This window comes from Ziziphus jujuba, chromosome 1 (assembly GCF_031755915.1).
Source record: "Ziziphus jujuba cultivar Dongzao chromosome 1, ASM3175591v1".
NCBI classification, from domain to species: Eukaryota; Viridiplantae; Streptophyta; class Magnoliopsida; order Rosales; family Rhamnaceae; genus Ziziphus; species Ziziphus jujuba.
Genome location: NC_083379.1, coordinates 35,741,483 through 35,813,571, shown reverse-complemented (window position 1 = coordinate 35,813,571; position 72,089 = coordinate 35,741,483). Strand labels below are relative to the sequence as shown.

General features: G+C 34.2%; 5 protein-coding genes across 13 annotated transcripts; 3 read left to right on the top strand and 2 right to left on the bottom strand.

Moving 5' to 3' along the window:
* Positions 1-36,979: 36,979 nt before the first annotated feature.
* On the top strand, positions 36,980-39,182 carry LOC125420732 (protein FAR1-RELATED SEQUENCE 5-like). The gene is made up of 3 exons (XM_048467647.1): positions 36,980-37,624; positions 37,739-38,227; positions 38,382-39,182. The coding sequence occupies exons 1-3, from the start codon at positions 36,980-36,982 to the stop codon at positions 39,180-39,182; spliced, it is 1,935 nt and encodes a 644-aa protein (XP_048323604.1).
* A 2,034-nt stretch (positions 39,183-41,216) lies between these two features.
* Positions 41,217-45,359, top strand: LOC107430817 (G-type lectin S-receptor-like serine/threonine-protein kinase At4g27290). 3 transcript variants are annotated; one of them, XM_025068170.3, is made up of 8 exons: positions 41,234-41,620; positions 41,721-42,944; positions 43,156-43,287; positions 43,504-43,661; positions 43,777-43,987; positions 44,093-44,330; positions 44,422-44,572; positions 44,813-45,359. In XM_025068170.3, exons 2-8 carry the CDS (start codon positions 41,855-41,857, stop codon positions 45,134-45,136), a joined length of 2,304 nt encoding a protein of 767 aa, XP_024923938.3. In that variant the 5' UTR covers positions 41,234-41,620; positions 41,721-41,854; the 3' UTR covers positions 45,137-45,359. The 3 variants fall into 3 exon arrangements, with proteins under 3 accessions (XP_024923936.3, XP_015897172.4, XP_024923938.3); XM_025068168.3 differs by having other exon boundaries at positions 41,217-42,944; positions 43,777-43,966; XM_016041686.4 differs by having other exon boundaries at positions 41,231-42,944.
* Positions 45,360-45,870: 511 nt separating this feature from the next.
* On the top strand, positions 45,871-55,521 carry LOC107430690 (receptor-like serine/threonine-protein kinase SD1-8). 4 transcript variants are annotated; one of them, XM_016041583.4, is made up of 16 exons: positions 45,874-45,978; positions 46,206-47,423; positions 47,586-47,717; positions 48,412-48,569; positions 48,672-48,882; positions 49,019-49,256; positions 49,403-49,553; positions 49,755-50,010; positions 51,587-51,676; positions 51,989-52,804; positions 52,966-53,097; positions 53,838-53,995; positions 54,141-54,351; positions 54,489-54,726; positions 54,833-54,983; positions 55,175-55,521. In XM_016041583.4, exons 1-16 carry the CDS (start codon positions 45,894-45,896, stop codon positions 55,487-55,489), a joined length of 4,560 nt encoding a protein of 1,519 aa, XP_015897069.3. In that variant the 5' UTR covers positions 45,874-45,893; the 3' UTR covers positions 55,490-55,521. The 4 variants fall into 4 exon arrangements, with proteins under 4 accessions (XP_015897047.3, XP_015897062.3, XP_015897069.3 ...); XM_016041561.4 differs by having other exon boundaries at positions 45,871-45,978; positions 51,587-52,804; XM_016041570.4 differs by having other exon boundaries at positions 45,922-46,091; positions 51,587-52,804.
* Positions 55,522-56,461: 940 nt separating this feature from the next.
* On the bottom strand, positions 56,462-61,060 carry LOC107430718 (G-type lectin S-receptor-like serine/threonine-protein kinase At4g27290). 4 transcript variants are annotated; one of them, XM_048478402.2, is made up of 8 exons: positions 61,008-61,060; positions 59,228-60,435; positions 58,839-58,988; positions 58,071-58,228; positions 57,759-57,969; positions 57,386-57,623; positions 57,149-57,299; positions 56,462-57,010 (listed from the first exon to the last, which is right to left on the bottom strand). In XM_048478402.2, the coding sequence occupies exons 1-8, from the start codon at positions 61,043-61,045 to the stop codon at positions 56,696-56,698; spliced, it is 2,469 nt and encodes an 822-aa protein (XP_048334359.2). In that variant the 5' UTR covers positions 61,046-61,060; the 3' UTR covers positions 56,462-56,695. The 4 variants fall into 4 exon arrangements, with proteins under 4 accessions (XP_048334359.2, XP_015897081.3, XP_048334352.2 ...); XM_016041595.4 differs by lacking the exon at positions 61,008-61,060 and having other exon boundaries at positions 59,228-60,535; XM_048478395.2 differs by lacking the exon at positions 61,008-61,060 and having other exon boundaries at positions 58,839-58,970; positions 59,228-60,535.
* Positions 61,061-66,525: 5,465 nt separating this feature from the next.
* On the bottom strand, positions 66,526-70,848 carry LOC107430750 (G-type lectin S-receptor-like serine/threonine-protein kinase At4g27290). Its single transcript, XM_016041631.4, has 7 exons — positions 69,533-70,848; positions 69,270-69,404; positions 68,869-69,026; positions 68,548-68,761; positions 68,205-68,442; positions 67,969-68,119; positions 66,526-67,564 (listed from the first exon to the last, which is right to left on the bottom strand). Exons 1-7 carry the CDS (start codon positions 70,824-70,826, stop codon positions 67,253-67,255), a joined length of 2,502 nt encoding a protein of 833 aa, XP_015897117.3. The 5' UTR covers positions 70,827-70,848; the 3' UTR covers positions 66,526-67,252.
* Between the last annotated feature and the right edge of the window lie 1,241 nt (positions 70,849-72,089).

Sequence of the window (72,089 nt, the reverse complement as noted above, 5' to 3'; positions counted from 1 at the left end):
CCCTTGGGGTGTATCGCATACATTGAATCACGTGCTTCCTTTAGGATCTCCTTTTTGAACTCAACGATACCCTGCTTTGGATTCTTAATTGGCGATACTTAACCTTAAGTCGCCTTTGGAAAAACCATAACATAAAACAAATAATAAAATATATTTTTTCAAATATACCTAACTTGCATAGGCAATTGTTAAAACTCCACATTGAAATTCATATCTTAAAATCCATAGCATAAAATAAAATATGCACGCTTGTAATGGAGGTACGTACGACACCTTCTACATGTTACGTAATCCATGATTCCAACTGTCGCCGACACTCTGCTACCAATACAAACCAGGGTGGTTGCCTATATTGGCCGTCCAATTCCCCGGGCTCGTAGGCAACATGATCATGGGGCTAGCTCTACATGGACCACATTGGTTCGCCGCCTCCATATGGTGCAGTATAATATTAAACAATATAACATACAAATACATGTATGAACACAAACCAAAAATACTTTAATAAAACACCTTTAATTTCAAATACCACTTTGAAAAGTATTTAATTTTGATAATCGATCGGAAAAAATCGATCGATCGACACACATCCTTAGGCAATCATCTTTCTCCTCCATGAACGAAACGGATACCATTCACGATGATAAGCTTGACCTTCAAAAAGAAAAGGCATCCTCGACCATCGACTAGGCCATAGGAATTTCCCGTTAGGCTAGATGATCCTAATTGGCACCCTCGAAGATTAGAGTTATTCAAACTCGGGCAACGAATTTACTTCGAGACAAACAGAAAGAACGCTTCCACGCGGGTAAAACGAGAGACTAGACATGGATGGGACACACAACAATGTACAGTCCCTTAGGATTACAAGAACCTATGCTCTGATACCAACTGTCAGGACCCGTCCAGAATTCCTTCCCCGGAACCCTAGACAGCCCTGATCCCAGGGAAACCCTACCGAACCCTCCAACGGAAAATCTGACAGAGCCTCCCCTAAGGGATTTACTTACCACAATTTACCTGCACTGAAAACACACTTCTAAAATTATCCCCTTATTCCTCCCACAGTACTACAAATCGATTCCACAAATTGCAGCACTTAAAAAAAAATAAATACAGTAATCCAGTGCAAAATAAATACAACAAGAGTGAAAGAAATATTACAACTGCAATAAAAGAATAACAGGGTACTGCCGAACTAAAACAGCGAGGAAGATCAAGTCCGCTCCGAGTGAACACCGACAACCTGGTACCTAGAGGAACGGAATTTAAGAGTGTGAGATGCTAATCATCTCAGTGAGCGACCCTACTACTATACCATATAATATCACAGTAATAAGTATAAATAATAATTATTTGGAAATAATATTTTCTCTCAAAACCCTTACAATTCTCTCAGTTGGAAAGGTTCCCCTTTTAAAACAATTTCACAAAACCCTTTATCCATATTCCCCGAAAACCAAGACATCAATTAAATACCAGAAGCGGTAACAATTATATTTTTAATTCCAATTCAGTTTCCAAACATTTTATTTTTAAAACACAGTTCTGAAAATCATTTGATGCACCCACTATATACCAGTGGCGCCAACAGTACCCAGCGTCCCAAGGTACCGCCAGACAGGAGGTTATAGAGAGAAACCGGCATACGGTCGCGTGGCGTCCCACAGCGCCGCTGCTAACCTGGTGTCCCGGCCAAAGGGGGGTGGCCGCCCTCTCCGATGGCATCCACAGGACACCCTCATAATATCAACCGCGCGCTACTCACACCCACCTGCGCGCTAATCACATCACCTGCGCGCTAATCACACCCACCTGCGCGCTAATCACAACCGTGTGCACACTAACCATATCACATATACCATATCACATAATCAGAACACCAGTACGTGCACGGTGCATCTAAAAATTATAAAATCCATAAATTTAAATCATAAAACAAATTTCACATTTTTCATAAGCATAGCGGGCATAATCCATCCGCTTGAACCGGGAAATTCTCCACAATTTCCTTATAATCCATACCATAAATTCCATGATTTTCAAATCCACCAACTTCCAAATCCATCAATTCAAATATCCACATTTTCCCAATAGCATAAATAATTTCTCGAAATATCATAATCAAATCTCATAATATTCCATGGGCATATTTTATAAAAATTGAAATCACCAATATAACCAAATATTTTCTTTGAAATATTTGAAAATCAAATCATGCCCAATTTACCATTAAAACCACACCAATTTCAAAATCCTCAAAACCATAAAATAATTCCACATGGCATAAATTTGTAGAATTCGCATTTTCTTAAATCCAATAAATTCATAAATAATTCTACAATAAATCCAATAAATATTTGGCACATAGATATTAAATTCCAAATATTAAATTCACCTCATCAATTAAATTCCCCAAAATTAATTTGAAGGTGGGTCACTCACCTGGAGCACGCAATTAACCCATGATCCACTACGGGATCAATTCTACGACTCACCGGTGCTCCTAGAACAAAATTCACAGACAGTCAAATAAATTAATATTTTATTCGGGTAAATAATACCCGGTACCCGGGGGGTCAAAACACAACGATAACTAAAATTTACGAATCATATACCGAATCGAAGCTCGAGTGATGCTAATCACAGATCCGGTCTTAATTTCCGATGATCGTACCCGACGGGGTTTGAATTTTATCGGGAAGCTTTTCGGGTTTCGGCTCCGCAATTCTCCCAAACCGTCGCGAATTGGTGGAAACGGAAGTCGGATTTGGGTTCAGGAGGTCGAACACTGCGGACTGGAGCTGGCCGGAATTTTCGGGTACTCGCCGGAACAGTAATTTCCGGCGGGCCGCCACGTCACCGGCAACCGTCGCCGGAACAGTAATTTCCGACGGTGGCCGTTTGCTGTGAAATTTTGCAGTAGATCGTGAGGAGAGCAATCCAACGGGACCGACGGTGAGCAAAACGGAGGTCGGACGGCGGAGAAATCACCGTTTGAAGATTTTCGACCCCTCGCCGGAAAACGCTCCGATCCCGGCGCGTCGGTGGTCCGATGGCCGTGATTTTTGGTGGGTAGGCCGGACTTGAGGAGAGGATGCTGGGTGTATGGCGCGTGTACTGTTTATCGGCCGGAATAGTGCCGATTCGCGGTGGCCGGCGGTGGAGGGGGAAAAATCGCCGCCAAACTTCGGACGTCCGATCCGGGCGCGTCCGGCGGCCGTTCGCCGTGAAATTTGGAGGTTTTGCCGGAAATGAGGTGGGCAAGCTTTCTGTCCGGCGCGTGTACAGTAACTCGGCCGGAACAGTGGCAAAATCCGGTGGCCGGCGGTGGCTCTCTCTCTCTCTCTTTCTCTCTCTTTCTCTCTCCTCTCTCTCTTTCTCTCTCTTCTTTCTCTTTCTCTCTCTTCCCCGAGAGTTTTTTTCAAAATTAAAACCCTGCGTGACACTGTTCATGCCACGTGGACCACTCAGAAGCTGACACGTGGCATTTCACTGTTCACGACCCAAAAACATTAAAATAATACAGTATCCGATAAACTTCAAACGTCCATAACTTTTTAACCGGATGTCCGTTTTGAGCGTGCCGCTAGTCTGTGAACTCGTATCGACGAGCACTTCACAACCATGCATGAGTCAAAGCTCAATTCCCCATAAACAAAAAGTCAACTCCGGCACCCCTTGGACAGTTTGGACCGCAACTTGTTTCATCCATAACTTTCAAACCGTAGCTCCGTTTTCGACATGCTACCAGTCTACGAACTCGTGGCATCGTGCACTTCGCCACGGTACCCTGGTCAACTCGAAATTCCCACCGAGTCAAAAAGTCAACTTTTGACCCCTTCGGTCAACGGTCAACGGTCAACCTCGGTCAACGTGCACGGATTCCGGTGCGATTCGGGACAGGGTGTTACAATGGTAGAGGAAAAATAGCATACAATTGGGTTCCACTCATAGTTAGTGTTTCTTCTTCTACATTTGACATCTTATTGTCGATCTTCAATTTTCTTTTGATCCTGTGTTATTCTAAATTAGTAAAAAGGTTCTCCTTTTTTGTTTGAATTTGAACACCATGAACTAAATTGGGGTTTGCCAACAAGCAAGCCCCAAATTATTCACTATATGTATGGATAGTGGAAATGGATTAAGATAGGTTACAATCATCCCTTTCCTCTATTTCAATTTAGCACCAGTCCAACTTATAAATATTGGATGAACATAGCCCACTAATGGTGTTGGACATGGAGAAAGCATATTGATTAGCTAGTGCTCAGGAATTGGCCAATCGCAATAGCCAAGTGCATCTTTAATTATATCTTTCCTTTTGTTCTCCTAGGAAATAAATTAAAATAAAGTACAATAAATAACCAATATTTTTAAGAAGAAACAGAACCCAAAAAAAAAAAAAAAAAAAAACACTGTGGCCACTTCCTAATATGGAACATTTAGAAGATTTATACCTTTGTACTTGGAGTCAACTTGTAGGTATTGGTATGGCCACCCAAACATTAGCTTGTGTGCATAGTGTTAGTGCTACCAAACATGAACAATTAAACATATATTAATTGTAGCACTATAAATCTAGGATCTATACATAATTATGGAATTGTATTTAATTAAATTACTAATTTTTTAAATGCAACCATTGAATCATGAATAAAATAAATTCTTTGATCTGCAAAACAGAAAACAAAATGACAAAAGCAGTGCTTAATGGACACACTGCTTTCTAACCTTTCTACCTTAGGTTTTCACTTAATAGGTATCGTAGACACCGCATTACCTTAATCTCAATTATATGTACCGCATATTTCACTGGTAACTTATTCTCCAAATTTTATCTATATATATATATACACAAAATAATTAATTAATAAAATAATAATAATAATAATGAATGTAATAATATAATAAATAAAAAAGGGAATAAGCTAATTGGCTTTTACAGAAAATACATGTAACAACCCGACCCGAGAAAATATCTCAAGTTTGAAGTTTTGACCAAGTTTGACCAAAGCTGATCGGGATTGATCAAATGGATCTTACAGTTGACTTTTTACTGTTGGAGGAATTTCATGTTGATCGAGATACCATGGTGTAGTACTTGTTGACACGAGTTCATAGATTGGTAGTATGCCAAATTTGGAGATAAGAATTGAAAGTTATAGTCAAAACAAGATGCGACCCGGATTGTTCAACGAGTTCAGAGTTAACTTTTTAGTTACATAGATTTTGATGTTGAACCATGCGTTATATGAAAGTGCTCGACAATACGAGTCCGTAGATAGATGGCATGCCTAATTTGGACCCACAGTTGAAAAGTTATAGGTCTGTAAAATTATATTTATTTTTTCTGGGACGGATTTTACCGGGTAATGGAATATTCAAAGGAGTCTTTTATTTTTGCCACATGTCACAAGTTGAGACGCACCACATGTCATGTTTATAAAGTGACACATGTCATCCCTAATATAATATAATATTATTATATTATTGTTTTATATTATTTATTTTTCCTTTTCCTTTTTTTTTCCTTTTCTTTTCTTTTTCTTCTTCTTTTTTTCTCTTCCCCCACATGAGGAAAACACCCCTCTTACCCCCGGATTTATTTTTCTTCTCCCCCTCTCTCTTTCTTTCTCTCTGTCTCTCTCTCTCTTTCTCTCTCTTTCTCTCTCCTTCTCTCTCTCTCCCTCTCCCTCTCGAGTTTCTACCCGCAGACTCCTTTCCAGCCACCGGATGGCCAAAATTGGACAGCATAGTGGCCCATGGCTGGGTGACGTCAGCTATTGAATCACCAGCCAGTTGACTCTCAGATGTGTCGAGATCGGCACCCAACGCCGGTGACCGGCTTCCTCCTTGTTGGCTAGTTTTCTGATAGCTACCAGTCATGTGACCAGTCCCTCCCACCTCTTTTGGGTCCTTTGATCTCAAAAATGGCCTCCATTGGTCTAATTTCTAAACGCTTTGTGAGATATATGGAGGGAGAGTTTGGCCGAAACTTTCCAGCCACCGCTAGCCGAATTGAAGCCAATGGAGGTTAGTATCATGTTCCTTATCTTCTTATCTTTCTATTGGTACCTTGTTTACAAATTATGGTAGAGTATTTGATACAAACCTAGGTCGACTCGCATCTAAATCCGTATTATATTAGCCCGGATCTCAATTAAGTTCAAGTTCTTATGGAACACCTTAACCCCTAACCAACCTATACTGAGAAACCTTGGTATAATGAAAATGCCACAATAGGTCATGGATGTCCTATTGATAAGTTAAAACTAAAACACTTACTCTCTAATGGTATTTTAGGTGTTCAAAGAGAACTAAGAGAATTCTATCTCACAAATAAATTTTTGAATAATATTCAAGGTTGATTTCTCATTGAAAATATGCCTTTAAATAGGCTTTGAATGAACAAAATAAAACCCTAAAAATCTAAGACAAAACCGGCCAAGCATGGAAGATTCTTAATGTGGCCGAAATTCCATTCCTTTCCTAATTCTAATTTTAATTCATTAATTCCTTTCTTTTGAATTAGGAATTAATCAATTTACAATGAAAATAATAAAATAATAAATTTCCTAAGTTGATTTGTTCAGAAAATAAATAAATAAACAGAAACCAAATAAAAGATTAATTTCCTAAAACAAAAAGTCAAAGTCAAATTAGGAAACTAGTTAACTAGTTTGACCATTAAAATAACTTTAACCAAACTCCAGCTTGCAAAGGCTCTAAATCAGCTCTCATGTGCCATGTAGGATGCCAAATAAGATTAATTATGGTTCCCACATGTTTCCCTTGCATGGAATAAAGAGACAATGTCAACTCAGCAAAATACAGCAAAGCCAGCAACAAATCCAGCAAAACAAGCCAACTTTTCCCCCCATGAGCACAAGCCCTTTTTACTTGCTTTTGAATATGATTTCACTTGATTCCATGACCTCTTAATAATATTCATTGAATCCATGAAGTGTTGGATCCATTTCATGTTGCTTAGAGTCCATATTTGCACGAAAACAACTACACGAATCCGTATTAGCCTCCACCACTTGGATGCTTAAAACAGGCTTTGTATCTTTGGGTATGGACAAGCCCATTTGAGAATTGATAACTTTCTATATAAAGGCAGCCAGGTTTTTCTTAAATCTCTTAACCTGATCCCTAGTGATCGGCCCAGTCTTCATCCATATTGGGTTAGCACCCAAGCGGGTACTTGGTTGTGTGGGCATAAGCGGATTCTCATCATTCCCCTCCTCTTGAAAAGGATTTGCCCTCAAATCAAAATCATCACCTGCAGTAAAAGGAGATAAGTCAGCAACATTAAATGTAGCACTAACATTATACTCACCCGTTATGTCAAGTTTGTAAGTATTGTCATTAATCCACACCAAGACTTCAAAAGATCCATCCCCACGCGGCATAAGCTTGGATTTTCTTTGTTCAGAAAATCTCTCTTTCCTTAAATGCAACCACAACCAATCTCTTGGGTTAAACACTATTACAACAAATTCTAGAAATACAAGGTTATCTTTACAGAAATAACATTTTTTAAAGTTAGTAAGTAATCTATCCTAAATTTTCAAATTTCCACTAAGTAAAGCTCTCAATAATGTAGATAAAATTCTATGCAACAAAAGCATCTTTAAATAAGCATTTTTATAAATCATGACCAACAATGGTCTCTTACTCAAGATGGCCTTATTAACATCCCCAAAACTAAGATAGAAATTTTTATTTTTCCTTTCTTTCCTTTCTTTTCCTTTCTCTCTCTCGGATATGGCTTTCTTTCCTTCACTCTCGGGTTTCTCACTATGTCTCTCGAGTTTCTCAATTATTTTTTTCACTTTCGGGTTTGCCTTGGTTTTTCCACTCAATTTGGGTTCTATAAATCTTACCCGGTTGGTCTTGCATGGCATAGTTCTTTTGAATAGTTGTTGAAGTCGTGGGTGCCATACTAGTAATTTCTTTGAGCTTTTCTCCCTCTTTTGTTGTATTTGAAGTTGGTCTCTAAATACCTCATTGGGAGTCAATGGTTCCAGCTTGACCTTTTCACCTTTAAATCTAAAAGCAATAGCATTCTCTTAACCATAATGTATAGTATCTTTATCAAATTACCAATGGTCTACTTAATAGAATATGACTCGCATGCATGGGAACAACATCCACATATTTATCAATGTTGAATTTTACTTTGGCTTGTTTATTAACTTTCATCTTACCACTATCATTAAGCCATTGTAATCTATATTGGTTCTGGATGTTAAATTATTGTTAAACCTAGTTTATCAACCACAATATTACTAATTACATTAGCACAACTTCCACTATCAATTATCATGCTACAAATCTTACCTTAGATTTCACAACGAGTGTGGAAGATGTTCTCTCATTGAAGTTGCTTCTCATCTTTGTATACGTCCAAGACTCTCCTACTTACCAAGCTCAATTCGGCCCTAGATTCCTTGAGAGTTTCAGATTCCTCAAGTTCTTCACCTCCAACTTCTTAACCATCAATTTCGGTTTTAGCATCACTTTCTTCACTTTTGGACTCCAACTCATCATTACCTTTCAGCACCATGATTCTTATATTTGGGCATTGATTGGCAATGTGTCCTCATCCTTGACACTTAAAACATACAATTTCACAACTTCTAGAAGGTTTAGGATCAGATTTACCTTCATTTTTGTGTGCTTGGACAGATGCAATTTTGGACTCCCTTTCTGGCAGAGTGGTACTTTTTTCTCCAAGTTTCGGCTTTTGTCTTCCTTCAAAGGTGGGATTGTTTCTCCAAGCACTTGGATTTGACCTCCCGCTGGTTGAAACTCCTCCAAATCATGAACTTGTGCCCCTCCTTTTGAATTGATTCTCAAGTTTGATAGCCACATGCAACATCTCTTCCAATTCAACTTATTGTTGCAATTCCAATTGATTAGCTATCACCTAAAAACCGCACCATGGTTGCTTCCCTTTCTTCATTCATGCTCAATCTTATCATGAGCATGTCCATCACCTTGTAATAATCCTCCACAGACCTACTACCTTGTGATAATGAGTGGAGTCGTTGATGTAGCAACCTATGGTAATGAGTAAGTACAAATCGCTTCCTCATGGCTCCTTTCAGTAGTAATCAATTCATCACCTACTCTCCTTCAGGTATTTTGCTCATTAGTCTACCATTGAAGTGCATAATGTTCAAATTCCATTGTTACCACTTTTACCTTTTTAGTCTCCGAATAGTTGTGACAATCGAAGATCATCTTCATACGCTCCTCCCATTCCAAGTATGCCTCCGTATCACTTTTTCCCATGAAAGGTAGTATGTTAACCTTAATATTTTCAAGATCATCATCCTCTTCCCTTGCTGGTCTCCCACGATTTTGCCTTCCTTGGTAAGCAAAAACTTCATCAAATTCATCCTCTAAATTATCTCCAAAATTACCTTCTCCAAATTCCTCTCTAGGTCATCCTTGGCCTCCTTGACCTCGACCTCGGCCTCCATGGAATTCTTGCCTCAAATTCGGTCCACCTTGTTCCTTGACCTTGACCTCAGCCTCCATGGAATTCTTGCCTCAAATCTGGTCCACCTTGTGAAGTCTTTAACTTGTCCATCCTTTGATCTAGGTGATCAAAGCGAGCATTCATCTGCTGTAATTGCTCCATGACCACTATCATGTCTGTGCGCACACCTGCACTCCCCGAAGCTTGGGAATCACCCTTGAAGCCTACGGATTCTTTTTCATTAATTCTTAATGGTATATCTCCTCTTCTCACCCTTGGATCTGCCATGTTAGTATAAATAATACAAAAATAAAATAAATCCTTACAAATCACTCCATTACGTGTTTCACTCAAACAAGGTCTCAACATTCGTTTTTGCACACTAGTTTCGACTTTTGACCCTCTTTTAAGCTCACACACTCTTGCCTTTTTCTACTCAAAGAATTAACTCAAAGTTATAATTAAAACACCCACTAAACAACAATTAGATCACAAGTGTACCTTAAATTAAACTAATCAATGAAATAGCAACTAAATCAAACAAATATCGAGCGGAATGAAAATACCTATTCTCGGCTTTTCTAAGCAAAACCAAGGTAAATCAACAGGCAATTTTTTTGGAATGAAATAAAAGCTGTCCAGAATATGAATGAACCAATAATTCAAGGATAAAATATAGAGAAAGAAATTCAAACATGAACAAGAATCAAATTGTACAAAAATATAGGATAGATGTTGGTTGTTGTTCTTTGTGATTCAAGTTTTGTATCAAATCCTTTAACTAATTTTAATCCAAATAATTTTGCACTCAAAAATACAAATATCCGGCAGCAAAATTGAATTTTCAGCAACTCCAAATAGTTAATAAATAAGCAACAACTCAGCAGCCCCAACAAATTTCCAGCCAACAAATTCAACTCTAAATTTCAATTGTAGTAGCAAGAACTAACAACAAAATTGCAAATCCAACACCAATATTCCACCAATTCGTGATCACCAACAATAAAAATACAAATTTACAATTTTTTTTTTAAAATTTATATATGTTGCCGCAATTCCTCTTTTTTTTTTTTTTTGAATATATGCAAATATTTAAGATCAAAATAGCAAAGAAGAATCAACAGTAAGCTAAATTACTAAGAAAAATCAACAATAAACTAAATTACTAAGAACAAAGATGAAAACAACCAATAAACTAGGAAGCAAAAAATACGGTACAAACCTAATTTCGGCTATGAATGAAATTTTTTTTTAAAATATGCAGAACGTGTATGATGATAGAAGCAAGCTTAACCTAATGCTAAAATTTCAGATTAACATAAAACAAAATCAAGCAAATAAGATAGATCAAACCTGAACAAAATCTTGGCTCTGATCCCAAATGATACGGAACCTAGGTCAACTCGCGCTTAAACCCGTATTATATTAGTCCAGATCTCAATTAAGTTTAAGTTTTTATGGAAAACCATAACCCCTAACCAACCTGTTATTAGAAACCTTGGTATAATGAAGACGCCACAATAGGTGATGGATGTCCTATTGATAAGTCAAAACTGAAATACTCACTCTCTAATGGTGTTTTAGGTGTTCAAGGAGAACTAAAAGAATTCTATCTCACAAATAAAATTTTGAATAATATTCAAGGTTGATTTCTCATTGAAAATATGTCTTTAAATAGGCTTTGAATAAACAAAATATAACCCTAAAAATCTGAGACAAAACCGGCCAAGCATGGTAGATTCCTAATGTGGTCGAAATTCCAATCCTTTCCTATAATTTTAATTAATTAATTCCTTTATTTTGAATTAGGAAAATAAAGGAATCAATTAATTTACAAAGAAAATAATAAAATTATAAATTTCCTAAGTTGATTTGTCTAGCAAATAAATAAATATAAACTAAATAAAAGACTAATTTCCTAAAACAACAATTCAAAATCAAATTAGGAAACTAATTGACTAGTTTGACCACTAAACTAACTTTGACCAAATTCTAGCTTGCAAAGGCTCCAAATCAGCTCCCATGTGCAATGTAGGATGCCAACAAGCCCTTTTTAATTGCTTTTGAATCTGATTTGGCTTGATTCCATGACCTCTTAATCATATTCATTGAATCCTGAAGCGTTGGATCCATTCCATGCTACCCAGAGTCCATATTTACACGAAAACAGCTACCTGGGTTCGTATCGATCTCCACCACTTGGATGCTTAAAATAGGCTTTGTATCTTTGGGTACGGACAAGCTCATTTGAGAATTGATAATTTCCTGTATAAAGGCAACCAATTTGTCCTTAAATCTCTTAGCTTGAGCCCTAGTGATTGATCCGGTCTTCATCCATATTGGGTCAGCACCCCAGCAGGTACTCAGTTGTGCGGGCACGGGCGGATTATCATTAGTATTTAGAAAGATGCCATTTTTGAATAAATTAACATATTTAATGTAGAAATTTTTTTAAAAAAATGTATGTGTTTAGTGTTTAAATAAATTGTTATTTGAATTGATGAGGCCAAATTTATCTTGAATTAAATAAGTATGGTATTGAAATACTATTTTTGAAATTTATGAAACTGTAGTTTTAAGTTGCTGTTAAATTATTGTTAATTTTATTGTTGAGGTTATGACACTAATAAAATGCATTCTTATATATATTTGATTATATGTGGAATTGTATGTGGTGTCAATGACATTTTTGGCATAAATTGATTTGAAGGTTCAAGAAAATGATTATATTAAATTACTGTGATCAAAATATATTTATGCATTAAATTATTTGTTTATTCATGGATTGATTTTATGGTGGTAGAGATGGAATATGTCAATTGATGGATTTGTGATGATGGTTTCAAAGAGAATATGAAATTTTATGGTTGATAAAAGCACATAAATTCGATTGTACTTTATCAAAATTTAAATTTTATAATATTATAAAATTTTATAATTGATAGATGCATCATATAGTACTGGTATTCGATTCTGTATTGTTGGTAAGCACGTAAGTTTATATGATCGTCCTATGAGATGTCATGGACCTGAGGGCTGGCAAGTATTGTACAATGAAAAGCCGTCCCCTTCCATGGTCAGAAATGACTGTTTATTATATTATCGCTATCCTGTGGGTGTCATAGACCTAAGAGTTGGCAAATATATATTTGCACAGTGAGCATTAGCCGCTCCTTCCTTGGTTGCAAGATGATTGTTTATTATGGTTATGGACAAGCTCGTAAGTTATATTCATGGTCATTTTTGTGAGGGTAGGCAAGTATAATACAGAGTGATGGTTGTCATTACGAATTAGTGTGCATATATGTATGGCCATCCTATGAGAGTTATGGGTCTGAGGTATAACAAGTATTATGCATAGTGAGCATAAGCCGCCTTTAAGGTCGACTGTTTAACCATGGCAAGTTATAAGCAGCGGCATCATTGGGATGCCTAGGTGATCGTTTGCAAGTTTCTCTCTTTAACCTCCCCGTCAGGCCATCCTTGGGATGTTGGATATCGTTTGGCACCACTGGTATATAGTATGGTGCATCAAGTATATTTTTTTATGTTCAAGTTCTAATGGTCACGATGACCCCTAATTAACCTGTGATTATAAATCTTGGTATAACAAAGACACCACAATATGTGATAGATATCCTATTGATAAGTCCAAACTAAAACACTCATTCACTAATGGTGTTTTAGATGTTCAAAAGAACAAAGAGAAATTCAATCTCACAAAATAAATTCTGAATATTATTAAAGATGTATTCTTCCTAAAAAATAAGCCCTTTTATAGACTAAAAGAGAACAAAATAAAACCCTAAAAACTAAAGGGAAAACTGGCCAATAGGATAAGGAAACTAAACATGGCCGAATTTTCTCCCTCCTTTCCTAAACTAATTTGGATTAATTAATTCCTTTATTTTGAATTAGGAATTAATTAATTTACAATGAAAATAATAAAATAATAACTTTCCTAAACTTATTTTTTCATCAAATAAATAAATAAAAACCAAAAAGTAATGTAATTTCCTAAAACAAAAAGTAGAAACCAAATTAGGAAACTAAAATACTATCTTTTTGACTAAGTTGACTTTGACCAATCTTTGACCAACTTAGGCTCCAAATCAGCTTCCATATGCTTTTTAGGATGCCAAATAGGATTTTCATGGAGTCCCATACATTTTCGTTGCTTGGAGGAAAGAGAAAAAGGCAACTCAGCAAAACACAGTAAAGCCAGCATGTAATATAGCAAAACTGGCCAATTGTCATGTTGTGCGTACAACCCCTTTTTGGATGCTTTTGAAGCTACCTTGATTTTATTCCATGACCTCTTAGACATATGTATTGAATCCATGAAGCATTGGAACCATTTCATGCTGCCCAAACTCCATAAATGTACCAAAACTGCTACCCGGGTCCGTATCGACTTCCACCACTTTTATGCCCAAAACAGGTCTTGGATCTTCGGGTATGGACAAGCCCTCTTGAGAATGAATTACCACCTAGATAAAGGCAGCAAGTTTGTCCCTAAACCTCTTAGCTTGAGCCCTAATGATCGGCTCTGTCTTCATCCGTATCAGATCAGCACCTCAGCGGGTTGTCAGTTGTGCGGGCATGGGCGGATTCGCATCATTTTTATATATATACCTCTAAATATATATGCAAATATATATACTTATGTTATATTATATTATGTTTGTACGCACCACACCGCACGGGGGCGATGATCCGATATGGTCCATGAAGAGCTAGCCTCGTAATTATGTTGTCTACGAGTCCATAGTGTCGGACGGCCAATATGGGCAACCATCCCCGGGCAGTATTGGCAGCATAGTGCCAACGACAGCTAGAATCATGGATCGCGTGGCAAATTGGATGGTATCGTATGTATCTCTGATACAATTGTGTATATTTTGTAATATATGATGAATTTTGAAATATTATTTTATTTTATGTTATCTTATTTATTCATAACTTGATTTCTTAATATTATCCTTATTGCCTTATTGTTATTACTATTATTAACATTATTGTTGTCATTAATATTATTATTTTTATTTTTATTGATATTATTATTTATTTATTAATTATTATCATTATTAGTGGTTATTATTATTATTATTATTATTATTTTTATTTTTATTTCTATTATCATCGTCATCATTAATATTGTTATTATTTTATTATTATTGTTGCATTTGTTACCATTATTTATTATGATTATGATTATTTTTATTTTTATTATTGTCTTCATTATTTATTATCATTATTCTTATTATTATTTTCATTATCATTGTTATAATTATTGTTGTTACTATTTTTATTAGCAATGGTTGTAACACCCTACCTCAAAATATGCCGGAAATTTCTCAAGTTAATCAAAGTTGATCGGGTTTGACCATTGTTGACCAAGAAGGGTCAAACTTTGACTTTTTGACTCGGCAAGAATTTTAGGTTGACCAAGGCACCATCGCAAAGTACGCATCGACTCGAGTTCGTAGACTAGTAGCACGTTGAAAACAGAGTTACGGTTTGAAAGTTATGGGCAAAACAAGTTGAGGTCCAAATTGTCCGAGGGTGCCCGAGTTGACTTTTTATTGTTATAGAAATGAGCTTTGACTCATGTATGGTTATGAAGTACTGGTTGATACGAGTCCATAGACTAGCAGCACGCCTGATTTGGACATTTCGGTGAAAAGTTATAGATCTACAAAATTTTCTAGTACATCATTATTTCATTTTACATTATTTTATTAATTTCTTTTCCTTTTCTTTTTTCTTTTTCTTTTTCCTTTATTTTTTCTTTCTTTTTCTTTTCTTTGGGCACGTGAAGAAAAAGGGGGAAAAAGGAATACTATTCATCATCCCCTCCCTTCCCGTTTCTGTTTTCTCCAGCCATCGAAATGAGGCACGTGCCGGCCAGCATGACAGCCCATGGCTGGGCGACTTCGGCAGCCAAGTTTTTGGCCAAATGGCCGGCGGAAGCACTGGGATCAGTGCCCCAAAGCTGCCGGCTGGCAGTTCTTTAGTCGGCCATTTTTAGGCGTTTCTTGCCGTGAGACCGGTCCTTCCCCCTAGATTTCAACCCCTGAATCCAAAAATAACCTTCATTTGCCCAAATTCCTAGCCGTTTGTAAGATAGAAAAGGAGGAAGTTTGGTCGAAACCTTTCGTCCACTTTCCGGCCACCTCCGATCGAGTTGAGTCCAACGGAGATTGGTAACGTATTCCTCGTCCCCTTAACTTTCCGTTCATACCTTATTTGCAAATTTTGGTTACCGTTTGTGTTAGCTCCCCCGGTACCGAGTATTAGTTATCCAAATAAAATATTAATTTATTTGACCGCGTGTTATATTATTATTCTAAAAGCACATATGAGTCGTAGAATTGATCCTATGGAGGATCTAGATATAATTGCGTGCTCGAGATGAGTGACCCACCTTCAAAACTATTTTGGGGACTATTAAAAATATATATTTTGTGTTATTTGAAATTTTGAAAAATAAATATGTTGATATTGAGAGGAATTGATATTTAAAATTTATAATGTCAAATTATGATTAATTAATACATGTAATGTCACCGAATTATATTTTGGGATTGTGAAATATATATATATATATATATATGGTACTAATTGAATTTATGAAAAATGTGCTATATATGTTTAATATTGAAGAGATTGTTTTTTGAGCTTATGATAATGATTTATGCTGACTTAGTGCATGTATTGCATCAAAAATTATATTTTGGGTTTTTAAATAGATTATGTTTTAAATTGTTATTGAATTTATTTTTGAATTTATGATGCCAAAAGTTTATTGATTTAAGCATATATTGCATGGAATTAATATATTTGGTTTTAAAGAAGTTATGGATTTAAATTATGATCGATTATTGTTAAATTTATATTATGGAATTAATTGCGTATAATAAATGTACTTATGTGGATTTAAACAAATATGAAATTTATGTGATTTTGATATAAATTGATTTTAAGATTTCGAGAAAAAATAATTGTATTAAAGTATTGAGTTCAAAATCCGTATTTATACATTTGATTATTTATGGATCAGGTTTTCATGGTGTTGAAAATTGTTATATTTAAATGGATGGATTTGAAATTAATGGATTTTAAAGTGATGGATTTATGATGAGGATTAAAAAAAAAATGTAGGATTGTGAATTTGAAAAATTGTAGAATTCCCACGGTGAATTTTGGAAAAATTTGGTATTTTAATAAATTTAGTAATTGATTTTAGACGCATTCATACAGTATTGGTGTTCTGTACTGTATATGTGGATGAGCGCGTAAGTTGTAATGTCTCCCATGAGTTTCCATCGGACCGAGGGCAGGCAAGTTTTATATAGTGCACATAAGCCGCCCCCCTCCATGGCCGGGATGACGGTTTAAGCAGTAGCGTTGTCGGGATGCCGAAGCGACCGTATGTAAGTTTATTTCTTTAACCCCCCGCCAGATGGTGCTCGAGACGCTGGATATCATAGGGCATCACTGGTATGTAGTGTGGTGCGTCAAGTTATTTTCTCGATACGAATTTCAAACCAAGATGCTTTAAAATCGTATTTAAAATTAAATGTATTTAATTTTGTTTTATTGATTATTTCAAACTAATATTTTCTAAAATGAATTTATTCATGTTTTTATCAATTATTTTAAATTGGTATTTTAGAATTTTATTTTACCATGTTGATATTATTTAAATTTTGAGATTTTAACATGAATTTTATTGTATTCTTTTATCTATTTTAAATTGAGGTTTAAAATCTATTAAAATGTTTCTTTGATTATTTCATTGATTTAAATAATAAATTTTATAATTTATATATTGAGTTTATTTTTGTTTTATGCCAAATTTCTTTAATACAAGTTTAATTATGATTTTATTTATTTTATCTAATGATGTCTTATTCTAAATTTAATTATTGGATTTTTAAAATGTTTCAATGTATATATTTAGTTCTAAATTATATTTGTATTTATGTGCATTCTAAATTACTGCATTCTGTTTAATTTGATATTTCCTTAATTATTTTTAATGTAAATTTTATTGTGATTTTGTTTATTTTATTTATGACACTTTGTGTACAATTTAATAATTGTTATTAAAATTATTCTTGTTTCTTAGTATACATTCTAGATCTTTTAATTTAATGTATTTTATTTATAATTTATTTAATTAATTATTCCTTGATTTTTAGGGTACAATTATTGGGTTTTGTGAAAATGTTTTAAAATGGAAACTTTTTCAACTGAGTGAGCTATGAGGGTTTTGGGAGAAAGCAATGTTTCAACTACTTATTATTTATTTGATTATTTATTATTAATTAATCAAGTTCATTTTATCGTTATATTATTATTATTATTATTATTATGATTGTGTCGTAGTTAAGGTTACTCACTGAGATGATTAGCATCTCATGTTTTTTAAATTCCGTTCCTCTAGATCCAGGTTAGTAGACCTTGATCGTCTGGAGGAGAGTTCGATGTCTTGTTCATTGCTAAAAGTTCAAGGAGCCTTACTTACTTTTTTTCACTATCTTGTATTGTTTCTTTTATCCTTTATTGTATTAAATTTCATATTTAATTATATCTCAATAAAGCTCTGTATACTGTCTTGGACATTTATTTATTAATTATGCACTAATTTCCTGTTATTTATTTGAAATGCTGCAAACTTGTGGAATTAAATTGTAATAAGGTGTGAGGAATAAGGTGGTGTATATACAAGTGTATTTTCAGTGCAGGAAGTTTGTGCTAAGTCCAACCCTTGAGGAAGGTTCTGCTGGATTTTCCATTGGAGGGTCCGGTGGTATTTTTCTGGGATCAGGGCTTATCTAGGGTTCCGGTGTGGAATTTTGGACGAATCCTGACAATGGTAATTACAATTAAAATTATTATCAATTATTATCATAGTTGCTATTATCAATTGTTGAGATATTTCGTTACTATTATTATTATTTGTTTATTTATTCATTATTATTGTTTTCATTAATATTAATAGTTATTATTATTATAATTATTATTATTATCATTCTCACTATTATTATTTTATTGTTATTATTATCAATTATTATTATTATTATTATACTGAAAATCTTCGGGCTAGTGTAGAAGCCTTCGAGCAAATGTGTTAGCCTTCGGGTAAGTTGGGCCATTGTTGTCATTAATATTACTATTAAATTTGTTATTTATTACCCTCCTTCCTACGTTATGCATTGGTACATTTGTAAAACAGTATTGAAACGTAGTACGGTATTAAGTGGGTGGTGTGGGCAGACGTGATTAATTAAAGGTATTTCATGCTTTTAAATTATTTCTAATATATGTATCTATGTTGATATTTTGTTATCGAAGTACTACAAATTGTGGAATTATTTGTAATAAGCTGAGAGGAATAAGGTGATATCATATAGAAGTGTATTTTTGTGTAGGTAATTCACAAGGCATGCTCTACCTTTAGGAGAGATGCTACCAAATTTTCCGTAGAACGGTCTGGTAGGATTTCTCCTGGGATCAAAGCTTGTCCAGGATTCTGAAAAAGGATCATGGATGGGTCCTGACAATAGGTCCTTCCGTCTAATGGGCCAACCAAAGTATTACAGAGAGTGTATGCCCAAGAGCTCTACTGAAAAGGTCAATAACAAATCAGTCTCATTACTAGTATAAACAAGCCCTGTAAGTGAGTTACATAATTATGGTTAGTTCATATAAAATATCTAACAATCTCCTACTTGGACTGCATAATCATCACAAATAACAACAAACTCACTTACTACATAATCTTCATAACAAAATACCATTTTATCCAAGTATATAGCATGCCGATAGGGCACAACAATGGTAGTAAAGATTCTTTCAGTAAATCTCTCAAAACTAGATACCATTTCGTCTGAGCACTTTGCATGTCACAAACTCAGTCTAGATAATGGAGATTTACCTTTCCACATGCAATCCCCCAACATACGATACCATTTTTTTCAAACACATTGTATATTGACAAGGTACAACAACATACTCAAACTAGATAGTAGGGACTCATCATGGTACCTGTGGATCAACATATACATATACTCAAAGACTAAAATCTTATACAGGTCTACTAGTGTAAGAAGCAACAATATCTGTAATAAACATGTCATAACAATGATCCACATACATACATGTATTACTCACAAGGCAATACTCAATCACATACTATTTACAACATAGATATTATTGCAGATTACAAAACTCCCACTGAGTTATAACAGTCTTAATGCTACACACCCATACAAAGATATATGCTCCTTACACAAATCTATTGGCTAGCCTTTATTAGTGGGTCTGCCACCATCTTGTAACAGACGGGTACACAATAAAATGAAACCTCAACCAAAATGATATAGTTATGGAATTAGCATAACAATATTATTCGTTATATTACAAAAGTGCACCCAAAAGCATGTATCATAATCTCAAAACACGCCACTGCATCAAAATAGTGGTGCTCTGATCTCAAACCAAAACTGGTTGTTTTATAATATACATAACCGGGACTACTCAAGCATTTAGCATAACACACCCACAATAAAAACAATATCTGATGATGTGCAATCTTGAGTGAACAATAAATTGCTAACTGCAAAAGAATATTGGACAATTATTATTAGTGTCTTTTATTACTCTCTCATTCTTGGGACACATATCCCTACAGAGCTTATCACCAATACCATCGAAACCATATTAGGAGAATATTGTACATATTAAAACTCAATACAATCTTATCAAAATGGGCTCTAACTAAGACAATTACAATACACAATTAGCCTTGTCTCGGAGAATTTTTGTTTTTAGTACCAATGAAACCTTTTTAAGATCCCTCATATCAAAATGGCTACAAAACAACAATTTTGTCTTAGTTAATAGGTCAGTGTTTTCGACATACAATGCTATCAATATTAAATTGCTCCCACTAACCCTCAAATATATGCAAAAATCAACAATACTCTCCATAAAACCATTTTAGGTGATAACACCATCAAAATCAAGATACGATTGCCACGAGGCTTACTTAGGATCATAAATAAACATCTTAAGCTTACAAAACAAAATTCTCATTCTCCACTATTTGGAAGCCAACTGGTTGGACCTTATATACACATTCAAATCCATTTAAGAAAGAAGTTTTGACATCCATACAATTAAACTCCAAATCTTAATTAGCCACAATCGCCTTAATGATTCTAAAAGAATCCTTTGTGGATACAAGAGAGAATGTCTCTTTATATTCAATTTCCTCATTTTGATTAAACCTTTCACTAATTTAGCTTATACCTATTCACTAGACCATTGAAGTCTCTCTTGGTCTTAAAGATCCATTTGTATTAATAAGTTTGCTATCTTAAGGCAACTAAACCAAAATAAACATTAAACTGCTTATAGGCTTCCTCATAAGTAACTAGATCCAATTTATCATTTATGTTAAACTCATGTTTATGCAAATAAACTTCATAGTCATCTGGTATAACATCTTTTTGAACCCTCTAGAACCTTCTCAAAAGGCACACATCAGCATTAATTGCAACCAAAATATCTTATTCTATCTTAAATGGTTCAATCCTGACTGACTACTAGTTCCACAACACTTTCTTGTCTGGAAAAATAAAAACCTTTGGACCCTTGCTCTCACCAAAAATGAAACATTCTCAAAATAAATAGCCATGTTTGGCTTAATAACCTTGATGGTGTAAAATGAACAATGAAATCCAGAACCCCTGGATCTTTTACAAGAACCAACAAAATTAACCATTAAAGATTTTAGGGTCTAACTTTTTAATATCGGAATTATACATCATAACTTCAACTTTATAGCCTCACACATAAGAAAATGTGTAAACCAGACATAATTTGTTACCCACAAGAAAATGGCAAATTAAAATTTGCTAACACGCACCACACTATATCCATCAAAATGCAGTTCCTTCTTTTAATTATGCCATTTTCTAATGAGTGCCAGGTACTGTAAATTACGCATGAATGTCACATTCAAACAAATAAATTATGAATGACATTGGGTTTTGTCCAATCTCATCATGTCTACCATAAGATTTATCACTCTGTTAAACCTCATAACCGTCAACTTCTTATTCTTCTAAAGATTCATTTTCATCTTGAAAACCTTAAAGATAACTAAGAAGTCTAACTTCTGACTAATAACCTTGACATATTTATAATAGGAGAAATTATCAAAAAAGGTAATAAAACATTTATAGTTTCTCAAAGCAGTTGGTATACATATACATAAAGAATTATTACAAATATTGGCTTATATTGGTGCAACTATAGGAGTAACAAGAACAAAACAAGGAAATTAATACATGAACAACTTATGAACCAAATTTACCACAAAATACCACATAAAGTTTATAGAAACTTACCATTCCTTGTCATCTCCTATTAAGTCATCTATTTCCAACAGTTAACCAAATTATATTCAAAAGTTGCACCATTCAAGAAAAAGATTCTTTCTTACCAACTACTAATAACAAACCACTTTTTGTACCAATAAAAACTTAACAACAAAACTGTTATTCTCATTGGCCTTTAGATATTTGCTGTCATTACAGAAACCTTTGAATTAGCCCTTTTAATTGGTCACCATAAAAAGAGGCTTAAGCTTATTCAGTTTGATGTCATCCTTCTCGTTGAAAGGAATAGTAGTTAACTTCTTCAAAATACATCCAAGCTTTCTAATGTAATGAGGCTTGACACAATATTGTCAAAAAATACACAAAGCTTACCAAAATCCTTATCAAGGTCTACAAGATTGATATAATAAGAGAAAAGTTTCAAAATAAGCTCATTCACACCATAAACTCCATCATACATAATAAAGTTCAACAAATCCAAATAGTGGTGTTTATCAATTTATCAAAATTGATAAATTTCCTACTAATATCAAAAAGCTTATGAATAGTATTCATAGAATGTAATACATAAAAATATAGAATCATATATGTGATTTTCCATGACAATCACATAGCATTTATACAAGTGCTTGAAGTCTTTATACAATATTTAACCTTGACAGTATTATAAATATTTGGTATCTCTAGTGGTCCAATTTTCAAAGCCATATCTAGCTTTGTGATAATCAAACATTATCATAAACTTTTGCCACTTTTGATAATTAGTCTATTCAATTTTATCATGATATTCATAGGCAGAGTATTAAGGGTGCTCCCAACTTGAAATAGCAAATTACAAAAATGAAACTTATCATAAAGACTATGCAAATGCTATATTCCTAGCCCCCTTAATCATATCAAAATATATAATATTGCGAGGATGCTCATAGCACAAAGGATACCCATACACAGGCCAGGGACAGTCAACTAAATTACCACAATCAAATGCATTGAACTAAGTCACCAACATGGTAACTTAGAACCTGCAATTCATGATGTTCAATTAACTTTCACTATCATTCTAAGCATTCTATCTAATAATTAAACCACTAATAAGGTAGCCTAATCATCCATATGGACCTTGGTTCAAAAGTGGGAGAGGATAAGTTACATTGGCAATTTCATGAAATAGGTAGGCTAAGTTTTATGGCAATTATATACTCAGTATTCTATCCACTATGTCAACTCCAAGTTGACTAAACCCCATTATAGATGAGTACGTAAAATTACATTTACTATGTCAACTTCTATTACATTGGTAATTTTATGATATGGACAAATTCAGTCTCACGGCAAGTGAGTACTTAAAATTGCATACCACTATGCCAACTAGGCACTAAGCCTTATGACGATTCATAATTTAGATATACCAAATCTTGGGACAGGTAAGCACTTAGCCAATCCTCACCACTATGTCTAAATAAAGAAATGAATAAAACCATACACAAGATAAATAACCAAAAATAAATAAGGTTTTTTTTTTTTTCTTTAATTGGTTGTTGGCATCAATAGATAACATGTCATTGCTAACGTAAGTAGATGACATCAGCAAAATCCACATGACAGGTTGTATGATTCTTCTTCCCCCTTTAGCCGGGTTACATGTCGACCCGGTTTTAATGGAAATGGGTCATGAACCCTAATCTAGATTGTATGTATCGCATATTTCACTAGTGATTTATTTCCCCAATTTTATCTATATATATATATATATACAAAATAAATAATTAATAAAATAATAATAATAGTAATAATAATATAATATATATAATGAATATAATAATATAATAAATTAAAAAAAAAAAAAAAGAGAATAAGATAATTGGGCTTTTAGAGAGAACAATTCCTTTAGTATAAAGAACCAACTAAAGTATTACAGAGACTGTATGCCCAAAGGCTCTACTAAAAAGGTCTATAAATAAGCCAATCCTATTATTTATATAAATAAGTTTTGTAAATGAGTTACATGATTATAACTTAAGAATGACAATTTACCCCATACAACCTGAAAACCACAGTGCACTGCCCCTAAAGGGGCCTTTTTTTTTTTTTTTTGGTAAGTCGAGATTTCGGGGTGGATTTGAGGCAAAATTTTATGCCCCAAATCGAGATCGGGGCGGGGCTAGGGAATAAAACCCTGCCCCAAACCTGGACCGGTCTATATTTTATTTATTTAATGTTTTTATATTTTTAATTTATTTAATTATTAAATGAATGAATACAAAAATATGACTTTATCATGTGTGTACCTTTACAAGCTATATTCATGGGACTATTGCATTATATTTTCTAAATATGTATTTTGTTATAATAATGTATTTTGCCAATGATATATTTTATTATACTTTTATTGCATTTTAGATACTTTATTTACAAAATAAATTATTTGTATATAAATTTCTCAAAATACAAACGTGAAAAGTATATCATAAATGGATCGAATTAGGTTATTTACAAAAGAAATTATTTGTATATAAATTTCTCAAAAAAAAAAACGTGAAAAGTATATCATAAATGGATCGAATTAGGGAAACTGTTGCCAACTACCAAAAAAAAAAAAAAAACATGAGGTGGTGGTGCGGGGAATGGGGTTGCCCCACCCCGATTGGTAAATCTCTGTCCCTACTCCGCCTCTAAAAAACCAAGGAAAACCATAGGCACAGGGCGAGGAAAACACCGTGGGAATGTGAATGGGATTTAAAAAATCGATCCTGTTCTACCCCGTTTACATTTATATTATGATTAGTCCACATAAAATATCTAGCACACAAGCTATCTTTGTAAAAACAGAGCTTAAGGGTGGCAATTATATATTTCTACCACTGGAGAGTATAGAGGCATGAAAAATGGAACATCTACATGTCACTTTGTATAATATAACAAATTATATAAACATTGAAAAAGTAAAAACAAATACAAACAAGTAACGAGATTAATAGTACAGAATTAGAGATTAATTAATTAATAGTACAGAACTGGGAATTGTATATGCTGTTGGAGGCAATAAATATTGAGAATTTCTTTTTTGCATTGCAAAAATAATTGTATGTAGTTTCATAAAACATTGAACTCCCAAAATACTTATATATATATATATATATATTTTTTTTTTTCCCTTTTGTTTTTAGTTTTAAATGTACCTGTTACCACATCGAACTTTACTACGAGTCCACGACAAGTGATTTACTATCATGTGTTTAAAACATGCCCAGGATGCCAAGCTCACCATCTCAATTCTTTTTTAGCCAAAAAAAATCTAAAAAATAAAACAGGTCCCTTTTTGCAGGAGTCTTTATTCCTCTGGGGCTAAAAGACTCGATTCTCCTTGATAAAGGGTCTCAATGAACTGGTTCAATGGCGGTGGAACCTTCAACCATCCTCTGAATTTGAACAGTCTGGGGCCAATTCACGAATGGGGTTAAATCCCTTTTCGGAGGCAATACACCTCCCATCCCAAACTGCTTCGCACGCTTCAGGAAGAGTGGGTTCACGACCTCCTTCCAACCAAAAACCAAAAAAAAAAAAAAAAAAAAAAAAAAAAAAAAAAGAAGAAACAAAAGACAAGTAATGTGTAATATTATAAACATACAAAAGAAATCCACCGAGTTAAGCTTGTTTTCAGTGAAAAAAAATAAAAAATAAAATATAAAAGAAAAACAATTTAAGCACGTATGTTCTATTTTATCTCTTTATAGCGTTCCTTATCTCCAGACGCATGCATATAGATGATTAATTTGGATCCGCCAGGAGGACCACGAATTGACGATGTCTTCCAATTCAGCTTCCTTCTCATTTACACTACACTTCTACAATTAATTAATTAATATATTACAGAAAAAATTTAGAATTTCCTTAGTATATGCTAGTGAATATATTAAATTACAATAAAACCTTCCCAAAGCAATTGGATTGTGACCAAATTAATTTTATTTTTTATGAGGAGGTTATAATTTATCAGAAATATTGCAGAAATACAAGTGGTATAAAAAAAATATGAAATACATTAATAATTAATTAATAAAGTATTGCCAAATTTAAGGTACAGACATTTACAAAAGGGACACTTATAGTTTAAAAAAATTAATGTCTTTATTTATACTATGAAAATTATTAGATACATTACATTCTATATACAAATATATATTTTGCATATACTAATAATATATGTTTGTTTTACCCTTAATAAAATAAAATAAACTTAGATGCACTGCATCCTTAATTTCTCAAAAGCTCCACATGTTTGCCTAATTTTTTTCATTCAAAATTTTTGAGAAACAAAAATGTTTTATCCCTCCTGGTGTTTAGATGGAAACAAAAGGAAGCATGTGTTACAAAAAGCATAAAATTTTTGAGTGTTAGGAAAGCAAAAAAATTTTAAGAAACTTAAGATAATTTTTGAACTCTAAAGCGTTATATTTCAAATCTAGCTCTAAAGCACTATGGTAGAGGAAAAATAGCATACAATTGGATTCCACTCATAGTTGGTGCTTCTGCTTCTTCTAAATCTAACATCTTATCATGCCTCTTCGATTCGCTCCTTGATCTTGTGTTCTTCTAAATCGAAAAGGTTTCTATTTTTTCTTTTTTTTTTTTTGAATTTTTGAAGACCTTGAACTAAATTGCAAGGGGGCTAAAAAATTTGGGGCTTTTTAATTCGCTCCTTCTTTGCCCATTTGTACCACATCCTAATATAGGGTGCACAAGTTACATATCTAATTCCTCAGTCAAATATTTTGACTTGAATGATTTTGAAGAAATCTTACTACCCATTGGCAATGTCAAGTTTTTACTTGCAGAACTTCTTGATTTGGGTGAATTTAATTTAATGTCTAAGGAGTACTTATCTTTGAAATATTCTCTTTGTTGGAAATTATATTCTTTAATATTCTTTTGTGGAAATTATACGAATTAATATTTCTTTTACATTTTTACAATTAAAAATGTGATTTGTCAATCATTCTTTTCTATCTTTTTGTATTTGTCATTAAACTCCATGGTTAAGATTGGTAGTTTTTTCTTAAAACATAAAATACAGATTGTAAGTGTATGTAATTTTGATTTTTATTCATTTAAGTGTTAGAAGGATATTTTTAACTTTTTATCAATGAATATTTTTGAGAAATAAAAATATTATTAAAATTGTAGTGTGACTAATAATTCTTGTAGTGTGAATATAACAATTCTACATGTATTTATGTAATTTGGTGAATATGCAAAGTCATCTTAACTAAAATTTGGCATTCTCTTAATGTAAACATTAGGACTCATCCAAGATTCTTTATCGGAATTCTAGATGAGTTCCAACTGGAGAAACCATATAGGAGATTTGACAGCATCTCTTCTAAAGGTGAGTACACCCAAAAAATTTCCTGCACAGAAAACACATTACAATAATATACCATCTTATTTCTCCCTCTTAAGTACGAGATATTTTCACAAATTTGCAGGACTTCGATAACAATAACACAGCATAAATACTATTATGGTTTGTGTCCGCTCACACCACCGACTTATTATAATTATGCATTATTACAACATCTCATGAATATTTCAATCCCATAGATATAAATAGAAGATAATAATAACAATAATAATAATGATAACAAAAACAATAATAGTAATGACACAATCTTTTAAGAGTTTGGGTAATATACCCGAAGACTACAAAATTTTATAGAATATTGTGATCATAACTCCTTTACTTATTTAGGTATTAACCATGAAATAAATAAACATGATTAATGTGCTGAAAATGCATACATTTATGTATATATATATATATATATAGGCATGGACACTGATGCAAGAAGGAAAGCCAGATGAAGTAATTGATCCATGCATTGGGGATTACAAAGAGGAGGCAGAAGTGTTGCATTGCATCCATATTAGCTTGCTATGTGTGCAATAACGTGCAGTGGGTAGTGAGCTTGCGTTGGTTCAGCCTCAACCACCTGGTTATTTCATGGAAATGAATGGTAATTTAGCATAGGCGGACCATTCTCCCTCAACCAACCTTGTCTTCTTTTCCACAGATAAGATGAACATATCAATATTGGAGGCTTGATATGGAGGGCATGGAACGGACCACTTGACTTTTCGTACAAGGTAACCCAAGTCCATCATTAAATAATGGGCTTTGCAGTCCAAGTCCAAGAAGCCTAAGTCCATTTTATTCAAACAGATCAAACCCAAGCCTAAGCTTGAGTCCAAGTCCGTTCAAAATTAAATGACCTGTTTGTATTTTTCTACGCGGCCACACTTGTTCCATCAGTTGACCAAAACAAATGTATTGTTCAAACGACTAGCAATAATAAGGAGTAATCACTCTCACATCGTCCAGGATATAAATGAGCCGATTATAGAAAATCTCAAGATCACGGCTCGTATAATTTTAAATTTAAAAGTGCTTAAATTTGATTTAAACTTATAAATTTTTAAAATTATTTATTTAAATTCAACTCTGGTAGTTTATGAAAAATTCAATTTTGTTTTGATTTGGCTCGTTATATTATAAAAATGAAAATATTTTCTAAATAAAAATTTTAACATTAATAATTCATAAATTTCAGTATTTATATTAATTAATTATAAAATTAATTTAATTTAAAAAGTTTAAAATTTTAAAATATAAAAAATATTGTTTATGTGTTATAAATATTTAACGTGTTTAAATTTATAATAAATTTTTTTAATAAAATACATATAAATGATAAATTTGAAATACACGTATAATTTATTATTTAAAATTGATTAGGGAGCTTCATTTCTTATTCAAATTCCATTCATTTTCTTACATAAGTCAAGTTTGATGGAGTTAAAATTGAATCGAGCTCAAGCTAATCCTGAGCTAGACAATTTTTTTTATTTTTTTTCAGTCTTACATATCATGGTTTCAAAGCCTTAAATTTTTTTTTTTCTTTTTGCTGCATTTAGCTTAATACATGAGATTTTATTATTAGAAAAACAGTATAGCTAAGATATCAAATATTTTTTTGGGTCTTAAATTACACAAACGTCAGCATATAAGTTTTGGACCTTAAATGAACCCAAGCCAATGTTCAGGATCCTACATATATAAAAATATATTATAAACATTCAGTTTGGATTTATATCAAAAAAGAAATGGAGACGTAATAAAAATAGTATGTCTTATCCACGTCAAAACAAAGGAAGTCAATTTTCCTCAGAAGTGTCTGATAGATATGAAAGCAAGTAGTAGGCCAAAGATAATTCCCTGTTAACAGCAGCACGTACTTACAGCTCTGCTTGCCTTTTCTTCAAACTCTGTGGTGGAAGCATTGTGGGGTGCCCGCAGGATCTATCCAAAACGTACTCGTTTTAAATAAGGAACACGGGTTAGCTGGGCCGGTAAAGAAATCCTATAGGCCAAACATCACCCCTGATTTGGTTCTTCCATTTTAGAGAAATGATTGAAATGGTTGTCAAAAATGCAACTTTACCAAGCCATGTGGGCTTGCAAAATGTCAATGAGATGAGGTAATTGAATTCAAACCGTGAAGACTAACAACTTTACAGCATTTATGAGACGGTTAGACGGTAAGTGTGACGTGAAGAGGAGGAAAAAAATAAATAAATAAAAGGAAAAGCTGAATAGTTTTGTTGAGTTTTGTTACATGCTCTTTAGAAGGACAACTTAAATTTGAGCTAAACACAGTGAATTTGTGAACTATAGATTGTGATAAACAACTCTTTTCACTTATTTAGGCATTAACAGTGAAATAAATAAATATGATTAATTGCTGAAAATACATTCATTTATGTATATATAGGCATGGACACTGATGCAAGAAGGAAAACCAGATGAAGTAATTGATCCATGCATGGGAGATTACAAAGAGAAGGAGGGAGAGGTGTTGCGTTGCATCCATATTAGCCTGCTATGTGTGAAACAAAGTGCGGTGGATAGGCCAAGCATGTCGTCTGTGGTAATGATGTTGGGTGGTGAGGTTGCGTTGGTTCAACCTGAACCACTTGATTAGTTCATGGAAACAGATCATAATTTAGCAGCCGCAGAAGCAGATCATTCTCCCTCAACTAACCATGTATTCGCGTCCACCAATGGGATGCCATATCAGTATTGAAGGCTCGATAAAATGGACCCCTTAAGACTTTTATGCAGTTGTAGACTCTGCTTTCTGTAAAATTTGTGGCCGAGCATTGTGGGTGTCCATCGGCTTTGTGAAATTCATTGAATCAGCTCTCAAGACGTACTTATATTAAATAAGGAACATGGGTTAGGCTGCTAAAGAAATCCTAAGAACGAGCAGTCCCACCCTATTTGGTTTCATTTGAAAATATACTTGATATATTGTTGGTTTTGTTTTATATTAGTTATAGTTTGTGGGATAGATAATAATTTAATAAGTTTTCTAACAAATATTGCAGATAATTTTTGAGAAAATGATTGAAATGGGTGTCAAAAATGGCATTTTTACCAAGCAACGTGGACTTGCAAAATATCAATAAGGTAATTGAGTTCCAACATTGAAGACGTAACAACTTTAAAGCATTTTTTGACGCGGTCAGACAATGATACAATCGGTTGTGGAAAATTTCGTCCTAGCAGTGAAGGTAGAAAATCCTACCATTTGAAATGTTGAATCCTACTCAATAATTAACCTTATCCTTTTCTCTCCTTTTTTCTAAATGCTAAATCTCGTGGATATATTTTTCATTCAAGCCGGTTGAAGGCATAGGCCACTAAGGCTTATGTCTAAAAGTTTCCATATATTATTTTCGAAAAAGAAAGTATATATATTTTTATTTTCGAAAAAGAAAGTATATATAAATATATATACATATAATTTTTTTTATCATTAAAAAAATTTCATTTTAAAATTGTTATATGTCAGGACTCGTCTAGAATTCCTTCTCCAGAACCCTAGACAAGCCCTGATCCCAGGGAAATACCACCGAACCTTACAACGGAAAATCCGGCAGCACCTCCCCTAAGGGTAGGACTTACCAAAAATTACTTGTACTGAAAACACACTTCTAAAAACATCCCCTTATTCCTCCCACAATACTACAAATTGATTCCACAAATTAACAGCACTCCAAATAACAACAGCAGCAACCCAGTGCATAAATAACAACTACACGTCCAATACAGTATACAGAGCATTATACAGATAATGTGGAATTTATACAAGGACAGATAAAGAAATAATACAAGATGAAGAGGAAAAGGGAAAGAAAAACTTCTTGAACCTTCGGCAATGAACTGAGATGTTGGGCTCGCCCCGAACAATCAACATCTCCAACCTGGACCTAGGGGAACGGAATTTAAGAATGTGAGATGCTAATCATCTCAGTGAGTGACCCTATCTACTATACAATATAATACCACGGTAACAAGGTAGATAAATAATAATTATTTGGAAATAATAATTTCTCTCAAAACCCTTACAATTCTCTCAGTTGGAAAAGTTCCCCTTTTAAAACCTTTTCACAAAACCCCTTATTCGTATTCCCCGAAAACCAAGACATCAAATAAATACCAGAAATGGTAATAATTATAATTTTAGTTCCAATACAGTTTTAAAACATTTTATTTTTAAAACACAGTTCTGAAAATCAGTTGATGCACCCACTATATACCAGTGGCGCCAACAGTACCCAGCGTCCCGAGGTACCGCCAAACAGGAGGTTATAGAAAGAAACCGGCATACGGTCGCGTGGCGTCCCACTGCGCCGCTGCTAACCTAGTGTCCCGGCCATGGAGGGGTGGCCTACCCTCATCCGATGGCAACCACAGGACAACCTCATAATATCACCTGCGCGCTCCTCACACCCACCTGCGCGCTAATCACAACCGTGTGCACACTAACCATATCACATATAAATAGAACACCAGTACGTGCACGGTGCATCTAAAAATCATAAAATCCACATATTGAATTTATATAACAAAACTCACACCTTTGCATAAACACAGCGGGTATATTCCATCCGCTTGAACCCGGGAAATTCTCCACAATTTTTTTATAATCAATACCATAAATTCCATTATTTTCAAATCCATCAACTCCCAAATCCACCAATTCAAATACTCACATTTTCCCAATAGCATAAATAATTCTCGAAACATAATAATTAAATCTCATAATATTCCATGGGCATATTTTATAAAAATTGAAATCACCAACATAAACAAATATTTTCCTCGAAATATTTGAAAATCAAATCATGTCCGATTAAATGTTAAAACCACAAGAATTTCAAAATTCTCAAAACCATAAAATAATTCCACATGGCATAAATTTATAAAATGCATATTTTCTTTAATCCAATAAATTCCACAATAAATCAAATAAATATTTGGCACATAGAAAATTAAATTCCAAATATTCAGACCACACACAATAATCACAATTTTAAATTCCCAAAATTAATTTGAAGGTGGGTCACTCACCTGGAGCACGCAATTAACCCATGATCCACCATGGGATCAATTCCACGACTCACCGGTGCTCCTAGAACACAATTCACAGACAGTCAAATAAATTAATATTTTAATCGGGTAAATAATACCCGGTACCCGGGGGGTCAAACACAAACCTTAACCAAAATAGGCGAATAATATACCGAATCGAAGCTTGAGCGACGAGGATTACAAATCCGGTCTCCATCGACCCCAATTCCGCCGGAGGTGGCCGGAATTTGGTCGGGAAGCTTCGGCCAGTTTTAAACTTGAGGGATCTTTCAAACGGTGGGGATTTTGGGCAATCTAACCCTGGAAATGGACTCAGAGGGGTCGAAAATAGTGGGATAGAGGTATGGAATGGGCTGGTTTGGTCGGAAACGGCGAGAATCGCCGGAAAAACATAACCGGCTGCCGCTGGCCCGATCTGGGCGCGTCCGGCGGCGACAGGCCAAGAAATTTGGTGGCCGAGATCGCGAGGAGGTGGGCTACACCGGTGGCCGGCGCGTGTGGCATTCCAGCGACTGAAATCCGGCCAACCGGTCGGTCAAAGAGAGAGGGTGAGAGAGTTAAAGGAGAGAGAGAGAGGGAGAAAATTTTCTGCATTTTGTCTCTATCGGGCTCGGGGAAGAAGGGAAGGAAAGGGAAAGGAAAAAAAAGAAAAAAAGAAAAAAAGAAAGTGTTTTCCCACGTGGGGAAAAAGAAAAGAAAAAGAAAAAGAAAAAGGAAAAGAAAAATAAAAATAAAATAAAATAAAAATAATTAAATAATTAAACAAAAATATTATTATTTAAAATAATAATAATTTGATTTTACACATGGTTTACATGTGGCTTCTCAACATGGTGACACATGGTCACACTTATTTAGTCACACGTGGTACATCGTTACGCGTTTAAAAATAATATTAAAATAATACAGTATTTGAAAAACTCTACAGATCCATAACTTTCAACCCACATGTCCAAATTGAACGTGCCGCTAGTCTACGGACTCGTATCGATGAGCACTTCACAACCATGCATGAGTCAAAGCTCAACCTTGTATGAATAAAAAGTCAACTCCGGCACCCCTTTGACAGTTTGGACCTCAACTTGTTTTGCTCATAACTTTCAAACCGTAGCTCCGTTTTCAACGTGCTACCAGTCTACGAACTCATGCCAACGTGTACTTTGTAACGGTATCTCATTCAACCTAGAATTCCAACCGGATCAAAAAGTCAACTTTTGACCCCTTTGGTCAACGGTCAACGGTCAAAGTCAACAGTCAACCGTCAACCTCGGTCAACGTGCAAAAATTCTGACATGGTTCGGGACGGGATGTTACATTATATGTTGCTTCATAAATATATATATATATATATTACCATTTTTTATTTAGTAGATAAGATGAAGTAACTTTTTTTTTTTTTGTAAAAATAAATTCTTTACTTTTTTAGAACTTAACATTAATTTTAATTTATTGTTTTTAGCTTAATTGTTACAAATATATATATATATATATATTTTTAATTTTTAGAAAAGAGCATCAACTAACTATCAAATTCTCTTTATAAAAAAACAACTAAATTCTTTATTTTCTATATTTGTCTCAAACTTTAACTATAAAAGAATAATAATAAAGAAGAAGATTAAAAACCTTCATTTTAATGATTTTTTTTTTCTTCTTTTACTTTCTTGTACTTATATTTCACGTCTAAAAGTTGTTAAAATTTACTTTGATCTTCTTTGTTATTATTTATTTAATAAATTTATATCCATGGTTCATTCTTGTATCCTTCTTTATTTTATTTTTGTTTTTTAGCATGAATTCATGTTTGTAGTTATTCATAAGTTTTTGTTGTAGTTCATAATATAGGTTTTTATTTTTTATTTTTTATTTTATGGAAGTTCATAGTGTAGAACTAATCAATCCCTTTTAGTGCTTTTACATTTTTGTTTATAAGTTGAAAAATATTTTATCATCAAAACTTGAATATAAAGATTTAATTGATAGTTTTGTATTTTAAAATAAAAAAATAAAAATAGATAAACAAAAAAATAATAATAATAATAATAAAATTAGTTTTAAAAAATTATTGTTATTTTTGCCTAGGCTTTAGCAAGGGTTAGGACGGCCCTGTTTTCATTAATTTGTAAGCAGAAAGCAAAGAGCAAAACGCGTGGGAAGCGATGGTGATTCATTCTTTTATATTTGTCGGGGCTAATTTTCTATTTCACTTATTTACTATTTCTCTGGCTCTTGGCATCGTTCGTCAACACCAATCTCTTAGTGAAGACAGAGCTATGGTTTCAAAAGGAGGAAGCTTTGAGCTTGGTTTCTTCACTCCAGGTGGTTACGTGGGAATCTGGTACAAGAGCCTCCCAGTAAGTACTGTTGTTTGGTTTGCGAATCTATGCAACGCAATCACTGATACGTCTGGCTTGATGACCAGCACAGGCAACATGTCAAATTCAAACTAATAAATTAGCTTATTTAATATAATTAATGAAACCCACCAGTTCTGGTATTCAGAAAATAGACAGGTCAAAGCGTCATAAAAAAAAGGGAAATATTTTGAGACGGCACGCTATGGAAAAGAAACTTTTATGCATCGGTGAGACTGAATGGGAATGGCATTGACTTGAATTCTTTTATGAGAATTGCGTATCAAATTAGGTCGTAGTAAGCTTGTTGTAAGCCAAGTTCAATACTTAATAAATGATAGCAATTTTGTAAGTCAATTTCAATCTGTCGAAAGTCATTACCCAAAAAACAAATCTCGGAAGTTGTAAATCTGTTACTAAAGTTGGGAATAACCATAAAATTAAGGAATGCATTCATGAAGAAACACAGAAGTAGTTGGAATTGTGTGTTTATGTAGGTGGAACCTGGAGTCATGAACTTTTATAGGTGTTTGGAGGAATAATGTTTTTGTGTTATTATTATTATTATTATTATTATTATTATTATTATTATGTCAATAATCTTCTATTCATATCTATTAACACTTGACTTTCAAATTTTTTTTTTATTAATCATTGAATAGTATTAAAAAATAAAAAAATTAAAATATAGTTATAATTTATTGGATCTTTACAAAATTTGTATTAATTAATTTTTACACTCTAAGCTAAAAAAAAATTAAAGTGCTGATAAAAAAATCTAATATAAAATTAGTAAGTTCATCTGTTGAGTTAAATTTGACTCTATATATACAGATTTGATCCAGTCAGAATATTTAATTTTATAAAATTAGCAAACAGTTTAAATTAATTAAGATAAATCGATCATTTTTTATTTCGGTTGTCTTTTTTATATTGTATCTTAATAAAATAATTATTCTATATATATATATAAGCAAAAAAACAAAATCTTCCTTTTTTACTCATAATATCCCTAAAAAAAAGTTATAACTTGGGAAACTACAACTAAATTGGTATCCTAACTCTTGTTCCATGTTCCATGTATAAAACAAAATAGGATACCAGCAAGAAAAATTTTTGCTATGTCCCCTGTCGGATACAGATCTTCTATCTCCAAAATTCTGTTTCCAATTCTATCCCACTAATAAAAATTTAATACCTCATCCGAAATGTTATCACATATTTTCTTCCGTTTTTACGTTATTCACTGTTAAGTTATACTAACAGAAGCTTTCTTGTGACTGCAAAACTCCAACTGGGCCCACTTTATTAAAATTTAAAAACAAAATCCTTTATCATTCTTTTTCTGTTTTTTTTTTCTTTTTTTCTTTTTTTGATTTCTTGTGCCATTCTTGCCGTTCTTCTCCCCTTCAACTATAACTTGTATATTTTTTAATTATTATTATACCAATCGGGTCCCCCTCATTAAAGTTTCAAAAAAACCTTAAATCATTCTTCTTTTTTTCTGATTTTTTTTTATTTTTAATTTGTTGTGCAATCCCCCCTGTCAGTTTTCACTCTTTGATCTCGTAACTATTATACTTTTTTTAATTACTATTATTTTTTTCTACCATGCGGCCGTAGCAACCATTAAAGCTTCTTTTTCTATTTTTCTTTCTACCAGGCACTGCAGCAATTTCTTTCTCTAGTTTTTTTTGTCGTGAGGCACTGCAGCAACCATCAAATCATACCTATCATTCTTGGGGAAAAAAAAAAAAAAGGTACCTTCTTTATTGTAAATTAGAAACTTCATTGGTAGTCTTCGATAAGTGATTATTGCTTTCTATATCAACATTCTTGATTATTTGCTTGAGTAAATTTATGTAATTATTATATTCAATATTGATTTCAATTTTATTTATATAATATTTAATCTAAACCATAGAAAAAAACATATAAAATTTAACCTTTTCATTTATGTGTTTCATTTGGTAATGTATCCATCAGAGGATTTAAAATATGATATTGCATTCTTGTTATATTCTAATATTTTATAATAAATTAAAATATTCTAGGCTTAAGATATTATTCTTTTTTTATTTTGCTTTGATATTATATTTTCTTTTAATATGATTAAGCTTGTCATATATATATATATATATATATTTATACCGTTATCTTTAATTTTTATAATTTTAATTTTTTTTCTTTATAATATTTAACTATAGTGCTAAAGATCATGGATAATGATAGTTATGTGGGTAAAGATATTAATATATCATTGGAAGATGAAGATAAAAAATATGAAGGAAACATAACTGGCCAAGAAAAAATAGAAGCGATTCATTCTAAAATTTTGGATGAAATGATACCAAAAGTTGGAATAGAATTTAAAAGTGAAGATGAAGCTTATAACTTTTATAATGCTTATGCTTACAAGGTTGGTTTTGGCATGCGAAGGAGTAAGGGACATAAAGATCAAAGTGGAAAGATGACAAATAGAACTTTTTATCATTGTTGTGAAGGCTTTCGAGAAAAGGATAAACGAAATATTAATGTTAAATCTCATCGTGCTGAAACAAGATTTGGTTGGTTAGCTAGAATGAAAATAAATTTGAATCAGACTGGTAAATATCATATTACCGATTTCATTGCCCAACATACACATGTGACATCAACTCCCAGTAAAAGTCATTTGCATAGGTCTCAGAGGAAGTTAACTTTTGTCCAAGCAGCTGAAATAGATATAGATAATAGTTCAGGAATTGCTCCTAAAGCAAGTTTGGAGTTAATGGCTAAGCGAGTAGGTGGGTATGAAAATCTTGGATTTATTCATGATGATTACAAGAATTACGTGAAAACGAAAAGAACAATTCAAATGAAGGTAGGAAAGACAGGTGGTGTTTTGGAATACTTACAATCTATGCAATTGGAAGATCTTTACTTTTTTAATGCAATACAAGTGGATCAAGATGATTTAATAAGTAATATTTTCTAGGTAGATGCAAAAATGATGATTGAGTACTCTCATTTTGGTGATGCAGTTAGCTTTGATACAACTTATAGGAAAGATCAAAGTGGTCGATCTTTGGCTATGTTTCTAGGGGTGAACCACCATAAGCAAACTACTATATTTGGAATTGCATTATTATATGATGAAAGTGCTGAAATATTTATCTGGTTGTTTGATACTTTTGTAAAAGGAATGTTAGGTAAAAAACCAAAAATTATTCTTACTGACCAAGATCCAGCAATGGCAAAAGCATTAACTTCTCAATGGCCAGAAACATGTAATCAGTTATGTATATGGCACTTGTATCAAAATGCAGCAAAACATCTTAGTGGAGCTTTTGCCAAATTTCGAGAGTTTGCCAAAGATTTTAGCAGCTGTATATATGATTATGAAGATAAACAAGAATTTTTTCTAGCTTGGAATGCAATGCTTGAGAAATATGATCTTAAAGATAATGATTGGCTTATTACGAATGTTTGATTTGAGAAAGAAATGGGCATTGGTTTATGGCAGAGAGACTTTTTGTGCAGTTATGACTACTACTTAACGGAGTGCGAGTATGAATAATGTGATTAAAAATTATGTCAACTATCAACACAATTTATTGAGGTTCTTTGAGCATTTTCAGAGGTTAATTGAAGATCGTCGTTATGAAGAACTAAAGGTTGATTTCAAAGCGACTCAAAGTACTCCATCGTTATCATTTCCAGTTGAAATTCTAAAAGATGCAGTAAGTATTTACACCCAAACAGTATTTAAGGTGTTCCAAGATGAGTTATGTAAGGCTTATGATTGTGCTATGCAAATATTTGATCATATTGGGACAGTGACGGAGTACAAACTTACCAATCATAAAAAACAATTTCAGCAGATTGTTAGATATGATTTTTCTGATAACACAGTGATTTGTAGTTGTAGAAAGTTTAAGTTTACAGGAATTTTGTGCTCCCATGTTCTTAAAGTTCTTTCTTCAAAGGATATAAAGAAAATTCCTATACAATATATAATGAAACAATGGACAAAATCTGCAAAGTTGGGAAATTCTAAATTTGCATTTGCAAATACAATAAATGAAGACCCTAAAGTAAGTTTGGCAAGATGTTATAAGGACCTGTGTAGATTGCAAACTCAAGTGGCAACGAAGGCAGCAGAAACAGAAGAAATATATAAAATTGCAAGAACTGCTCTTGCTAAGATTTTAGAATATGTGGATGCATATTTAAAAGACAATAATATTGGAAAATCCATTTCTAAATCACAGAGAGTACAAGCGTACCAAGTGCTAGTGAGAAGATTAAAGGAATTAAAAATAAAGAAAGAGTATGTAGAAAATCTACAAGGCCAAAAAATGCTCTTGAAAGGGTGCGAAAGAAGAAAAATGTTGCACTTGGAGAACCACCTCAGCAACAGTCACATGCTAGTGAAATAGCACATAATGATGTAAGAATTCACATTCAATTCAACAAACTTAGTTATTTCAATATTCCAGTCAATGCAGTTATAATTATTATTAACCAAAATTTTATCTGTGTTATTTATATTAATATTTAATATACTTGCATATATTTTCACTTGCAGGTTTCTTCTAATTTTAATAGTCAAGATCTATTAAACTTGCCATTCAACATAGCGCCTGGATACCATAGTGATTAAGTAATACTATATTTTTAATTACATTTCATCTTTATGGTTCATGCTTTATTTTTTTTATGGTAAAATTTTTTAATATTATTTTATTTTCTTGTTTTTTATATATATATATATATGTATTAAAATATTATATATACTAGGTTCGTAGTCACGTTGCTTCAACAAATTGGATTTAGAATACAAATATGTTGAATTTATTAGAACAGGTATTTCAAAAGATTATTAAATATATATATATATATATATATATATATGTGTTTTTTTATTTTTTATTTTAAAGTTTGCGTTATTTTTATAGGAAATGACATGTATTTGTGTGTCCTTTTATAGGTGCATGCAATCCACCAAGAACACCAATGTTTTGGATTCAATGACAATTATATCATTGATAATAACGAAAGTATATAGAAGTTTGACATAGGGATATAGAAACATTGAGAATAAGTTTTATATTATTTGTTTTTACTATTGAGAATAAGTTTTATATCATTTGTTTTTACTATTCAATGCACTTTAGAAATATTTATTACATTTATTTAGAGTTAAAAATAATATTTATATATATATATATTTGATGAATAAAGTATTCTTTTATATTTGATGATAGATGTGTTTTGTTAAAATTATAAATTGATTTTTTTTATATATAACATAACAGAAAGAAATTGCTGCAGTGCCTGGTAGAAAGAAAAATAGAGAAAGAAGCCTTAATGGCTGCTGCTGCCACATGGTAGAAAAAAAAAATAATAATTAAAAAAAATATAACAGTTACGGGATCAAAGAGTGAAGACTGGTAGGGGATTGCATAATAAATATAAAAATAAAAAATAAAAAAGAAGAAGAATGATTTAGGATTTTTTTGAAACTTTAATTAGTAGAACACGATTGGTATAATGATAATTAAAAAATATACAAGTTATAGTTGAAAGGTAGAAGAACCGCAAGAATGGCACAAGAAACCAAAAAAAAAAAAAAAAGGAACACAAAAGAAAAGAAAAAAAATTATAGAAGGAAAAGGAAAAAAAAAAGAAAAATATTTTATTTTTAAATTTTAATAAAATGGATCCAGTTGGATAAAACTTTTTTAGTATAATTTAACGGTAAATAGCATGAAAACAGAATAAAATATATAATAATATTTTAAATAAAATGTTAATTTTTTATTAATAAAATAGAATTGAGAACAGAATTTTGGATACAGAAGATTTGTATCCGTCCCTGCACAAGTTGCAACGTGGCTGTGGATGGAAGTAAAAAAAAAAATAATAATAATAATAAATAAAATAATAAAAAATAAAAATAAAAAAATAAAAATAATTTTAACTAAGGAATGTGGCACAATAAAATAATGCCATCTGCACATTAATAAAGCAAAACAAAATTTTGACTACGCTCCGGACTCTGAGCTTCCTTCTCCATATTCAAACTCTCAGTCTCTGTTTGTCGCCCTCCAGTCTGAAAATCCCCTCAAAAACGGAAAATGCTCAAGAATACGTCTCCAGTAAGTTCATCAATTTATGTTCTTATTTATTTATTAAGTTAATTATTTTTTTCCTTACCTTAGTAGACAAACTGTAAAAAAATATTTGGATCCTCAAATGTTCTTAAAAGCAAGTTGAGTCCATTTCTTTTTTCAACAAATAAGATTTCTCATTTTATGACTTGTAATTTTCAGTAAATGCATTCTCCTTATAATATTTTGTAATATAATTTTGTATAAAAAGAAATAGATTGATGATCTATAATGGTTTAGTCGCCTCCTAAGTCGTCTGTACCGTAAAATGAAAGCCCCGTTGTGTGGGGGTTAGCTGTCAATAATTTATAGACGAAACCCCACCAAGGAACATGCTTAGGGTTAGCTGTCATTCTCCTTCTCTTTAAGGATATTTATAACCTCAGACAAAGCAATCCAATCATGGTTGTGCCATTTCTTGAAAAGTATTGTTAGCAGTAAATTTTGAGAGAAATAAATGATTGAAATGGATGTCAAAAATTGGCCACTTGATTCAACTCTTTTCGAGACAGTTGGCCATAGAGCACTAGTGATGGAAAGATCCCTTTTCGCAAATTAATTATGTATGCAAATTTAGTTGTAGCAGTGAAGGTGGGAAAATTCCACCATTTGAAAAACCTGGATGCTTATCAATAACTTTTATTTTATGGGTCCCTTCTCAATGCCCAATCACAAAGGGGGTCTATATCTTTAAATTGGAACCAGTAAGCAGAGAAAGTTTCTTCAAGTAGAAATCAATGGAGGTTCCTTCTTTTATGTTTTTCACTGTTAATTTGCTCATTTGCTTTACTTTTTCATTGGCAGCTGATAGTATTCGTCCGTTACAATCTATTAGCGATGGCAAAACCTTGGTTTCAAAAGAAGGGAACTTTGAGGTGGGTTTCTTTAGCCCAGGTTCTTCCAAGAATCGTTACTTGGGAATTTGGTACAAGAAGCTCATGCCAGTTAGAACAGTTGTTTGGGTTGCAAACAGATGCAATCCAATTGAGGATTCATCTGGTTTGTTGACCATAAACAGCACAGGAAATCTTGTTCTTCTGGGTCAGAATAGGAGTGTGGTTTGGTGGACGAGCTCACCGAAACAAGCCCAGAATCCATTGGTACAGATACTAGACTCTGGAAATCTAGTCCTAAGAGATGAGAAAAATGCTGATGCAGGATCCTATTTTTGGCAAAGCTTCGACTATCCTTCTGATACACTCTTACCTGAAATGAAGTTGGGATGGGACTTGAGAACAGGACTTAAAAGGGGCCTGTCAGCATGGAGGAATCCAGAGGATCCATGTCCTGGAAATTTCACATATGGGTTGGAGCTAGGACCTCGTAGATATCCTGAAGAATATATATGGAATGGCACTACAAAATACTATCGTACGGGTCCATGGAATGGCCTTCGATTCAGCGGTTTACCAGAACTAAAAGCCAATGACGTTTACGGCTTTAAATTTGTTTACAGCGATGATGAAGTTTATTACACATACACTCTCAAGGTTACTAAGGTGATTTCTAGAGTTGTTTTGAACCAAACCACTGGTAAGCGTGAACGTTCTACATGGATTATGCCAAATGATCCTTGGACAGTACGTAGCTCATTGCCTAAAGACAAATGTGATGATTATGGCCTCTGTGGAGCCAACGCAAAATGTAGTATCATTGGCCAAAATCCAATCTGTGAGTGTTTAAAAGGATTCAAGCCTAAGTCCCAAGAAAATTGGAACAAGAAGGACTGGTCTCAAGGATGTGAACGCAATCTACCACTGAGCTGCCAGGAGAAACATAGAGATGGGTTTGTCAAATTTGTAGGTTTGAAATTGCCAGATACCACACATACTTGGATGAACAATAGTATGAATCTGGAGGAATGCAGGACCAAATGCTTGAACAATTGTTCCTGTATGGCTTATGTGAACTCAGATATTAGAGGAAATGGTAGTGGTTGTGTCCTCTGGTTCGGTGATCTAGTAGATATGAAATGGTTAGCTGATGGTGGACAGGATCTGCATGTTCGAATGCCAGCTGCAGAGCTAGGTATGAACCTAATTTTTTACCATTTGTTGAATATAAATATATGTATATATATAAAATACCTAGGTGTTTGAGTTCACTCGTGCTTCAATTTTCTTTGAGCAACATGTCCATCTTGTTTAGTATTTTTCTTTTCAAGTTAATTTTAAATACCTTTTTAGCAGCAATTTCCTTATACATATTTTGTTTTTTGTACCAATTATCAAATAAGTAGATAAGATGAAAAAACCAAGAGGCAATGGTAAGATGAAGACAACGGTGATAGCTGTAGCTGTCATTGGCGTAGTCTCTGGTATGCTCTTTCTTGGCGTTTGCATTCACAGAAGGAGGAAAGCCTCCTTGAAAGGTAATATATATTGATCCAAAACAAACAAATTGACAAATAATCTATGATATGAAATTATTAGCAAGTTTGTTTTTATGAGTCAAATTATTAAGGGAACTGATATATACTGATTTGCGTTCAATTTAGAATAGTACTATATATGTTGTGGGTACATTGACATTTGTTATATACATTATGAAGTTCATTTTTTCACTCTCTTATGTTTTTCTTAAGCAGAAAAAACAAAGAGAAATGAAATGGTAAGTGTGTACAATGGAGACCAAAATGAAGACTTGGAACTCCCATTTTTTGACCTATCAACAGTAGCAGCTGCAACTGAGAATTTTTCATTGGAGAATAAGATTGGGGAAGGTGGTTTTGGACCTGTATACAGGGTAAGATTATTTTAACAAGCTATTTATAATATAGGTCCTATCTATGGAAGCTAGAAAGCATGACAAATATAATAAAGACTTTCTGCCTTTCTTCCTGATGAAGTAACGTTTTCAGGGTATGCTAGATAATGGAAAAGAAATTGCTGTGAAGAGGCTGTCATTGAGTTCGGGACAAGGAGTAAACGAATTTAAGAATGAAGTAATACTGATTGCTAAGCTTCAGCATCGGAATCTTGTAAGGCTTCTTGGCTGCTGCATTGAGGGAGAAGAGAAAATGCTGGTTTATGAATATATGCCCAACAAAAGTTTGCACTCTTTCATTTTTGGTTGGAAACCTCTCAACCTGTGGGAAAAATAATCCTTTTTATACCATTAATTGCCCAATGTTGTGGGTTTAAACATTTGATTAATGTGAAATACATATTTTCTAGATGAGAAGCAAGGCAAACTATTGGGATGGTCGCAACGGTTCCAGATCATATGTGGAATTGCTCGAGGGCTTCTGTATCTCCACCAGGATTCCAGATTGAGAATTATACATAGAGATCTCAAAGCCAGTAATGTTTTACTTGATAAGGAGATGAACCCCAAGATATCAGACTTTGGCATGGCTAAAACATTTGGAGGAGATCAAACAGAAGGAAACACAAACAGAGTAGTAGGAACCTAGTGAGTAATATTTTATATATACTTCCCATTGATGCTAGCTAACTTCTTAATTAATGTATGAACTAGATGCTAAATGTGCGTCTATGTGCAGTGGGTACATGGCACCGGAATATGCTTTTGATGGGCAATTCTCAACGAAATCTGATGTTTTTAGCTTTGGTATATTGATGTTGGAGATTATAAGTGGGAAGAAAAGCAGAAGTTTTCATCATCAAAACCACGGTGGCAGCCTCATTGGACATGTCAGTATAACACCCTCCCCCCCCCAAAATAAAAAAATTAAAAAAAAAAAAAAAAGGCTACATAATTTTATTGAGTTTGTTACATAAGTTCTATCAGGATAACTTTTATTTGATGCATTGCATGAATATGTGAACCATTAAATTATATACTTACTTTGATAACAAGTTTATGTTACTTATTTTGATATAAAATTAATTCAGACCCATAAATTAATTTAACATATATGTATATGTGCATAGGCGTGGACACTAATGCAAGAAGGAAAACCATCTGAACTGATTGATGCATGCATGGATAATTACAAAGAGAGAGAGTCGGAAGTGTTGCGTTGCATCCATATCAGCTTGCTATGTGTGCAACATCACGCAGTGGATAGGCCAAGCATGTCGTCTGTGGTTATGATGCTGGGTGGTGAAGGTGCGTTGGTTCAGCCTAAACCACCTGGTTATTTCATGGAAAGAGATTTCCATTTGGCAGAAGCAGAATATTCTTCCTCAACTAATAAGCATGTTTTCTTTCCTTCCATAAACGAGATGACCATATCGCTAATGGAGGCTCGATAAGGACCAAGGAGAACGGAAATGGAATGGAACATTTGGGTCGGGGATCCAAAATCAATGAACAACATAAATGTTTTTGGGCCTATTTAAGGCATCATTTCATACTTTTGTAGCAAGTCCATCATTAAGTTATGGGCTTCAAAGTCCAAATCCGTTTCAAGTCCGTCCAAAATTAAACGACTTGTCTGTATTATTGATTTTCAACTGATAAGCCGAACTTCTTCTACCAGTAGACCCAAAAAAATATCTAGGTCTCTAAATAAGTCAAAAAAATCATGCTGTTTCTTTTTGCTGCATTTAGCTTAATACATGAGATTTTATTACTAGAAAAACCGTACAGCTAAAGATTGCTAATCTTTTTTTCCAAACTTTTTTTGTGACGTAATAAAAATGGTCTTCTACACGTTAAAACCAAGGAAGCCAAATTTCCTCAAAAGCTATCAAGTAGACCAAGACCAAAGACCAAAGGCCAAGTCAATGTTGACAGCAGCCGTATGTAGTTACAGACTCTGCTATCTGCAAACTCTGTGATGGAAGCATTGTGTGGTCCACAGAATTTATGGAATTCATTGAATCAGCTGTCCATGCGTACTTGGGACGTTTCTACTGATTATAGCTTTTGCAATACAACAAATTTTTTCCATTTGTGCGAAATGTCACGGGGAACGTTTGAGAAAATGGTTGAAATGGGTGTCAAAGATAGCAACTTTACCAATCATGTGGACTGGCAAAATATCAATGAGGTAATTGAGTACTAACCATGACAGCTAATAACTTTAAAGCATTTATGAGACGGTTAGACAATAATACAACTGGTGATGGAAAATTTCTTCGAGGCAGCGAAGGTAGAAAGTTCTACCATTCGAAAACCTGCCCTATACTCAATGGTTAAACCTTGTTTTTTCACACTCCTTTTCTAAATGCTATATCTCATGGATGTATTTTTCATCAGTAATAGGTAATTAACCAGAAAGCAGAGAATTCAACAAGTAGGAAACAATGGTGATTCCTTCTTTTATGCTTATTATCCAAGCTAATATGCTCTTTTTCTTGTTTACTATTTCTCTGGCAGTTGACAGCATTCGTCAACAACAATCTCTTAGTGAAGGCAGAACCTTGGTTTCAAGAGGAGGAAGCTTTGAGCTGGGTTTCTTCACTCCAGGCACTTCCAATAATAGTTACTTGGGAATTTGGTACAAGAAAATCCCTGTAAGAACTGTTGTTTGGGTTGCAAATCGATGCAACCCAATCAATGATTCTTCTGGCTTGTTGACCATAAACAGCACAGGCAATCTTGTTCTTCTGGGTCAGAATAAGAGTCTGGTTTGGTGGTCGCTCTCACAAAAACAAGTCCAGAATCCATTGGTACAAATCCTTGACTCTGGAAACCTTGTTATAAGAGACGAAAATGATGAAAATCCAGAAGCTTATCTGTGGCAAAGCTTTGATTATCCATCTGATACATTGTTACCAGACATGAAGATGGGATGGGACTTGAGGACAGGTCTTAAGAGGGGTCTATCAGCATGGAGGAGTCCAGATGATCCATGTCCTGGGAATTTCACTTATGGGATTGAGCTAGGACCTCATACATATCCTGAAGCGTATATCAGGAAAGACAATGCAAAATACTATCGTACGGGTCCATGGAATGGTCTTAGATACAGTGGTTCACCAGAACTAAAACCCAATCCCCTTTATGGTTTTCACTTTGTTTATAACGATGATGAAGTGTATTATATGTACAACCTCGTGAATAAGTCTGTCATAACAAGAATTGTTCTGAACCAAACATCTAGTTTCCGTGAACGTTCTACATGGATTGAAGCAGAACGAAATTGGAAGCAATATTCTTCAGTACCTAGAGACTACTGTGATAATTATGGCCTTTGTGGAGCCAATGGAAAATGCATCATTGGCCAGAATCCGGTCTGCGAATGTCTACAAGGGTTCAAGCCTACATCTCAGGGAAACTGGAATATTATGGATTGGTCTCAAGGATGTGAACGCAATGTACCACTGAACTGCCAGGAGAAACACAGTGATGGGTTTGTCAAATTTGTTGGCGTAAAATTGCCAGATACGACTTTTACCTGGGTGAACAAAAGCATGAATCTCCAGGAATGCAGGGCCAAATGCTTGAACAATTGTTCTTGTATGGCTTTTGCAAATTCAGATATTAGTGGCAAAGGTAGTGGCTGTGTCCACTGGTTTGGTGGTCTCGTAGATATAAGAGGATTTCCCGAGGGTGGACAGGATCTACATATTCGAATGCCTGCTTCTGAACTAGGTACGTGTTTAGTTTTGTAACTATACTCATGGTAAATACTTATATTAGTAGCAAGTTCATCTTGTTCAGTTTTCTCTTTGAAGTTCAATAATTTTTACCTAGTTGTGCAATATGATTTAGCGGCAGTTTCCTTATATCTGCTTTTCTGTGTCAAATAACTAGAAAAATATAGGAAAACAAGAGGTGATGATAAGGTGAAGAAAGCACTGATAGCTGTAGCTGTCGTTGGAGTAGTATCTGGTATCCTCTTTCTTGGCTTTTACATTCGCCGAAGCAGGAGAGCCGCCTTGAAAGGTAATATATATTGCTAAAAGCAAAATAATTGACAAGTAATAATATATATACAAGAATTCCTAGTTTTACTCAGTAATTGAATTCACACACTGTATTAAGATGGAAACAAATCCTTTTAAGGAAATTCAGAGAATCTTTATGCTCTTTGTTGTCTTAGGTTTATTAGAGTACCATGGACGAATTTATTACTAGATGCCAAGAGGATTTATATCCACAAACATACCAGCAAAATGTTTTTGTTTCTTCTTCCATTTCCTTTTGACTTTTTCTGTTTTCTCCTTTTAATGTTGCCCAATGCCAATAAGTACTACAGCTTGGGGTTCAGTCATGTGCTCATTACATTATGAGAATTCAAATTGTACTCAGTTAACATGCATTCATGTATGCTTTCATGTACACATTATATTTCCTATATGTCTTTCCATATACCATAGTTAACATCTTTTGAATTTTGAACAGCAAGTAAATGTTCATCATAAACATGTGGGCTATATGGTATTTTTGAGATGTGCCTTCTATTGCATGACTCAGAACCAATTTCTTTTATGAGTTTAATTATCAAGGGGACTAAGTCTGATTTTTTGCTCACAATTATGTCATGACAAATTTTCATTTTATTTTGAGTTTTATATGAGTAGTCCATGACATTTTATGGAGTTTGCCTTTTGACCTCATTACTTTTCTACTTCAACAGAGAATACAGAGGAAAATGGAATAGAACGTCAGCACAATGGGGACCAAAACGAAGACCTGGAGCTCCCATTGTTTAACCTTTCAACAATAGTAACTGCAACTGATAATTTTTCATTGAGAAATAAGATCGGGGAAGGTGGTTTTGGACCTGTATACAGGGTAAGATTATGATCAAATATGAAAAACCTATATATGGAACATGGAAAACATTGGAAACAAAAAAAAAGACTTGCAGTCTCTCTGATGAACTAGCATTTTCAGGGTATGCTGGAAAACGGACAAGAAATTGCGGTGAAAAGGCTTTCAATTTGCTCTGGACAAGGAGTGAATGAGTTTAAGAACGAAGTAATATTGATTGCCAAACTTCAGCATCGGAATCTTGTAAAGCTTCTTGGTTGCTGCATTCAGGGAGAAGAAAGAATGCTGGTATATGAATATATGCCCAACAAAAGCCTGGACTCTTTCATTTTTGGTTAGAATCTCTCTGAGCCTAAGGGTCCTAAATGTCAACATTTTTTAGAACATAAATTTTTATTCTTCTACAGTTCATTGGTCACTCTTTCGTGTGTGTGTGTAAACTTGATTAACTTGAAATACATGTTTGCTAGATGAGAAGCAAGTTAAATCATTAGAATGGTCTCAAAGATTCCAAATCATATGTGGAATTGCTCGGGGGCTTCTTTATCTCCATCAGGATTCCAGATTGAGAATTATCCATAGAGATCTAAAAGCAAGTAATGTTTTACTTGATAAAGACATGAACCCTAAGATTTCAGGCTTTGGCATGGCAAGAATCTTTGGTGGAGATCAAACAGAAGGAAACACAAACAGAGTAGTAGGAACATAGTGAGTGTATTCATACACACACACACACACACATATATATATATATGTATATAAATTCTTAGTTCTTACCATATATGTTAGCTAGTTCCTCATTGATATATGAATCTAGATACTTGAATTCCTAATGAATGTGTTACAAAATGCAGCGGCTATATGGCACCAGAATATGCTTTTGATGGGCAGTTCTCAATAAAATCTGATGTCTTTAGCTTTGGGATATTGATGTTGGAGATTATAAGTGGAAAGAGAAGCAGAGGATATCATTATCATAACCACGGAGTTACTCTCATTGGCTATGTAAGTTACAGCAAAAAAAAAAAAAAAATACCTTAACTTGCACAGTTTTGCTATCGGTTGCATATTATAGTTGAATGGCTCATATTTGCTGCACAACACTGTGAAACTGCATGAACCATAACCATTTTACTGATTGTGATGGGTATTATTTTTCTAATTGATAACTGTGAAATGACACGATTGGTTTTCAATAATTTCTAGGCATGGACATTGATGCAAGAAGGCAGACCAATTGAGCTGATTGATGCATGGATGAACGATTACTCACAGAATCTGTCGGAAATATTGCGTTGCATCCATGTTAGTGTCTTATGTGTGCAACAACGTCCTATGGATAGACCCAGCATGTCATCTGTGGTTCTGATGCTGAGTAGTGAGGGTGCTTTGCCTGAGCCCAAAACTCCTGGTTATTTCACGGAAGGAGATCTTCATTTAGCAGAAACAGATTCTTCCTCAAGTAAACTTCTAACCTCTTCTGTAAACGATATGTCCATAACAGAAATGGAGGCTCGATGACGATGAGAACCATTAATTGTTGGCTTCCAAAGCCTCTGTATATTTAATTTCCTAAAAAGGAGAACCATGTCACCATAAGATTTCATACTTTGGCATGGTAAAACGTTTGGATGAGATCAAACAAGACGAAACACAGAGTATTAGGAACTTAGTAATATAAGAACTTAGTAATATAATATATATACTTCCCATGTATGGATGCTAGCTAGTTTCTTAATTAATGTATGAATTATTATGAAAAATAATTAAGGTATGAACTAGATACTAAATGTGCATTTATTTCTAGTGGATATATGGCACAAATATAAGCTTTTGACGGGCAATTTTCAACACAATCTCACATTTTTAGCCTTTTGGGAATATTGATATTGGAGATTATAAGGGGGGGAGAAAAACAGAAGTTTTCATCATCAAAACCACGGCCTTACCCTCATTGAACATGTAAGTATAACCAAAGAAAGAAAAAGAAAAAAAAAAAAAAAAAAGGCTACATAATTTTATTGCGTTCTGTTACATACTTGTGTTGCAAGTTATAGCAGGATAACTCTTATTTGATGCATGCTTATCTCTTCTTCCACAGATGGGATAACCATATCAGAAATGGAAGCTCGATAAGGAGCACGGAAATGGGAACATTTGGGTCTGGGATCCAAAAGCGATGAACAATCAAAATGTTTTTGTGGTTATTTAAAGCTTCATACTTTTTTTGTAGTAATCCAAGTCCAGCATTAAGTTATGGGCTTCAAAGTCCAAGTCCAAGTTCGAGTCCGAGTCCGTTTCCGTTAAAAGTCAAAACAAAGGAAGTCAATTTTCTTCAAGACTGTCTGATGGATATGAAAGCAAGCAAGCCAAAGATCAAGTCAGTGTTGGCAGCAGCCGTATGTAGTTAATGACACTGCTTTCTGCAAACTCTGTGGGTGTCCACATGATTTATGGAATCTTGTTTAGTCACCTATTCAAACCTACCTGTTTTCAATGTTGAAAACGGATTTGGCTGCTAGGCAAAAACCTTAACCAAACGAAACGGTCCCCACCCTATCCTATCCCAATTAGGTTGTTCCATTTGTGAGACATGTTGCAGCAATTTTGGAGAAAATGATTGAAATGGATGTCAAAAAATTGAAACTTTACTAAACCATGAAGATTTTTGTCAAATACAATTTCAAGTTTTCTACTCCGATGTCAATGGTGGGTAAAAAAGAGTTCAAAACGTGACAACAAACAACTCATAAAGCATTTATAAGACGGTTAAGATAATAACATAATTGGTGATGGAAGGCTTTATCCTAGCAGTGAGGGCAGAAAATTCGACCATTTGAAACCTGCATACTATTCATCAACCTTATCATTTACCTTCTCATCTTAATGCGAAATCTCATTGATTTATTTTCCATTAATCCTTAACCAGAAAACAGAGAGCTCAAACAAGTAGGAATCAATGACGATATCGATACCTTCTTTTATGCTTATTATAAAAGCTAATTTGCTCTTTCACCTGTTTACAATTTCTCTCGCAGTTGACAGCATTCGTCAACACCAATCCCTTAGCGAAGGCAGAACCTTGGTTTCAAGAGGAGGAAACTTTGAGCTGGGTTTCTTCACTCCAGGTACTTCCAATAATAGTTACTTGGGAATTTGGTACAAGAACATCCCTGTAAGAACTGTTGTTTGGGTTGCAAATAGATGCAACCCAATCAATGATTCTTCTAGCTTGTTGACCATAAACAGCACAGGCAATCTTGTTCTTTTGGGTCAGAATAAGAATCTGGTTTGGTGGACTAGCTCAGTAAAACAAGTCCAGAATCCGTTGGTAGAAATCCTAGACTCTGGAAATCTTGTCCTTAGAGACGAGAAAGATGAAAATCCAGAAGCTTATCTGTGGCAAAGCTTTGATTATCCATCTGATACATTCTTACCAGACATGAAGATGGGATGGGACTTGAGGATGGGTCTTAAGAGGGATTTATCAGCATGGAGGAGTCCAGATGATCCATGTCCTGGGAATTTCACTTATGGGATTGAGCTAGGACCTCATACATATCCTGAAGCATATGTCAGGAAAGACAATGCAAAATACTATCGTACAGGTCCATGGAATGGTCTTAGATTCAGTGGTGCACCAGAATTAAAGCCCAATCCCCTTTTTAGTTTCCACTTTGTTTATAATGATGATGAAGTGTATTACACGTACAGCCTTCTCAATAAGTCTGTCATATCAAGAATTGTTTTGAACCAAACAACTAGTGTGCGTGAACGTACCATTTGGATCGAAGCAGAACGAACTTGGAAGCAATATTCTTCAGTACCTAGAGACTATTGCGATACTTATCGCCTCTGTGGAGCCAATGGAAAATGTATCATTGGCCAGAATCCGGTCTGTCAATGTCTACAAGGGTTCAAGCCTAAATCTCAAGGCAATTGGAATACCATGGATTGGTCTCATGGATGTGAACGCAATGTACCGCTGAACTGCCAGGAGAAACAAAGTGATGGGTTTGTCAAATTTGTTGGCTTGAAATTGCCAGATGCTACTCTTACCTGGGTGAACAAAAGTATGAATCTCCAGGAATGCAGGTCCAAATGCTTGAACAATTGTTCTTGTACGGCTTTTGCTAATTCAGATATTAGTGGAAAAGATATTGGCTGTGTCCATTGGTTTGGTGGTCTGGTAGATATGAGAGGATTTCCTGAAGGCGGACAGGATCTACACATTCGAATGCCAGCTTCAGAGATTGGTATGTGTCCAATTTTTTCACTATAATCATGGTAAATACTTAAATAAGTAGCAAATTCATCTTGTTCAATTTTCTGTTTTAAGTTCAATAATTTTTACCTAGTTTTAAACTTGATTCAGTGGTAATATCCTTATATCTGCTTTTCTGTTTCAACTAAATAGAAAAATATAGGAAAGCAAAAGGTGACAGTAAGGTGAAGAAAGCAGTGATAGCTGTAGCTGTCATTGGAGTAGTATCTGGGATACTCTTTCTTGGTTTTTACATTCGCAGAAGCAGGAAAGCTGCTTTGAGAGGTACTATATATTGCTCAAAGCTAAAAAATTGACAAGCAATAATATATATACAAGGATTCCTAGTTTTACTCAGTAATTGAATTCACAAACTGTAGTTAAAGGGAAACAAACCCTTTGAACGAAATTTAGAGAATCTTTATGCTCCATGTTGTTTTAGGCTGATTAGAGTAATGGACAAACTCAGTACTAGGTGCCAGCAGTCATTTAAGTATATCCACAAACATACCAGTAAAATGTTAAAACATACCAGTAAAACGTTTTTGTTTCTTCTTACATTTTACTTTTTCTTTTTCTGTTCTCTTTTTTTCGTGTTGCCAAATGACAACAAGTACTACAGCATGAGGATCAGTCATGTGCTCATCATATCATGAAAATTCAAAAAGTTCTTGGTGAATATGCATTTATGTATGCTTTTATGCACATATTATACTTCCTTTATGACTTTCTGTATACGATTGTTAACATTTTGAATATAACATGTATTTGAACAGCAAGTGAATGTTCATCAAAAACATATGTAAGCTGTATGGTGTTTTTGAGATGTGCCTTTTATTGAATGACTCGGAACCAGTTTCTTTTATAAGTTTAATTATCAATGGGACTGAATCTGATTTTTTTGCTTACAATCATATCTTAACAAATTTGCATTTCATTTTTTTGTATGAGTAGTGGATACCATGATATTTCTGTCATGTAATATGAAGTTCGCCTTTTGATCTCATTACTTTTCTATTGAACAGAGAATGCAAGGGGAAATGAAATAGAAAACTGGCACAATGGGGACAAAAATGAAGACTTGGAGCTCCCATTGTTTGACTTACCGACAATAGTAACAGCAACTGATAATTTTTCATCTGGAAATAAGATCGGGGAAGGCGGTTTTGGACCTGTATACAGAGTAAGATTATGATAAGATATGAAAAACATATCTATGCAACACGAAAACATCAGGGGGGCAAAAAAAAAAAAAAAAGAAGACTTTTTCAAAAAAGAAAAAAAGAAAAAAGACTTTTGCAATCTTTCTGACGAACCAATATTTTCAGGGTATACTGGAAAACCGACAAGAAATTGCAGTCAAGAGGCTTTCAACTTGCTCCGGACAAGGAATGAGCGAGTTTAAGAATGAAGTAATACTAATTGCCAAACTTCAGCATCGGAATCTGGTAAAGCTTCTTGGTTGCTGCATTCAGGGAGAAGAGAGAATGCTGGTTTATGAATATATGCCCAACAAAAGTTTGGACTCTTTCATTTTTGGTTAGAATCTCTGAAACTGAGGGTCCTAAATATCAACATTTTTTAGAACATAAATTTTCTTCTTCAGTTCACCGGTTACTCTTTTGTGTATATGCTGTATATGCAAAATTTATTAACCTGAAATACATATTTGCTAGATGAGAAGCAAGGTAAACTATTAAAATGGTCTCAGAGATTCCAAATCATATGTGGAATTGCCCGGGGACTTCTTTATCTCCATCAGGATTCCAGATTGAGAATTATCCATAGAGATTTGAAAGCAAGTAATGTTTTACTTGATAAAGACATGAACCCTAGGATTTCAGACTTTGGCATGGCAAGAACCTTTGGAGGAGATCAAACGGAAGGAAACACAAACAGAGTAGTAGGAACATAGTGAGTACATAAATATTCTTAGTTCTTACCATGTATTCTAGCTAGTTCCTCATTGATATATGAATTTAGATACTTGTATTCCTAATGAATATGTCACTATATGCAGCGGCTATATGGCACCAGAATATGCTTTTCATGGGCAGTTCTCAATAAAATCTGACGTCTTTAGCTTTGGGATATTGATGTTGGAGATCATAAGTAGAAAGAGAAGCAGAGGGTATCATTATCATAACCACGGAGTTACTCTCATTGGCTATGTAAGTGGCAGTTGAAATAAAACCTTATACACTTTTGCTATCAATTACAAATTATAGTTGAATGACTCATATTTTCTGCACAACATTATGAAACCGCATGAACTTACTGATTGTGATGGGTATTATTTTTCTAATTGATCTAGATATTGTAGAACTGTGAAAAGATATGATTGGTTTTCAATACTTTTTAGGCATGGACATTGATGCAAGAAGGCAGGCCAATCGAACTGATTGATGCATGGATGAGCGATTACTCACAGAATCTGTCGGAAATATTGCGTTGCATCCATGTTAGTCTCTTATGTGTTCAGCAACGTCCTATGGATAGACCCTGCATGTCGTCAGTAGTTCTCATGTTGAGTAGTGAGGGTGCTTTGCCTGAGCCCAAAACTCCTGGTTATTTCATGGAAGCAGATCTTCATTTAACAGAAACAGATTCTCCCTCAAGTAAATTTGTAACCTCTTCCACAAATGATATGTCCATAACAGTAATGGAGGCTCGATAATGATGAGAATTCTGTAATTGTTTCATGCATTATTTATGGCTTTAGAGGCCTCTGTAGATTTAATCTGTTGAAACTAGTGGGCTGAACTGGCTTAGGGAGACAACTCATGGTTTTCTAACTTGTTTCACGAAACTACATAGACAAGTAAACACAAACACGCTAAAAAGGAGAATCAGTTTCTAAACTTTTTAGGGCCCTCCAAAGTCAACTGCAAACTTCGGAAACCAATGCAGCCTTTGATCAGCTTAGTCCAACGCCATTGTTCCTTCCTGCTTGAATACTTCAGTCCTCAATGTTGCATTACATGTCAACAAGACCACTGCTTCCCCCAGTCAACAAGCTTAAAGAAAAATTCCCTCCTAAGACTTAACTTGATCAACTATTGATTGATCAACAGTTTAAGGAATTTTAAAGAAAAAGGTTGTGCGGCGTTGCCAAAGTAAAGAGCCATCCATTGACATTTTTGGGTGTAATAGATTTTCATTTATAACAGTTTTAATGGGAGATCTTTAACATATTGAAGCAGGTTTTCAGGTCCAAATCCATTAATCCATCTAACCTCGTAGGAGCAGATTGGCAATTCAGGTCAAAAGAACTCGATAAGAACTAAATTTCAGCCACCTGATAGTGGTTATTTGGAATATTTAATTTCAGCCACCTAATAGTGGTTATTTGGAATTTTTTCTTAAACAGACAAAACATAAAAAGTTTCTAGGAAGGTGGTTATTTGATCCGTTATCTTTTTATGTGCTCTTTTTTTGGCACTGTATGCAAATATTCCCAAGCCTTTTACAGGGGAAATAAAGAAACAGAAGAAAATAGAAAGTAACGAGGACAACAAGAACTAGAGCTCATTGACTTCTAAAGGCATTTGACATTATACTGCTAATTAGATCCCCAGAACCAGTCCACAGAGCACAGACTGCAGGGGTTGATCATAAAATCAAAGCATATCAAGCTGCAATTTTAGGCTTTATCTCAAAGGAAAATATATGTGATACCCATGAACAAAAAAGCCTACATAATTATTGTGTATATAATAGACATACTTACATATACCCTAAGACAAGTATAACACACCGATCTACAAAAACCTAGATTCCAAGTGAGAATACTGTTGGTGGTTCTCCAACCCATACACACACACATATATATATATGTTCATATTCTGAATGGCATACATATGATTATACAATTAATTAATCCTTATCGCGCCTCCATCACTGTCATGGTTATACTATAGGCTGTTGAAGACAAACCATGCTTACTTGAAGAGGAATATGGTTCTGCCAAATGATCTGTTTCTATGAAATAGCCTGGTGGTTTGGGCTCAGGCAAAGCACCCTCACCACTCAGCATCAAAACCACAGAAGGCATGCTGGGCCTATCGACAGGGCGTTGTTGAACACATAGCAGGCTAATATGGATACAACGCAACACTTCTGACAAATCTTGTGAGTAATCATTCATGCATGCATCAATCAGTTGAAATGGCTTTCCTTCTTGAAACAATGTCCATGCCTAGATATATTCAGAATTAACCAATCTTATTCCTTTTATATGGGTCTAACATGTTTAAATATGTTAGCAAAAATCAAATGCTACCCAATTAGTAGCCATAGAAATTTTTTTTTTTTTTTAATATATAATAAAACTTACATGTCCAATGAGGGTGATCCCATGGTTTTGATGATGAAATCCTCTGCTTCTTTTTCCACTTATAATCTCCAACATCAATATCCCAAAGCTAAAGACATCGGATTTTATTGAGAATTGCCCATCAAAAGCATACTCCGGTGCCATATACCCACTGAAAATAGAGATAAATTTGTTAGGAATACAAGGTAGATTCTTATAATATCTAAGAAACCGAATGAATGGCAAGAATGTACTCACTAAGTTCCTACTACTCTGTTCGTATTTCCTTCTGTTTGATCTCCTCCAAAGGTTCTAGCCATGCCAAAGTCTGAAATCTTAGGGTTCATTTCTTTGTCTAGTAAAACATTACTTGGTTTGAGATCTCTATGTATAATTCTTAATCTAGAATCTTGATGGAGATAAAGAAGTCCTCGAGCAACACCGCAAATTATTTGGAAACGTTGAGACCATTCTAATAGCTTTTCTTGCTTATGATCTGGTTAATATGTATTTCATGTTAATGATGTGTGTGTGAACACAAAAGGTTGATGATTATATAGAAAATTAAAAATTCTATGTTCTTTAGAGCATTGATGCTTGGAACCCAGGCTTTTGTTGAAGAGATTTTTACCAAAAATGAAAGAGTCCAGGCTTTTGTTGGGCATATATTCATAAACCAGCAATTTCTCCTCTCCCTCAATGCAGCAGCCAAGAAGCTTTACAAGATTACGATGCTGAAGCTTGGCAATTAGTATTACTTCATTCTTAAATTCATTTACCCCTTGTCCAGAACTTATTGAAAGCCTCTTCACTGCAATTTCTTGTCCGTCTTCTAATATACCCTGAAAAATATTAGTTCATTCAAAAGATTGCAAGTCTTTCTTATTTTTTATGTTTTGCTTGTTTGATATATGTTTCTTAAATTAGTTCGTCATAATCTTACCCTGTATACAGGTCCGAAACCACCTTCCCCAAGCTTATTTTCCATTGAAAAGTTATTAGTTGCAGTTACTATTTTTGATAAGTGGAACAACGGAAGCTCCAAGTCTTCCTTTCGGCCTCCATTACTTGGATCTACCATTTCATTTCTCTTTGTTTTTTCTGATGGAGTAAAATTAAAGGTAATGAAGAGAAAATATGAAATTCATATACACATAACTCATAAGAAAGTTTAAGGTCTCCATAATTGATATTATATTCTAAACTGAATGCAAATTAGTAGAGATATAATTATAAGCAAAATATCAGAATCCTGTTTATGCTCATGATATAAAACTTGTTATTGCTCACTTAATAGAGAAGACACGTCTCCAATAATACCAAACAGCTAAAATGTTTTAAGATTATGCACTTGCTCTTGAAAATGCCCTGTATCTAATCAACAAGTTGTTAGTCGTAATGTAGGAGATTATTACATGCAAGACGCGCATTGCGCATATAATACATACATACATATACAATATGTATCTACAGAACAATAAGATATATTTTTTTTTTCATGAAGAGATGAACTTATGATTTAACCTCATGCTGCAGTAGTTCTTGTAATTTGGTAACATGCCCAAAAAAAAAAAAAAAAAAATCCAAATTTCATTACGTGGGTAGATCGCTAGAAAATTCTACTTGAACATACAATTCTAACCTTATTTAGATGGGGATCATATAATTAAATATTTGCCAATTTTATTCTTTTGAGTACCATATATATTACCTTTCAAGGCTGCTTTCCTTTTTCGGGAAATGAAAAATCCAAGGCAGAGCATCCCAGAAACCACTGCAATGATAGATGCAGCTATCATTGCTGCCTTCACTTTACCATCAACTCTTGTTTTTGTAGTCTTTTCTGTGTTTTTGTTTTTTTCTTTTTTTTTTTTTTTTTTTTTTTAACAGAAAAGCAAACATAAGCAACATTCCTGCTTAAAGATATTAATTCAAAAGGGAAAAAATATTCGACAGCAGAAACATATTAACCAAGAAGGACTTGTTGCTAAAAGATTAATGGAAGCAAGTTTTTGAAGTCAAACAAATAAGCACGGACAATGAAATATATTAGTACAAAATTATATGCAATGAACCATTCTTGCAAAATTAGGCCCATACCTAGCTCTGAAGCTGGCATTCGAATATATAGATCCTGTCCATCGGCAAACCACCTTACATCTACCAGATCACCAAACCACAAGGCGCAGCCGCTACCTTTTCCTCTGATATCAGAGTTCATATAAGCCATGCAAGAACAGTTGTTCAAGCATTTGGCCCGGCATTCCTCGAGATTCATATTTTTGTCCATCCAAGAATTTGTGGTATCAGGCAACTTCAAGTCAACAAATTTAACGAATCCATCTGTGTGTTTATCCTGGCAGCTCAGTGGCACACTACGTTCACATCCTTTAGACCAATCCATCCCATCCCACAGTTCTTGAGACTTAGGTTTGAATCCTTTTAGACATTCACAAACCGGGTTCTGTCCTATGGTACATTTTCCATTGGCTCCACAGACGCCATAATCATCACAAAGATCTCTAGGTACTGAAGAATATTCTCTCCAAGTTTGATTTGCTTCAATCCATATAGAACGCTCGCGTGTACGGGTGGTTTGGTTCAAAGCTAGTTTTGAGATCACAGACTCATTCACAAGTTTGTACATATAGTACACTTCATCATCGGTGTCAACAAAGTGAAATTCATAAAGGGGATTGGGTCTTAGTTCTGGTGAACCACTGAAACGAAGGCCATTCCATGGGCCCGTACGATAGAACTTACCAGTGCCTCGTCTTATATATCCTTCTGGATATGTACCAGGCTGTGGTTCAATCCTGTAAGTGAAATCTTCTGGACATGGGTCATCTGGACTCCTCCATGCTGATAGACTTCTCTTAAGACCAGTCCTCAAGTCCCATCCCAACTTCATGCTTGGTAACAATGTATCACAGGGAAAATCGAAGCTTTGCCATACATAATTTTCAGCATTTCCATCTTTCTCATCTCTCAGTACAAGATTACCAGAGTCGAGAATCTGTACAAATGGAATCTGGGCTCGTTTTAGTGAGCTCGACCACCAAACTAGACTCTTGTTCTGACCCAAAAGTACAAGATCGCCTGTGCTGTTTATGGTCAACACGCCAGACGAATCATTGATTGGGTTGCATCGGTTTGCAACCCAAACAACAGTTCTCAATGGGATATTTTTGTACCAAATTCCCAAGTAACGATTCTCGGAAGTGTCTGGACTGAAGAAACCCAGCTCAAATCTTCCTTCACTTGAAACCAATGTTCTGCCATCACTGAGAGATTGGTGTTGACGAATGCTATCAAGTGCCAAAGAATCAGTAAAGAACAAAATGAGGAAAATAACAGTGATAAACATAAAAGAAGAAAGACCCATTATTTCTATTTCTTGAGCACTGTGCTTACTGGATTAAAAATGAAAGATAAGACCCTTGTGGCTGAGCATTTCAGAAAGAGAATGGTAAATATGAGGCTTTAGTGGTGTTGACTTGTATGTATGAGAAGGTGAAAATTTCCACCTTCACTGCTATGGAACAAAAATAAAAAAATAAAAAGAATTGCATATTCCAATGAGAAGTGTATTACGGTTCGATTTGTCTCAGTCTCATAATCAAAATTATGGAAAAACTTTTGAAGTCTCCACCGTTTAGAACCCGAATATGGCCCACAGGAGTTGAAATAAGATGAAAACTATGGAAATTTGCTTAGCAAATGATGGGGATTTTTTATTTTATTTTTATTATTATCAATTTTTTTAAGTTACAAATTTTCAATCATTTTAAGTTTTGATTAAATGGTAGTATCATGGTGGGAGTTATTGTCTCACATTTTGCAGAGAAGAAAAAAAACAAAGACAGAAAACGAAACCCACGTAGTTTGGTGGAGGGTCGTAAATTCAATAAATCCCATTAACGCAATGTCGGAGGGGTGACCCACAAAAGCTTCCAGATGATGCAGTCAAAGCATACCTTCCTCCTCCCCACCGCAACAGGAGCTTTGTAACGGCGGTCAAACAGAGGTCGCTGCCTGAAACCACCCACTAACGTGTACGGCGCTTTAATTAACAATAACGACGCCCTGTTATTTTCGTGGTCTTCCAACAACGACTTCTTGTTAATTATACTTTGTTTGGTCACTCGAATTTCCAAACCAACGATTTTCTCGTTGTTGTTGGGACAACCCGGTTGGACCCCTCCAAGATCGACAGTGAATGAGGTTAGCTTTGTAATTTTTTGGATTCTCTGTTTTACATTTTTATAGTTTTAAAATGCATTCTCAATTTAATTTTTTCAATTGAAACATTTTGATTTTAATTTTGGTTTCAATTTTTGGCCCTGCATAATTATCCTTACCTTTACTTTATGCTAAACTCTTTTTTTTTTTTTTTTTTTTTTTACTTATGTTATTAAGATCTCTATGTTAGCTCAAATATGTCATAATCCATTCTTCATTTTTGACCAAAGTTTCCATTTATTATTAAACTCAAATTAAAACCAAAAGCTTTCTATTAAAAAAACAAAAAAATTCCATCTTTGTTGGTTCCATTAGTTAGCGATTCCCAGTGCAAGTAACTGGATTTTGTTGGAAGTAGAAGGATTAATGAAAACCAATTTAAAGCTTCCACCTATAGAAAAGCGCCTCCCGTGGTATAGACTGGTATAGACTAGACGCTTTATACCTTCTAAGTTGATTTTATATGTATATATATATATATACACATATATAGAAAGAATTATTCTATAATATGGACTATAATAATTTGATAAAGTGGGCAAAGTTGCCCACTAAATAGTGGACGCCACAGCTTTGCAGTGTCAGATAACATGTCACTATTTTTTGTTCTTCTTCCTACAATATAATGTATAACATCAGATAATATTTCTATATTTATATATATATATATATATATATCATATATGTATGTATACAGTAATTCTCTTATTAAAAAAAAAAAAATAGACGTATACTTTTATTGTAATGAATGTGAATCAAGTGCCTACAAATGTGTCAAAACTGTATATTCGTTCATAATAGGCCCAATTTTAAGTAATGCATGGATTCCATATGAAGGGGCAGCATTATTTGATGTCCTACCGAGGCTCACTAGCCTTGAAATCTTCATCCTCCATCAAATGGGATAATGGGTAGATATAAATACAGTAAAATGATATTTTTATCAAACAAAAGGATATAGTTTCAGTTAGGATCTTTTGGGAGCTGTATCATCCTTATCTGTAACATTTTCTATTATCAATTATCTTAATGGTCAAATATACCAGCATAGTTGAATTTGAAGGTTACATATATCTACCCTTCAACTTTGGTATGGAAATATCATTGGTTAACTACCATGCATAATGCTTTCTTGAGGAACACACTACTTCTAAATGCCCTGTTTCCATGAAATAACAAGGCAATTCGGGCTAAGGCAACAAAGCATGATCACTGGCCAACATCAGAACCACGAACAACATGCTCGACCTATCTGCAAGACGTTGTTGCACACACAACAGGCTAATATGGATGCAATGCAACACCTATGACAAATTCTCTGAGTAATTTTTGTTCAAGCATGCATTAAGCAGTTCATGTGGCCTATCTTCTTTTATAATTGTCCATGCCTGCATATATTCAAACCCCTTGTCATATTGTTATCTAACTTGTTAGTGATTATGGATAATAAAACTAGGAATAAAATTATGCAGTTTTTTAATTTGTCGCTTGCATGTCTGATGAGGGTGGCGTCATGGTTTTGATGATGAAATCCTGTGCATGTCTTTCCAGTTATAATCTCCAGCATTAATATTCCAAAGCTAAAGATGTGATTTTATTGAGAATTGTCCATCAAAAGCATATTCTGATACCATATAGCCACTGCATATATAAAAGAAAGAACTCTTTGTCAAGAATATAAGTTATAAATCAATTATGGAGTTAGCTAGCATATATGTTATAGTACTCACTAGGTTCATACTAATCTGTTTGTATTTCCTTTTGTTTGATCTCCTCCAAAGGTTTTAGCCATGACAAAGTCCTAAATTCTGCATGGAGCAACAGATTACTTGCTTTGAGATCTTTATGTATAATTGTTAATCTAGAATAATGAAGATATCAAAGTCCCCGAGCAATTCAACATATAAAGCATTGCCACCGCTCTAATTGTTCACTCTGCTTTATATCTAAAAAATTTGTTTTCAATTTGGAAAATTTACATATGAGTCCAATGTTTAGAGGGATTCTAATCACTCTACGATATTTTTGCTTATGACACTTAAGTTGAGAGGGATTCTATCCAAAAATGAAAGTGTCTAGGCTTTTGTTATATTCATAAAACCTGCTCTTTCTGTTCTCCCTGCTTCCACAAATGTACAAGCAAAGAATGAGCATTCCAAATACTACTCCAATGACAGCTAAAACCATAACTGCTATCTTTACCTTACCATCACCTGTCGTTCTTCTTTCCCTTTCTAGTCATCAGACATAGAAAAACATGCATAAGGAAATTGCTGCTGAGAGATAACTAGAAAACGACTATTCATACAAAATTTGGTACCTAACTAGCTCTGAAGCTGGCATTCGAATATATAGATCCTGTCCAACTTCATGCAATTCTCTGATGTCTCTCAGCTCACCGAACCAGAGGACACAACCACTACCTTCTTCTCTAATATAGGAGAAGTTATTCAAGCGTTTGACCTTGCATTCCTTATACTCCTTTTCATCCATGTATGAGTGTTCTCTGACAATTTTAAGCCAACAAATTTGGCAAATCTATCTCTGTGTTTATCCTGGTAGCTTGTCGGTATATTGTGTTCACATACTTGAGACCAATCCACCCTAATCCAGTTTTCTTGAGACTTTGGCTTGAATCCTTTTAGACATTGGCATATTGGATTCTCTACCGTCATACATTTTCCATTGGCTCCACAAAAGTTGTAAGTATGGCAATAATCTCTTGGTACCAAAGAATATTGCCTCCAAGTTTGATCTGCTTGAATCCATATAGAACATTCACGTGTACTGGTGGTTTGGTTCAATAAAATTCTTGAGATTACAGACTTGTTCATGTGATAATAGAGTTCATCATGGTTCTTAAAACCATGAATTGGGTCTCTATTTTGGTGAGCCATTGAATTGAAGTCCATTCCATTGGCCTTGACGGTAGAACTTTGCAGTGTGCTTCCTGATATATTCTTCATGGTATGTATTAGGTAACACATCAATCCCTTAAGTCAATTATCCACGACATGGATCATCTGGATGCTTCCATCCCATCCTAACTTCATATTTGGTAACAATGTATCACAAGGATAGTCAAAACTTTACCACTAGTAATGTTGTTGATCTACATCATTTTTATCTTGTAGTACAAGATTCCCAAAATCTAATACCTGTACCAATGGATTCAGGCTAGTTTGACCAAGCTGGTCGACCAAACTACACTCTTACTCTGACCCCGATAAGAACAACATTGCCTTGGCAGTTTATCATCAGCAAGCCAAATGAGCCATTAATTGGGTTGCATCAATTTTCCATCCAAACAACAGTTCTCAATGGGATGTTTTTGTACTAAATTCCTAAATAACTGTTCTACGAAGAGCCTAGGCTTAAGAATACCCAGCTCAAAGCTTCCTTCTCTTGAAACCAAGATTCTTACATCAGTAAGAGATTGGAATGGAGTAATGCTATCAACTGCATGTGAAATTGACAAAAAGAAACAGAGCAAATTCACACTGATGATAATCATAAAAGAATGCTCTAGTGGTTTCTACTTCTCGAGTTCTCTGCTTATTGGTTACAAATGAAAGATAATAGACTCTTGTGAATTAGCATTAATTTAGAAAAATAATTAATTTGTATGTAGCAAGGCTAATTGACCAGTATGCAGGTTTGGAAATGGAGGAATGGAATTTTGCACCTTCACTGCTATGTTGAAAGTTCATAATTCCACGTTCGAAGAAGATTCCTGCCTCATTATACATGCTTAGTGATTCCTGTTGATATTGACATTTTTTTTTTTTTTTTTTTGGGTGAATACTCCTGTTGATATTGACATGAAAAACATGCAGTGAGAAAATATACAGAAATCACGTCAGTCTGCATGTTAGGAATCTTGGTTAAGAACTAAATTGGTCACAACTAACATTTGTCTTCCTATCAAGAAAGAATCTCTAGTCATCAATCTCAAAAGGTTAAAAAGTGATCAGAATTGAGTTTACAAGATGACATAATTTAACTTAGATATTATTTTAAACAAAAGTTTAAGTTGTTCTAATACGATACCAGGAGCTGGTTTGGGAATCATTCTGTAGGACTCACTTCTTTTTCTAGAAAATGAATTCTAGTTCCAGAATTACCAAAAATTATTTTCCTGTAGCCTTTAATGTTCTTAAGAATAATTTTAGGCATTTAAAAATCTTTATAAGTTATATTATAAAAACTTAGATTTGATAAGAAATTTAACCTACTTTGCAAAAGGAACCTTCTTAATAGGTTCAATGCAAAACCAATTATATTCTTTCAGAAGGCCCTTCTATATATATTCCAAAAATTTAAATCATTCCCGTTTCTAGGAAGGCAGAGAGAAAGTTTCTGATTGGCTTGTTGTATGTACATGGTGTGTTGTGTGCATGGTTTTTCTTATAGTTAAGTTACTTGATATGATTCTGGACCTGCAGGTCTTGGTATTAGACTTTTAGGTTTTTTGCTACAAAGATTCCATCTTTTGAAGAAGAAAAGCAATTGAGATTTAGAATATAATTTCGGAATCATTTGGAAATTGGTTGGAAAGCTTCATATGGTATGGACTAGAAACTTGCTATATCTCCTTCTAGTACCTAGACTGTGTTAGCTGAATCACACATGATCTTCTCAATTATAAGTTGATTATATTCCTCGGTCTTAGTGTGATGGGGTTGGAACAAAGTATCCAACAGGAATGTAATCGGTAAAACCAGTATATCTGTCCATAATAGGCCCAATTTTCAAGATTTTATGAGGAGCATCTAGAAGAAGGGCCTAAAACCCTGAATGACACGGCAGTTGACTTCATATGCATGGATTCCATATGAAGGGGATATCCTACCAAAACTTATGGAAACTTCATTAACAGTGACTTGAATATATGCTGAAATTTTCATATATGATTGACGGAGGTGGTTTATTCTGTCTTTCATGTAGTTGCTGGATGACAACTATTCGTGCTCGATGGCATTTTTTGGGTTTGACAGTTGCAATATTTATCCTACCGAAATCTCTAGAAAATTATAGCCAGATTAACTCCATCATTCTATCTCACCTTTCGGAAAAGCAAATAGGCTGTTTGTGGTCAGAACAGTGAAAGAAGGCACCGAGTTTTCTTGAGACATAGCAAAACAACAACAGATTTTTTTTGTTTTTAGACCTATCTATTATGAGCAGACCAAGCTTCTCCTAACTGTCATATTTAGAGTCAATTTTCTGCCCTCATCTTGTGTTCTGCTTTTTCTCTAGTTCTGTTTGGAAATATGCCACAACCAAAAACAGGGCAACGAAAGAAACGAAGAAAAAGTAAAATAACCTGGACATGCCATTGCTAATTAGACTCCAAACCCAATTCACATACGGCAGGTTTAATGGTTTGATCATCATACAAATGCATATGAAGGTGGAAGCCTGCAAATGAGATTTTTCGTTTTTCTCATTTAAGATTAGAAGGTAATCTTCTTAGCCGTCTAATGGCAGTTGCAAAGGTATTTGATGGCTTCCCTAGGCTTCCTAAAATTACATTCCAACATACTACAGCTGGTTTCGTAAAATTCAGACTACATGAAGTTAATCTAATATTTTTTTCCAATCAAAAAGACCCAAAGCTCATCCAATTTCTATTCGTTCAGTGCAGGGGCAATCCTTCTTGGATCATAAATTCTTAGATTAATAGTTTCTTAAAACATGTTAGATTTACAGAACCACGAGTTGTCTCATGTTGCCATTTCACACCTCTTGTTTGAACAAATTAAATTTAACCCACTAGCCTTGAAATTACCTGCTATCTGATATGTAAGAAATGTTACGAATGGATAAACCTGACGAATATACTTATTTATATTTGTAAATACATTGACATGCTATGTATGCTCAACGAGCCTCCAGAATTGTTATAGTTATATCATTTGTGGAAGATGATAAATGCTTGCTTGAGGAATAATCTGCTTCGAAATACCCATTTGATTCCATAAAGAAAGCTGGTGGTTTAGGCTGAACCAAAGCAACCTCACCAGCCAACATCATAACCACAGACGACATGCTTGGTCTATCCACAGGGCACTGTTGTACGCATAGCAGGCTGGTGTGGATACAGCGCAACACTTCAGACAGATTCTGAGAGGAGTTTCTCAAGCATTCATCAATCAGTTCAAATGGCCTGCCTTCTTGCATCATTGTCCATGCCTGTACATATTGAACCAAAATCATGTGTCATTCATATGTATAACACTGCTCATATATATAAAATAAATAGGTTTAGGAAAATTGATGTTACCAAAGCAGGCTAAAAAGTTATGGTCTTTATGGACAATAGTCAAAATACCTGTTTTCCAGAAGACACTTTATTGTAATTTATAGTAATTTTATTGTTTTCATGGAAGTCTCTGTATTCAGCTGACTCCTTTTGTATTTTATTATAAAATTAACTATGCAGTTGAACCACAAAATTCACAACCTGTGATAAAATAAAATAAAATAAAAAACTCAATAAATTTTCTTTCTTTCTTTCATTTTAATCATTTTCACTTTTGCTTTTGTTTGTTTGTTTTCTTTTGTCTTTTTTTTTTTAATTTTTATCTATTACTTACATATCCAATAAGGGTGACCCCATCGTTTTGATGATGAAACCCTGTGCTTCTCTTTCCACTTATAATCTCCAACATCAATACTCCAAAGCTAAAAACATCAGATTTGATTGAGAACTTTCCATTATAAGCATACTCTGGTGCCATATAGCCACTGCATACAGAACCAAATTCGTTAGGAAAAAGTAGTTGGATTATCATATAATATATAAGGAGCTAGTCTGGGAAGAATAACTTACTATGTTCCAACCACTCTGTTTGTATATCCTTCTGTCTGATCTCCTAAAAGGGTTCTAGCCATGCCAAAGTCTGAAATCTTGGGATTCATTTCTTTATCAAGTAAAATATTACTTGCTTTGAGATCTCTGTGAATAATTCTCAATCTAGAATCATGATGGAGATAAAGAAGTCCCCGGGATATTCCACAAATAATTTGGAAGCGTTGCCACCACTCTAATTGTTTACTTTGCTTTGGATCTGGAAAAAAATATGCTTTCAATTTAGCAAATGCACAAATAAATGCAAGGCATTTAAAATGTGTGTATTTTTAAGCAGGACCCTTAAGTTCAGAGGAATTCTAACCAAAAATGAAAGAGTCCAGGCTTTTATTCGGCATATATTCATAAACCAGCATTTTCTCTTCTCCATGAATGCAGCAACCAAGAAGCTTTACAAGATTCCGATGCTGGAGCTTGGCAAATAGTATTACTAGTTCATTCTTAAACTCGTTTATGCCTTGTCCGGATCTCTCTGACAGCCTCTTCACTGCAATTTCTTGTCCATCTTTCAGCATACCCTGAAAATGTATATTCATCAGTATGACTGCAAAAAAGTCTCTCTTGATTTGTATGTATACTTTATTCAAGATATAGTTCTTATATAATTAGCTTGTCATAATCTTACCCTGTAAACAGGTCCAAAACCACCTTCCCCAAGCTTATTTTCCATTGAAAATTTATTAGTTGCGGTTGCCATTGTTGATATGTCGAACAAGGGGAGATCCAAGTCTTCCTTTCGGCCTCCATTGTTCTGACTTACTATCTCATTTATCATTATTTTCTCTGATGAAGTAAAAGAATAACGAAGTGAATAAATGAACCAATACTAAAAATGCATAACGAGTTTTAACGGTATCCACAACTGAAACAATATTCTAAAATGAAATGCATATTATATTAGTTAGTGAATTCAAGATTTTAGTTTGTAAATTCAATTCCTCAATACGACACCAGCCTCATCTAAATGGGAATCACATAATAATTTATTTGTCTTTTCTATTATCTTTTTTAAGGATTATGTATTACCTTTGGAGGCGGTTGTCCTTAATCTGCTAATGCAATAGCCAAGAATGAGCATCCCTGAAACTACTGCTCCCATGACAGCCACAGTTATCCCTGCTGTCTTCACCTTATCATAAGCTCCTATTTCTGTTTTTCTTTCTAGTTATTTGACACATAAAAGCAAACATAAGTAAATTGCTGCTAAAAATATATTCCAAAACAGAGTTAAAATACTTGGAACAGAAAAAATATTTAACAATAACTTTGTTACGAGATTAGTCTCATACCTGGCTGCACAGCTGGCATTCGAATGTATAGGTCCTGTCCACCATCAGGTATCAATCTTATATCCACCAGATCATCAAACCACAAGACACAGCCATTACCTTTGCCCCTGATATCGGAGTTCGTATAAGCCATACAAGAACAGTTGTTCAAGCATTTGGCCCTGCATTCCTCAAGATTAATACTATTATCCACCCAAGAATTTGTGGTATCTGGCAATTTCAATCCAACATATTTGATAAAACCATGTCTGTGTTTCTCTTGGCAGCTCAGTGGTAAATCGCGTTTGCAACCTTGAGACCAATCCATGGTATTCCAATTTTCTTGAGACCTAGGCTTGAACCCTTCTAGACATTCACAGACTGGATTCTGGCCAATGATACATTTTCCATTGGCTCCGCAGAGGCCATATTTATCGCAATAGTCTCGAGGTACAGAAATATATTGCTCCCAAGTCTGATCTGCTGCAATCCATACATAACGTTCGCGTGTGCTGGTGGTTTGGTTCAGAGCTAGTCTTGATATCAAAGACTCATTCTTGAGTGTATACATGTAAGACACTTCGTTGTCATCATCAACAAAGTGAAAATCATAAAGAGGATTGTTTCTCAGCTCTGGTGAGCCACTGAACCGTAGGCCATTCCACGGGCCAGTTCGATAGAATTTGTCATTTCCCTGCCTTATATATCCTTCAGAGTATTTATGAGGTCTTAGCTCAATCCCATAAGTGAAATTTCCAGGACATGGATCATCTGGATTCTTCCAAGCTGATAGGCTCCACTTGTGACCTGTCCTCAAATTCCATCCCAACTTCATGTATGGTAACAATGTGTCACAAGGATAGTCAAAGCTTTGCCACAAATAAGATTCTTGATTTCCATCGTTCTCGTCTTTTAGTACTAGATTCCCGGAATCTAGAAGCCGCAGCAGAGGATTCTGAGGTTGCTTGACTGAGGTTGTCGACCAGACCACACTCCTGTTCTTACCCAAAAGGACAAGATTGCCTGTGCTGCTTATACTCAACAAGCCAGAAGAATCATTGATTGGGTTGCATCCGTTTGCAACCCAAACAACAGTTTTTACAGGGATTTTCTTGTACCAAATTCCCAAGTAACGGTTCTTGGAAGTGCCTGGACTGAAGAAACCTAGCTCAAATTTTCCACCACTTGAAACCAAAGTTTTGCCATCACTAATAGACTGGAATTGACTAATGCTATCAAATAGTGAGGACGAAGTAGTGGTAAAGATAAAAAAGAGCAAATTGGCTCTGAGAAACCAAATGGAAGGAGCCTCCATTGTTTTGTTTTGTTTTTTTCTGTTTTTTAGTTTACTACTTAAGCGCCAACTCTGTCAATTGTTTTCAATATATAGGCACAGCCTTCTGATTGGGAGACACTGTGGAAGGTAACCTTGGAAAGAAGGCTAATGAACAGTGACAGAACTTATAATAATAATATTATGGTCCAACTGTCTCATAATGGTTGGAAAACTATGAATCGTGTACCGTTTGAAGTGAACTCAGTTTTCCGCAATTGCAACAGTGACAAATGGGCATTGTTTTTTTAATTAGTCCAAAATTTTGACACCCATTTCAAATCTGCTTTCCCGTTTTACCATAAATTACTATCAGTTTTTTTTCCAAAGAAGGTGATAATCTTGATTGAGACATAGTTTCGTTAAATCTGATGTTTTGGTCTGGAGGAAATTCATGTTGGTGGTTATGGTGGGGTACGTGGTCTAGTATGGAAAATAAGTGCATGAAGGGGAAGTGGTCGTTTTCCATACATATTTTGAATTTGATGCTGTGGAGGCCACAATAATAATTCCGATGTGCATTAAATATCACATACATACCTACATACATACCCTCCTTCCAAATCTCCAATTGCAGAGATATGTTAACAGCAGACAAGGCTTTTAAGGCAAATTGACTTCCTTTACCGCGAATATAATAGACTACTACATCATGTCATCAATCTATTTTATTTGTTTCTTTTTTTCTATATTTTTATTTGAACGTCCAGTCTATAAATTATAGTTTTTTTAAATATATGAAAATTGCACTTAATTCGATATGAAAAATCATGCTGAACATCGTTCTAAGAACATTTGTGTTACAGTTTATCAGAGATGAAAGAAGTTAAAGGCCGTAATTGCAATTTAGTATCTTATGCTATGAAGAATTAGTTATCAATTTAACACGATGCAGTATATAGAGTCTTGAGTTAAACTGTTACATTTTGGCTCAATAGTTATTATTATTTCTTTTTTTATTTTTTAAATACCAGTAATTTGTTGAAGTTTAGATCCCCTAGTTTTATTTAAAAACTTGCATAGTATCTTTAACAGTTAACCGCCATTTATTTATTTAAAATAAAAATAAAAATTATAAAAATGAATTGATTATACTAAAATGCAATATATAATTAAACTGAATTTCAGAACATGAATGCAACGTTTTAAATTTGAGAGACTTCTCAATGTTAGTATGTACTAAACGGCTAAACCACAATTAATACAAATTTTAAAAAAGGTTTATCAAAAATAAAAAAGAAATGA

Excerpts from the sequence above, each read along its gene's own strand:
- LOC107430718 (XM_016041595.4), bottom strand. The coding sequence starts at position 60,512 with ATGGGTCTTTCTTCTTTTATGTTTATCACTGTTATTTTCCTCATTTTG. Across the intron at positions 58,229-58,838 it reads AAGGAAAGCAGCCTTGAAAG|AAAAAACAAAGAGAAATGAA; the intron begins GTAATATATATG and ends TTACTCCATCAG. Across the intron at positions 57,011-57,148 it reads GGATCACCCTCATTGGACAT|GCATGGACATTGTTTCAAGA; the intron begins GTAAGTTTTATT and ends GAATATATCTAG.
- LOC107430690 (XM_016041561.4), top strand. The coding sequence starts at position 45,894 with ATGACAGCTAATAACTTTAAAGCATTTATGAGACGGTTAGACAATAAT. Across the intron at positions 50,011-51,586 it reads AGAAACAGATTCTTCCTCAA|TTGACAGCATTCGTCAACAC; the intron begins GTAAACTTCTAA and ends TTTCTCTCGCAG. Across the intron at positions 52,805-52,965 it reads AATGCCAGCTTCAGAGATTG|AAAAATATAGGAAAGCAAAA; the intron begins GTATGTGTCCAA and ends TCAACTAAATAG.
- LOC107430817 (XM_016041686.4), top strand. The coding sequence starts at position 41,654 with ATGGAGGTTCCTTCTTTTATGTTTTTCACTGTTAATTTGCTCATTTGC. Across the intron at positions 42,945-43,155 it reads AATGCCAGCTGCAGAGCTAG|ATAAGATGAAAAAACCAAGA; the intron begins GTATGAACCTAA and ends TCAAATAAGTAG. Across the intron at positions 43,662-43,776 it reads GTTTTGGACCTGTATACAGG|GGTATGCTAGATAATGGAAA; the intron begins GTAAGATTATTT and ends TAACGTTTTCAG.
- LOC125420732 (XM_048467647.1), top strand. The coding sequence starts at position 36,980 with ATGGATAATGATAGTTATGTGGGTAAAGATATTAATATATCATTGGAA. Across the intron at positions 37,625-37,738 it reads AAAGAACAATTCAAATGAAG|GTAGATGCAAAAATGATGAT; the intron begins GTAGGAAAGACA and ends AATATTTTCTAG. Across the intron at positions 38,228-38,381 it reads ATGATTGGCTTATTACGAAT|AGGTTAATTGAAGATCGTCG; the intron begins GTTTGATTTGAG and ends GAGCATTTTCAG.
- LOC107430750 (XM_016041631.4), bottom strand. The coding sequence starts at position 70,826 with ATGGAGGCTCCTTCCATTTGGTTTCTCAGAGCCAATTTGCTCTTTTTT. Across the intron at positions 69,405-69,532 it reads AATGCCAGCTGTGCAGCCAG|AAAGAAAAACAGAAATAGGA; the intron begins GTATGAGACTAA and ends TCAAATAACTAG. Across the intron at positions 67,565-67,968 it reads GGGTCACCCTTATTGGATAT|GCATGGACAATGATGCAAGA; the intron begins GTAAGTAATAGA and ends CAATATGTACAG.